The following is a 72,089-nucleotide window of genomic DNA, read 5'->3' on the forward strand; positions in this document are numbered from 1 at the left end:
TATTTATTTGTTTATTCATATGTTTTGTCATTTAGACGTCTTTTATGTCTCAGACAGGTATATAATAAATAATTAATTAATACAGCAAGGCGGTTTGCGGAAGTGCGGATACGTATATATCTGACATATGCCTGTACAGGTCTATGCACGTTGCAGCTCTCATGCTTCTAACGTCTAGAATGCTTCCTTGGCAGCTACACCCCGGCAGTGTAAGGGTTACATGTGGGTGGGTTTGTGCAGACTGCTGCTCCCCGCCCTCTCTAGGAAGTGGTGCACAACATGTCGCCGTGCAGCAGAGTTGTGTGTTACTTTGTGCTGTTGCTGGGTTCTGTCGTTTTCAGCTCTGCGGATGTGGACCCCGAGTTACGACGCACGAATCCGCATAAGCCAGTCCGGCTCTTCACCGACGAGGACCTGGCAATCTACAATGGGGAACAGGTAACTATCCCGGGTTCTAATGCTCTTGTGCATTGCAGAAATGAATCAATGATCTACTACAAGTTACACATCTAAAAAAAAAAACTAAGTGCGATTCGTCTGCGACTTGCTTTTCCGCTATTTGTTTATGTGCAATTGATGTGATTTAGGATTTGGAACATCCATTAGACTGAGGGTACATGAGGAAAGTGATGTGTGTAATGTGTTGTAGCCGTGCCCTGTAAACTGCAATACCAGACCCAGGACATTGTCCTAGGTGGCGCTGTTCTTGTCTCATTTCCTCCGATCTCTTTCATGAACCAGATGACTTTGGTCCAATTTGATGCAGATATTAGCTGACAATGGCTGGTATTGCTGTAACGGTCCTATGCGGGAAAAATAATTAGTCCCAGCAATGGAGGCAAATGGATCATGTGCTACCATGAAAAATGTGTGATCTCTACAGGAAAGATATAAAAGCATACGGATGGAATAGACATGGAATTGCTGACGGACTGCAAAAAAAACGAAAAGAAAAACGTACTCTAAAGCCCCCCCCCCTCATAGATCCATTAAGATTGTTAATGGTGGATCCCATCAGCGGCTGTGTGTTTTATGCAGATTTTCTGCTTAGTTTCCGTCCAAAAATCCACATGGGTCGCTTGTGAATTTTGTTGCAGATTTGCATTGTAATGCCCCTTGCAGACGAGCGTTTGTCACGATGCGAGACCGCAGCGCAGCTCCTGGCCGGAACTCCTAGCACTTGCCGGGGGACACATATTGATTTATGATGCTATGTAACCCTTACAGTTCTGGAATGTATTAGATGATGCTGACATCACGCTGCCAGTGTTATACGATACATTCCAGAGCTGTAAGGGTTACATAGCATTATAAATCAATATAATGCTGCGCAACCCCGCCAGTGCTGGGAGGTCAGGACGGGAGCTGCGCTGAGGACTCACAGCATGACAAACGCTCGTCTGCAAGGGGCCTAAAGGGAGACATCTGCACAGAAAGTTCACAACACACCTGACATGCTGAGGACTTCAAAGTCCACACCACGGGTCAAAATCTCATGTGCCACTGGTAGAGTATTAACCTGCAGATTTTCCACCAGAAAATGTGCACATAATATGCGCCATCTGCATATACTGTAAGGCCCCTTTCACACGGGCGAGTATTCCGCGCGGATGCGATGCGTGAGTTGAACGCATTGCACCCGCACTGAATACCGACCCATTCATTTCTATGGGGCTGTTCACATGAGCGGTGATTTTCACGCATAACTTGTGCGTTGCGTGAAAATCGCAGCATGCTCTATATTCTGCGTTTTTCACGCAATGCAGGCCCCAAAGAAGTGAATGGGGTTGCGTGAAAATCGCAAGCATCCGCAAGCAAGTGCGGATGCGGTGCGATTTTCACGCACGGTTGCTAGGAGACGATCGGGATGGAGACCCGATCATTATTATTTTCCCTTATAACATGGTTATAAGGGAAAATAATAGCATTCTGAATACAGAATGCATAGTAAAATAGCGCTGGAGGGGTTAATTTTTTTTTAAACTCACCTTAATCCACTTGCTCGCGTTGCCGGCATCTCGTCTCCTCCTTTGCTGAACAGGACCTGTGGTGAGCATTCATTCCAGGACCAGTGGTGACGTCACTCCGGTCATCACATGATCCATCACATGATCTTTTACCATGGTGATGGATCATGTGATGACCGGAGTGACGTCACCACAGGTCCTGGAATGTCATGCCCCACTCTGACGATGTGCGGAGGTCAGCCAGGATTGCAGCACGAGTCTAGTATTTGTTTTGATGCTGTGCTGGATCCACATCGCATCAGGTGCACTGGGTGGAGTCATTAGTTTAAATGGTCTGGGAAGTTTGGAAGGAAGGTTGGCTGTTTGTTCCTGCTCTCAGCAGATAAGTGTCTTTTCTTGTTTGGTTGTTTATGTCATCTTACCCATCCAGGTTCTGTGCGAGCAGGCTGCTCCTTTCTCCCCACTTCACCATCTCAGGGAGTTCAGGGTTCTGTTAGTATAGGCTGGTGGACACAGCAAATCTACCATCAAGGTTTGTCTGTGGGCTGAGCATTGCAGGGAAAGAGGTCAGGGATAAATTAGGAGGTGACCCTTCCCCTGTCTCTCGTCCAGAGCCTGGTTGGTGTGTTATCTGTTTAACTGTGCACGTCCGCCGTGACATTGTAATCCGCCATACTGTGACCGCCATTTCTCAGTGTTTATGTGATGGCGTCAATTGATGCACTGGTTGACCGCATGCAGGGTTTATCCCTAGAGGTTGCGGATCTACGTAGTACGGTCACACAGTGTCAGAGGGTGTTGGCTTCAGGTACAGGTCAAATTGTTGGGGAGCCTAAAGTCGCTCTTCCGGAGAAATTTGCCGGGGGTACTGATGATTTTTTCCGTTTCAAGGAATCATGTAAGTTGTACTTTCGATTGTGCCCATTTTCATCAGGTAATGAGGATCAGAGGGTGGGTATCGTCATGTCTTTGCTGAAAGGGGACGCGCAATCCTGGGCTTTTTCCCTGCCGCCCAGTTCTCTGGCTCTCCAGTCGGTGGAGGAATTTTTTAAAGCCCTGGGATTGATTTACGATGACCCAGATTGAGTTTCGATGGCAGAGTCAAAATTACGTAACTTACTACAGGGTAAACATACTGCTGAGGTTTACTGCACAGAGTTTAGGAGGTGGGCTACTGAGTCGGGGTGGAACGACCCCGCGTTACGTAGCCAGTTTTGTCAGGGGTTATCTGAAAGGTTGAAGGATGCTCTGGCTTTTCATGAATACCCAGATACTTTGGAAAATGCAATGTCTTTGGCGATACGTTTGGATAGACGTATCAGAGAGAGGTGTATGGGTCCCTCTGTGCAGGGGATTCCTCCCGCGTGTGGTTTTGTTCCACCAGCTGCCCAGGGAGATATTGCTTGTTATTCTGGAGTAGGAGAGGAACCCATGCAGTTAGGTCAGATATCTTTCCATTCGGATAGTAGAGACTTTCGTAAAGCGCACAATTTATGTTTCTTTTGTGGAAAGAGGGGTCATTTTGTTTTTTCTTGTCCGTATGTTGAATCACAGGGGGAAGAGATAAAGAAAAAAGAAAAAGAAAAATAAAACTCCCTCACACTTGGTAGTATGAATGGTGTGGTAGAGCAGACTGGTATGCAAGTTCCCTGCAGTTCCCGTTTTCTCCTTTCAGCTATGGTGGCGCTAGAGTCTCGAAATGTGTTTGTTGATGTTTTTCTTGATTGTGGTGCTGGGGTAAATTTAATTGACTTTCTGTTTCTTGAGGGTTTGGGACTAAGTATTTGCACGTTAGAGAACGAGATTTGTGTTTTTGCCATTGATTCTTCCCCTCTTTCTCAAGGGAGCCTTACTCACGTTGTTCATGATATTCATTTAAGGGTGGGTGATTCACATGCTGAGATTATTTCCTGTTTCGTCATGAAGGATTTGCCAGCTCCAATAGTTTTGGGGTTGCCATGGTTGTCTAAACATAACCCAATTATAGACTGGCAGGCGAGACAAATCATTGGTTGGAGCAAGTTTTGTTCGGATAATTGTCTTGTCACATCTATTTCTGAAGTGTCCGTTACGGCCTTGCCTCAGTATCTCTCGGACGTGTTTGCGGAGGGTGGGGCTCAGGAATTGCCCCCTCATCGTGACTATGATTGTCCTGTGAATCTCATGCCGGGGGCTAAGTTGCCCAAGTCTCGGCTCTACAACCTCTCTCAACCCGAGAGAGAGGTCATGCGAAAGTATGTTGCCGAGAGTTTGGCAAAGGGTCATATTAGACCATCTAAGTCTCCAGTGTCTGTAGGTTTGTTCTTCGTGAAGAAGAAAGATGGATCACTGAGACCGTGTTTGGATTTCCGAGAGCTGAATCGTATTACAGTCCGGGATCCATATCCCCTGCCTTTGATCTCTGATCTTTTTGATCAGATTGTTGGAGCCAAGGTGTTCTCCAAGTTGGATTGGAGAGGAGCATACAATCTGATCAGGATCAAGGAGGGGGATGAGTGGAAAACGGCCTTCAATACGCACGAGGGTCATTTTGAGAACCTGGTAATGCCTTTTGGGTTGACGAATGCGCCAGCGGTATTTCAGCGATTCGTCAATGATATTTTTCATCATTTGGTGGGGAGGTTCGTAGTAGTCTACCTTGATGACATTTTAATTTATTCTCCTGATCTGAAGACCCATCAGGATCATGTGAGACAGGTTTTGACGATCCTGCGGGAGAACAAGTTATACGCCAAATTGGAGAAATGTTTGTTTGCGGTGCAAGAGCTTCCATTTTTGGGATACACGCTTTCTGATTCTGGTTTTCGTATGGACCCCGAAAAGGTCCGGGCGGTTCTGGAGTGGGACCGACCGGAGAATCAGAAAGCTTTGATGCGATTTTTGGGGTTTACGAATTATTCCACGTTAGTCAAACCTCTTACTGATATGACCAAGAAGGGCGCTGATGTCTCTGTCTGGTCGGATGAGGCATTGCAGGCCTTTTCGGCTATTAAGGAGCGTTTTGCGTCTGCTCCCATTCTGGTGCAGCCGGATGTATCTCAGCCATTCGTGGTCGAGGTTGATGCATCAGAGGTGGGGGTTGGGGCGGTGCTTTCGCAGGGTCCTTCTCCTGCCAAGTGGGTCCCGTGTGCCTTCTTCTCCAGGAAGCTCTCGGTCGCCGAGAGGAATTATGATGTTGGAGATAGGGAGTTGTTGGCGATCAAGTTGGCCTTTGAAGAATGGCGTCACTGGTTAGAGGGGGCTTCTCACCCCGTTACTGTGTATACAGACCATAAGAATTTGGCTTACCTGCAATCTGCCAAGCGTCTGAACCCTGACAGGCCAGATGGTCATTGTTTTTTACCAGGTTCAATTTCGTGGTTACCTTTCGCCCAGGGGTCAAGAACGTCAAGGCAGATACCTTGTCTCGCAGCTTCCCTGGGGGAGGTGATTCAGAAGATCCAGCGCCGATTTTGGCGGATGGAGTGGTGGTCTCCGCTCTGTACTCTGAATTGGAGATGGAGGTGTTGGGAGCTCAGGAGGGGGCTCCTGGTTCGTGTCCCCCAGGGAGGTTGTTTGTTCCTGAGGGCCTACGATACAAGGTGTTCAAGGAACATCACGATACTGTTCTCGCTGGACATCCTGGTGGTAAGTCCACCTGTGATCTGGTGTCCCGGAGGTTCTGGTGGCCAGGTTTGCGTAAGAGTATTGAGAATTACGTGGCAGCTTGTGAAACCTGCGCTCGTTCTAAGGTTGCTCATACTCGACCGCCTGGTTCACTTCTTCCATTGTCTATTCCATCTCGTCCTTGGACACATTTGTCCATGGACTTTATTACGGACCTACCGAGTTCCTCCGGTAGTCGATCGTTTCAGTAAAATGGCTCACTTTATACCACTAACAAGTCTGCCTAACGCTAAGACTCTTGCGCAGATTTTTGTGGATAATATTGTTAAATTGCACGGTATTCCTTCGGATATTGTCTCTGATAGGGGCACGCAGTTTGTCTCCAGGTTTTGGAGGGCGTTCTGCTCTCGACTTGGCATTCAACTTTCTTTCTCGTCGGCTTTTCATCCACAGTCTAATGGTCAGACGGAGCGTACCAATCAAAACCTGGAGACCTACTTGAGGTGCTTTGTGGCTGAGAATCAGGAGGACTGGTCCTCATTCTTGCCCTTAGCAAAATTTGCATTGAATAACTGTAGGCAGGAGTCCACGGGTAAGTCGCCATTTTTTGGCGCATACGGTTTCCATCCTCAGTTTGGTACCTTTTCTGGGTCTGGTTCCTCCGGGATGCCAGAGGAGGAGAGATTCTCTTCTGCCTTATCCTCTATCTGGCGGGGGATTCAAGGGAATTTGGAGAGGATGGGTGAGAGGTATAAACGAATGGCTGACAGGAGACGTGTGACTGGTCCGGACCTGTGTGTGGGTGATTTGGTGTGGTTGTCCACTAGGAATATCAAGTTGAGAATGCCATCTTGGAAACTGGGTCCAAGATTTGTTGGTCCATATAAGATTTCTGCTGTGATCAATCTTGTGGCATTTCGACTTGATCTGCCGCAGACTTGGAGGATCCACGATGTCTTCCACAAGTCTTTACAAAAAAAATATGTTAAACCGGTGGTACCATCGCCATTGCCTCCTCCTCCTGTTCTGGTCGAGGGAAACTTGGAGTTCGAGATCTCCAGGATTCTCGACTCGAGAGTTCTGCGGGGTTCCCTCCAGTACCTGGTTCACTGGAGGGGATACGGTCCTGAGGAGAGGATGTGGGTTCCGGCGTCAGATGTCAACGCCAGCCGTCTGGTGAGGGCCTTTCATAGGTCCCATCCGGATAAGGTTGGTCCAGGGTGTCCGGAGGTCACCCGTAGAAGGGGGGGTACTGTCATGCCCCACTCTGACGATGTGCGGAGGTCAGCCAGGATTGCAGCACGAGTCTAGTATTTGTTTTGATGCTGTGCTGGATCCGCCTCGCATCAGGTGTACTGGGTGGAGTCATTAGTTTAAATGGTCTCCAGCTAAAGTGCTCTGAGCGGATTATACTGTTCATTAGTGTCTGGGAAGTTTGGAAGGAAGGTTGGCTGTTTGTTCCTGCTCTCAGCAGATAAGTGTCTTTTCTTGTTTGGTTGTTTATGTCATCTTACCAATCCAGGTTCTGTGCGAGCAGGCTGCTCCTTTCTCCCCACTTTACCATCTCAGGGAGTTCAGGGTTCTGTTAGTATAGGCTGGTGGACACAGCAAATCTACCATCAAGGTTTGTCTGTGGGCTGAGCATTGCAGGGAAAGAGGTCAGGGATAAATTAGGAGGTGACCCTTCCCCTGTCTCTCGTCCAGAGCCTGGTTGGCGTGTTATCTGTTTAACTGTGCACGTCCGCCGTGACATGGAATGAATGCTCACCACAGGTCCTGTTCAGCAAAGAAGGAGACAGACGAGATGCCGGGCAGCGCCAGCAAGTGGATTAAGGTGAGTTAAATTATTTTTTTTATTTTTTTTAACCCCTCCAGCGCTATTTTACTATGCAGTCTGTATTCAGAATGCTATTATTTTCCCTTATAACCATGTTATAAGGGAAAATAATACAATCAACAGAACACCAATCCCAAGCCCGAACTTCTGTGAAGAAGTTCGGGTACCAAACATGCACGCTTTTTCTTCCGCGAGTGCAAAACGCATTGCAATGTTTTGCACTCGCGCGGAAAAATCGAAGGTGTTCCCGCAACGCACCCGCACCTTTTCCCGCAACGCCCGTCTGAAAGAGGCCTTAGGGGTGGATTTTTACATGGACAAAAACCGCAGTACGGTACCAGCAAATCTTATGCAGACTTTGCTTTTTTTCTTCTGTGCGGATTTTAAAACGCAGCTAAAACCAAGCTGAAAATCCACATAAACTGCACTGTTAGGGTTCATGTGGGGGATGTGCCGCCCGTTCCTTGCATTGGGGACCTCATATTGCGGTCGCCAATCCACGGGCACCGTCCGTGTGACTGGCAGAGACAGGTGCAGACCCATTCAACCTAAATGGGTCCATGATCCTTCTGCACCGCAAAAAAATAGAACGGAGGCATGGACAGAAATGCCCTGGAAGCGCTCCGTAGTGCTTCCTTGGCCTTCCGCTCGGTGCCTCCGCACCATATCTTCTGGATTGCGGACCCATTCAAGTGAATGGATCCACATCCGTGATACGGTGCGCACGCGGCCTGTGTCCGTTTATTGAAGACCCGCAATACGGGCCTGTCGGCCGTGTGCATGAGCCGATATGTGCATGTACCATGAGCGTACAGCCACACTCAGGTAAAAGGTGCAGATTTTTGTGATTAATTCATTGCAGATTTTGCCCTCTCCATTGCAAATCAGCATCAGAAATCCTCAACTGACATGCTGGAGATGTACATTCTGTATGTGCACCGCCTGTCAATTTATGTGGGGATTCTGTTGTGGAAGTTTTCCGCAGCCTGTATCTTACACACTTTGCTGCTACTGTATTCACTGCAGGTTTCAGCATGCTAATTCCACTGCGGAAAACCAGCAGCTTATACGCCATGTGTGCCCATACCCATACCTGTCTATTTCTCGAATGATCGGAGGGAAATAAGCCCTTTTCAACCTCCCAAGAGAAATGGAGCCCCCATGTACCTTGATACTTGGCGATAAGGAGTGATGGGTGTCAACCAAAAGATGATTTGGCCAAGTTAATTTCTATAGGTCCCATTATTGTCCTCGCCCTGTCTGCACCCATGGCCATAATGTAATCTTGCCGATCTCTCATTTAAATATACAGTACAGACCAAAAGTTTGGACACACCTTCTCATTCAAAGAGTTTTCTTTATTTTCATGACTATGAAGGCATCAAAACTATGAATTAACACATGTGGAATTATATACATAACAAACAAGTGTGAAACAACTGAAAATATGTCATATTCTAGGTTCTTCAAAGTAGCCACCTTTTGCTTTGATTACTGCTTTGCACACTCTTGGCATTCTCTTGATGAGCTTCAAGAGGTAGTCCCCTAAAATGGTCTTCCAACAGTCTTGAAGGAGTTCCCAGAGATGCTTAGCACTTGTTGGCCCTTTTGCCTTCACTCTGCGGTCCAGCTCACCCCAAACCATCTCGATTGGGGTCAGGTCCGGTGACTGTGGAGGCCAGGTCATCTGGCGCAGCACCCCATCACTCTCCTTCATGGTCAAATAGCCCTTACTTTGACAGTTTTCCCAATTTTTCGGCTGACTGACTGACCTTCATTTCTCAAAGTAATGATGGCCACACGTTTTTCTTTACTTAGCTGCTTTTTTCTTGCCATAATACAAATTCTAACAGTCTATTCAGTAGGACTATCAGCTGTGTATCCACCTGACTTCTCCTCAACGCAACTGATGATCCCAACTCCATTTATAAGGCAAGAAATCCCACTTATTAAACCTGACAGGGCACACCTGTGAAGTGAAAACCATTTCAGGGGACTACCTCTTGAAGCTCATCAAGAGAATGCCAAGAGTGTGCAAAGCAGTAATCAAAGCAAAAGGTGGCTACTTTGAAGAACCTAGAATATGACATATTTTCAGTTGTTTGTTATGTATATAATTCCACATGTGTTAATTCATAGTTTTGATGCCTTCATAGTCATGAAAATAAAGAAAACTCTTTAAATGAGAAGGTGTGTCCAAACTTTTGGTCTGTACTGTATGTACAGACATCTGGACGTAGAGCGCAGATGGAAGGAAGTTTATTTGTAGACTGTAACCATGGAGGAGACACAGAACATTAGGAATTTTTTTTTTATTAAGAGACTGTTTGCAAAGGTAATACATTGGAGCAGCAGAGAAAAGACTGGGGGTCATTTACTTAGTTTCCCCTTTGCAATGCCATAGGAGTCGGCTAATTTATGACTAGACGTGCACCTTGTCATGAATTAGGTGCACCTCCAGCAGTGCTTTTGCCAGGCATAAACACTACTCCAGTAGTTTTTTGCCAACCCTTAGGGCTGTTTCACACGAGCGAGTGCATTGCGGGAATCACGCTCCGTGTGTGAGTGTGAGCCTCCGCTCTGGACTTGCAGGAGCGCACGGCATTATCATGATTTATAATGCTATGTGTCTCTGCATGGCTTTTTTTCCACAGAATCATAGTGACATAAAGCTTCAATAGATAACAGGTCGGCACTACCTTTTTGAAGTTGCGGTGCACGTGTCAATGAATTGGCGTCCGATGAAACAATGTAGCAAAAAGACCGGCACTTTGCAGAATTTCAATCAGGAATTCGGTTTATTGGTCACATATTATTTCATTCATAGTGACGCGTTTCAGCACCAGTGTGCTTTCTTCAGACTATGTACAAACATCTCATAGGCAAATGAAATACAGAGGAACTGACGTCATCAGCAAGACTCCTCCCCCTCATTGGCGATAATGGCCGTATAATGAGAAGTATATAGTAGGATGTTATCCAATTCATTTGGTAATCAATTCCGCTAGGAAAAAAAGGAAAGTACATTTATAAAACTATAAACAGGCAGGATACATCAGTGGAAGCCAGACACATTGTATTCACGATTGAGGCCCCTGGGTTTGTAAACGATGGATCCAGTAGGCCTCTCTCTTTAGTAACAATTTATTTCTGTCACCTCCTCGACGGGGTAACGAAACACCCTCAATAATCTGATACCGTAGTTGTGCAATATTATCCTTTTTTTCGTGAAAATGAAGTTGTATTGGAAGCAATAAATGACCTTTTCTGATAGTAGATTTGTGCTTACTCAGTCTGTCCTTCATTCTCATGGAGGTTTCCCCCACATATAATAATCCACATGGACACTTAAGAATGTAAATCACAAATCTACTATCACATGTGAATGTGCCCCTTATCGAAAGCCTTTCACCTGAATGTGGATGAGAAAAACATGGGCCCTTAATGACACAGTGGAGACAGGGAAACGTGCCTTGTCTAGGGGAAGACCAGGTACTTTGTCCTTTTTCTATTCTATTACTTCCCACATCCGCCCGAACTATTTTATCTCTGATATTATCGGCACGTTTGTAACACATCATAGGCGGTCTCTGAAACTCACCTATCTGTGGGTAGGATTTAGATAAAATGTGCCAATGTTGAGTAACAATAGTCCTCAGGCGTTGGGTCCATGGGTGGTATTTCACCACTAAAGGGGTCCTGGTCTCCTTTTTATCTTTAGCCACCTGTGTAATATCAACCTTATCCCGCTGTGCCTTCAATAACTCCAGGGGGTAGCCTCTCTGTCTAAACTTATGAGTCAGGTCATCTAATCTTTTTTGACACGTGTCTGTGTTACTAACAATACGTTTCACTCTTTGATATTGAGAATAGGGAATAGATAGTTTGATAGATGCTGGATGACTACTAGAGAAGGCCAGCAAACTATTTCTGCCCGTGTTCTTAGTGAATAAATCTGTCTGTACCTTACCATCCTTCCCCTTCATCACCCAAGTGTCTAGAAATGACATCCTGTCCATATCTTGGTGTACTGTAAGTTTCAGCTCCTCCCAGATGGAATTTAAATACATGATAAATTCCGTGAGGGATCGAACGTCGCCTCGCCATACGCAAAAAAATACCATCGATAAAACGATGCCAAAATATACAATGTTGCTGATACAATAAGTTAGACAAACTGCCTCTCAAAATACGCCATATACGTATTTGCGTATGGCGGTGCGACGTTTGATCCCATCACGGTCCCACGGGACTGCTGATAAAAGGAGTCTTGAAACAAAAAATTATTTTGCTCAAGTACTATTCTCAAAAGTTTCAGGAAAAATTCTCTTTCTTTTTCTTTATATGTGCTTGTGTCCAAGAGACCAGCGACTGCTCTAATCCCCTTCTCGTGTATAATTGACGTATAAAGACTGCACACGTCAAGAGTGACAAGTATGCAGCCGTCATCCACCTGAAGTGAGCCGATTTCTGACAGAAAATGGCCGGTGTCACGTATATATGATGGTGCATGTTGAGTTAAAGGTGTTAGTACCTTCTCAAGGAGGATAGCAGGAGACGAGAGAATGGAGTTTGTGGACACCACAATGGGGCGACCAGGAGGATTAGTGAGTGACTTATGCACTTTCGGCAAAGTATAGAACACGGAGTAATCGGATGTTGATTAATGAGAAAGTCACCCAACTTGGCGTCCACAACTCCAATCTCTTTAGCTTCATCGACCACCTTCTGTAGGATCTCTTTGATGCAATAAACTGGGTCATTTTGTAATATTTGGTAGGTGCTTCTGTCCTGTAATTGTTGCAGGATTTCAGTGACATAATATTCTTTATCTAAAATAACAATAGCCCCCCCCCTTATCAGCGGGTTTAAATATTAGAGATTTTTCATCTAACAAGTGATCAAGGGCATGCTTCTCTTCCACAGGTAAATTGAGTTGTATATGAAACTTTCCTTGTTTACATTGTTGCAACAATGTGTCCACATCTCGCTTTACTAAATTAACAAAAGTCTCAATCGGATGATGTGTTTTTGGTGGTGTATAGTCGCTCCTCATTTTCAGATTAAACAGTTTTACAGTCAACGCGCTGGTCAGGGAGGAATCATCCACCTGATCCACATTCAACTGAGAGACCCCTTCATTGCTACCATTGCTCTCAGGCGTAGATTACGGAAAAAGCGATGTAAGTCAGTGTCCAAGGTGAACGTATCAAAGCTACCGGTCGGGCTAAAGGACAAGCCTTTTTTCAATAAGTTCATCTGGGCAGGACTGAGGCTCTTAGATGACAAATTTAATACTAAGGCTACTTTCACACTAGCGTTGTTTTAATCCGGCATTCAATTCCGACACCTGAACTGCCCGCCGGATCCGGAAAAACGTGTGAAAACGGATTACATTTGAATGCATTGGAAAAAACGGATCCGCCATTTATGGACTTTAACTTTTTTTTCGCATTTTTCGGGTTTAACATGCAAAAGCCGGATCCGGTTTGACTGAACACACGGCGCCAGATCCGGCGTTAATGCAAGTCAGGGGGAAAAAGACCAGATCCGGCGTTCAGTCAAAGTGTTCAGGATTTTTGGCCGGAGGTAAAAATACAGCATGCTACGTTTTTCTGAAAAGCCTGATCAGTCAAAAAGACTGAACTGAAGACATCCTGATGCATCCTGAACGGATCGCTCTCCATTCAGAATGCATTAGGATAAAACTGATCAGTTCTTTTCCAGATTTGAGCCCCTAGGACGGAACTCAGCGCCGGAAAAGAAAAACGCTAGTGTGAAAGTACCCTAAGTTTTGTGCCGTACCTGTGACCGCGTTTTTCTCGCCGATGATGGCGGCCGGCTCGCCTGGTGTTGGTCTTCTTGTACGGCATTTGTCTAAAAAAGGCCCCCGTGATCCATTTGAGGCCTCGCTGCCAGAGCCGGATGATATTGAACCGGTTTGGCGGTATCTTGGACGCAACGTAAGGATCGCAGTACCGAAAGCGTCCTGCCATCTGTAGACCCGATGTGATGTATAATCCTCTGTGTCCCTGAGGTATTTGGATCTTTTGGTTTGCTCGATTTTGCTTCTTAATTCGGTACATTGTTTCTCCAGGTTTTCCTGGAGGGACGTATATTCTTCAGATTTCAAACTGTCCCTCAGTTGCTCTCAATATTAGCGTTACACTCATTAATTGAAATGGATAGATGTTCGAGTGTAAGTACTATAAGGTCCGATGAACACTTATTGAGAATGTTCGCAAAGCGAGTGCAGTAATCCACTTTGTCGCAAAAGAAAGTTGGTCCTAAATTGAGCCGCAATACTTCCGGTACAGCGATCACTACGTCACGTCCAAGATACCGCCAAACCGGTTCAATATCATCTGGCTCTGGCAGCGAGGCCTCAAATGGATCACGGGGGCCTTTTTTAGGCAAATGCCGTACAAGAAGACCAACACCAGGCGAGCCGGCCGCCATCATCGGCGAGGCAGATGCTTCGAGGAAAACGCGGTCACAGGTATTGAGACTTTTGTTAATTTAGTAAAGCGAGATGTGGACACATTGTTGCAACAATGTAAACAAGGAAAGTTTCATATACAACACAATTTACCTGTGGAAGGGAAGCATGCCCTTGATCACTTGTTAGAGGAAAAATCTCTAATATTTAAACCCGCTGATAGGGGGGGGGGGGGGGGGGGCTATTGTTATTTTAGATAAAGAATATTATGTCACTGAAATCCTGCAACAATTACAGGACAGTAGCACCTACCAAATATTACAAAATGACCCAGTTTATCACATCAAAGAGATCCTACAGAAGGTGGTCGATGAAGCTAAAGAGAGTGGAGTTGTGGACGCCAAGTTGGGTGACTTTCTCATTAATCAACATCCGATTACTCCGTGTTCTATACTTTGCCGAAAGTGCATAAGTCACTCACTAATCCTCCTGGTCGCCCCATTGTGGTGTCCACAAACTCCATTCTCTCGTCTCCTGCTATCCTCCTTGAGAAGGTACTAACACCTTTAACTCAACATGCACCATCATATATACGTGACACCGGCCATTCTGTCAGAAATCGGCTCACTTCAGGTGGATGACGGCTGCATACTTGTCACTCTTGACGTGTGCAGTCTTTATACGTCAATTATACACGAGAAGGGGATTAGAGCAGTCGCTGGTCTCTTAGACACAAGCACATATAAAGAAAAAGAAAGAGAATTTTTCCTGAAACTTTTGAGAATAGTACTTGAGCAAAAAAAAATTTTGTTTCAAGACTCCTTTTATCAGCAGTCCCGTGGGACCGCGATGGGATCGAACGTCGCACCGCCATACGCAAATACATATATGGCGTATTTTGAGAGCCAGTTCGTCTATTCTAACTTATTGTATCAGCAACATTGTATATTTTGGCATCGTTTTATCGATGGTATTTTTTGCGTATGGCGAGGCGACGTTCGATCCCTCACAGAATTTATCATGTATTTAAATTCCATCTGGGAGGAGCTGAAACTTACAGTACACCAAGATATGGACAGGATGTCATTTCTAGACACTTGGGTGATGAAGGGGAAGGATGGTAAGGTACAGACAGATTTATTCACTAAGAACACGGACAGAAATAGTTTGCTGGCCTTCTCTAGTAGTCATCCAGCATCTATCAAACAATCTATTCCCTATTCTCAATATCAAAGAGTGAAACGTATTGTTAGTAACACAGACACGTGTCAAAAAAGATTAGATGACCTGACTCATAAGTTTAGACAGAGAGGCTACCCCCTGGAGTTATTGAAGGCACAGCGGGATAAGGTTGATATTACACAGGTGGCTAAAGATAAAAAGGAGACCAGGACCCCTTTAGTGGTGAAATACCACCCATGGTCCCAACGCCTGAGGACTATTGTTACTCAACATTGGCACATTTTATCTAAATCCTACCCACAGATAGGTGAGTTTCAGAGACCGCCTATGATGTGTTACAAACGTGCCGATAATATCAGAGATAAAATAGTTCGGGCGGATGTGGGAAGTAATAGAATAGAAAAAGGACAAAGTACCTGGTCTTCCCCTAGACAAGGCACGTTTCCCTGTCTCCACTGTGTCATTAAGGGCCCATGTTTTTCTCATCCACATTCAGGTGAAAAGATTTCGATAAGGGGCACATTCACATGTGATAGTAGATTTGTGATTTACATTCTTAAGTGTCCATGTGGATTATTATATGTGGGGGAAACCTCCATGAGAATGAAGGACAGACTGAGTAAGCACAAATCTACTATCAGAAAAGGTCATTTATTGCTTCCAATACAACTTCATTTTCACGAAAAAAAGCATAATATCGCACAACTACGGTATCAGATTATTGAGGGTGTTTCGTTACCCCGTCGAGGAGGTGACAGAAATAAATTGTTACTAAAGAGAGAGGCCTACTGGATCCATCGTAAATACAATGTGTCTGGCTTCCTTTGATGTATCCTGCCTGTTTATAGTTTTATAAATGTACTTTCCTTTTTTTCCTAGCGGAATTGATTACCAAATGAATTGGATAACATCCTACTATATACTTGTCATTATACGGCCATTATCGCCAATGAGGGGGAGGAGTCTTGCTGATGACGTCAGTTCCTCTGTATTTCATTTGCCTATGAGATGTTTGTACATAGTCTGAAGAAAGCACACTGGTGCTGAAACGCGTCACTATGAATGAAATAATATGTGACCAATAAACCGAATTCCTGATTGAAATTCTGCCAAGTGCCGGTCTTTTTGCTACATAGTGACATAAAGCTGTCAGTAGGATTCTGTAGAAATAAGGTCAAGCAGAGGCACATAGCATTATAAATCATGATAATGCCGTGCGCTCCTGCAAGTCCAGAGCGGAGGATCACACTCACACACAGAGCGTGATTCCCGCAATGGACTCGCTCGTGTGAAACAGCCCTTACACCTTTTGTAGGTGTAAATGTTAAAATAATATAACAAAAACAAAGACAGGTGCACTCTGCGGTCTTACTAACCCTCGTACTGGTGAAAAATTTAGCCAACATATCCTACTGTGGAGGACATGTCTGAGCCCGAGCACTGCGCCAAGGTTTTTTTAGCGGGACCTAACGCTAAACCTACCTGGGCTGTATGGGCAATACCAGGAGCCAGTGGGCGAATTGCATGAGCGTAAGGTCCGACTCAAAGCAATCTCCCAGTAACCTCCAGCATGCAGCCATGCTTACAATGGGAGGAGGCAGAGAGCTCTGAGCCCCACCCAAGACTGGCTGATATAGATCTGCCGCCCCCCCCCCCCGGTATAGATGCACCACTGCATATGGGGTTGAGCACTTCCTGCTTTTCATTACCAGGCCAATCTGTAGTTTGTATATTGAATTTTTTGGAGGTGTAGAAACTCCTAGTCTGAACGAGCCTTTATTTCCATCCACAGGCAGCATTCTGGTGCACATGTGAGGCCCGGGCTATATCAGCCACTCTTGGGTGGGGCTCAGAGGTCTCTCCCTTTTCCCATTGTATGCATGGTCACATGCTGGAGGTTACTGGGAGATTGCTATGAGTCGGACCTTGCGCTCCTGTAATTCGCCCACTGGCCCCTGGTATTGCCCATACGGCCCAGGTAGGTTTAGCGTTAGGTTCCCGAGCTACTTGAGAAACCTTGGCGCGGTGCTCGTGCTCAGACATGTCCTCCAAGCAGGATATGTTGGCTAATCTCTAAATTTTAAACCAGTACGAGGGTTAGTAAGACCGCAGAGTGCACCTGTCTTTGTTTTTGTTATATTATTTTTACTGTTTATCACATCCACACATTTGCTATTCTGTGTAGGATGTCCATTGTGGCACTTGTGGTTCGCTGCAGGCATCCTCCATTGTATGCATTTTTGCTGGGGATTGCCATTAGCAGCGGAGCACAAGTGCAGGATCTGCCCCCCGGTATAGATGCGCCAATGCATATGGGGTTGAGCACTTCCTGCTTTTTAATACCACGCCAATCTGTAGTTTGTATAGGTGTAAATGTTAATACATTTGCTAGGGCCGATGTTCCAGCCCCTGACACTCCTAAATGTCAACCACAGCATAAAAACGCCTGTGCGACAAAATATTTTTGCACTGACAAAAAAAAGTCACAAATTGCCAAAAACCAGTGTAATATCGTTAGTAAATGACCCCCATTGTTGTAAACGTGGCCTTCCTTTTATGTCTATAAATTGCACCACCTCCCTTGATCCACCCTAGGTGGCCGTCTTGGACGGGCATGGTGGTAAAACCTGAAATGCGGCATATAACGTCATTACAAATGGTGACAAAAGATTTCCTGACGGTAAAGAAAAGTAACCTCTTCCTGACATCTGACACCAAACCATTCTCCTCTGTATTGGTTGTCACATTTTTGCAGCAAATGACGCCAGTTGCTACTTGTTCAGACTGCAGAATAAAATGAGAATCGGAGCCTGGAAGACCCCCAGACTTCTGCCATAGGGAGAAATAACTGGAGATAAGTGGCTCCAGAGGCTTCTGGCAAACCCTAGTCTTCCCCCGCTCTATTAAAATGACATGTACGATCAAGTGAAGGTAGTAAAGGTTGACCAAAATAATATCCATGGATAGCAACATATTGCCAGCCATTTTAAGGGGTTGTCTGGGTTCGGAGCTGCGCCCAGACATATCCCCATATTCACCCAGGAAGCTCCGCTGATATGATGCTCTCCTTTGCCCTGCACTCAATAGCACAGGGCAAAGGCATTTTCTGGAGATCCGGTGTCGTACCGGGCTCTCCATGGGGAAAGCTAGGCTTAGGCTTCCGCCTAGCAGTGAGCCCAGTGACGGCACTGGCACTAATGGGCGGGCTTTAGCTCTGCCCTAGCCCTTAAAACCCCTTTTAGGCCTCTTTCACACTTGCGTTGTTGGGATCCGGCGTGCACTTCCGTTGCCGGAGGTGCCTGCCGGATCCGTAACAACGCAAGTGTACTGAAAGCATTTGAAGACGGAGCCGTCTTCCAAATGCTTTCAGTGTTACTATGGCACCCAGGACGCTATTAAAGTCCTGGTTGCCATAGTAGGAGCGGGGAGCGGGGGAGCGGTATACTTACAGTCCGTGCGGCTCCCCGGGCGCTCCAGAATGACGTCAGAGCGCCCCATGCGCATGGATGACGTGATCCATGTGATCACGTGATCCATGCACTTGGGGCGCCCTGACGTCACTCTGGAGCGCCCGGGGAGCCGCACGGAAGGTAAGTACACTGCTCCCTCGCTCCCCGCTACACTTACCATGGCTGTCAGGACTTTAGCGTCCCGGCAGCCATGGTAACCACTCTGAAAAAGCTAAATGTCGGCTCCAGCAATGCGCCGAAACGACGTTTAGCTTAACCACCTCCGGACCGCCTAACGCAGGATCGCGTTCCGGAGGTGGCAGCCCTGCGCAGAGTCACGCATATATGCGTCATCTCGCGATGGCCGAGATTTCCTGTGAACGTGCGCACACAGGCGCGCGCGCTCACAGGAACGGAAGGTAAGAGAGTTGATCTCCAGCCTGCCAGCGGCGATCGTTCGCTGGCAGGCTGGAGATGTGTTTTTTTTTAACCCCTAACAGGTATATTAGACGCTGTTTTGATAACAGCGTCTAATATACCTGCTACCTGGTCCTCTGGTGGTCCCCTTTGTTTGGATCGACCACCAGAGGACACAGGTAGCTCAGCAAAGTCCCACCAAGCACCACTACACTACACCTCCCCTGTCACTTATTAACCCCTTATTAGCCCCTGATCACCCCTGATCACCCCATATAGACTCCCTGATCACCCCCCTGTCATTGATCACCCCCCTGTCATTGATTACCCCCCTGTAAAGCTCCATTCAGATGTCCGCATGATTTTTACGGATCCACTGATAGATGGATCGGATCCGCAAAACGCATCCGGACGTCTGAATGAAGCCTTACAGGGGCGTGATCAATGACTGTGGTGATCACCCCATATAGACTCCCTGATCACCCCCCCTGTCATTGATTACACCCCTGTCATTGATCAACCCCCTGTAAAGCTCCATTCAGACGTCCGCATGATTTTTACGGATGCACTGATAGATGGATCCGATCCGCAAAACGCATCCGGACGTCTGAATGAAGCCTTACAGGGGCATGATCAATGACTGTGGTGATCACCCCATATAGACTCCCTGATCACCCCCCTGTAAAGCTCCATTCAGATGTCCGCATGATTTTTACGGATGCACTGATAGATGGATCCGATCCGCAAAACGCATCCGGACGTCTGAATGAAGCCTTACAGGGGCATGATCAATGACTGTGGTGATCACCCCATATAGACTCCCTGATCACCCCCCTGTAAAGCTCCATTCAGATGTCCGCATGATTTTTACGGATGCACTGATAGATGGATCCGATCCGCAAAACGCATCCGGACGTCTGAATGAAGCCTTACAGGGGCATGATCAATGACTGTGGTGATCACCCCATATAGACTCCCTGATCACCCCCCTGTAAAGCTCCATTCAGATGTCCGCATGATTTTTACGGATGCACTGATAGATGGATCCGATCCGCAAAACGCATCCGGACGTCTGAATGAAGCCTTACAGGGGCATGATCAATGACTGTGGTGATCACCCCATATAGACTCCCTGATCACCCCCCTGTAAAGCTCCATTCAGATGTCCGCATGATTTTTACGGATGCACTGATAGATGGATCCGATCCGCAAAACGCATCCGGACGTCTGAATGAAGCCTTACAGGGGCGTGATCAATGACTGTGGTTATCACCCCATATAGACTCCCTGATCACCCCCCCTGTCATTGATTACACCCCTGTCATTGATCAACCCCCTGTAAAGCTCCATTCAGACGTCCGCATGATTTTTACGGATGCACTGATAGATGGATCCGATCCGCAAAACGCATCCGGACGTCTGAATGAAGCCTTACAGGGGCATGATCAATGACTGTGGTGATCACCCCATATAGACTCCCTGATCACCCCCCTGTAAAGCTCCATTCAGATGTCCGCATGATTTTTACGGATGCACTGATAGATGGATCCGATCCGCAAAACGCATCCGGACGTCTGAATGAAGCCTTACAGGGGCATGATCAATGACTGTGGTGATCACCCCATATAGACTCCCTGATCACCCCCCTGTAAAGCTCCATTCAGATGTCCGCATGATTTTTACGGATGCACTGATAGATGGATCCGATCCGCAAAACGCATCCGGACGTCTGAATGAAGCCTTACAGGGGCATGATCAATGACTGTGGTGATCACCCCATATAGACTCCCTGATCACCCCCCTGTAAAGCTCCATTCAGATGTCCGCATGATTTTTACGGATGCACTGATAGATGGATCCGATCCGCAAAACGCATCCGGACGTCTGAATGAAGCCTTACAGGGGCGTGATCAATGACTGTGGTGATCACCCCATATAGACTCCCTGATCACCCCCCTGTCATTGATCACCCCCCTGTCATTGATCACCCCCCTGTAAAGCTCCATTCAGATGTCCGCATGATTTTTACGGATGCACTGATAGATGGATCGGATCCGCAAAACGCATCCGGACGTCTGAATGAAGCCTTACAGGGGCATGATCAATGATTGTGGTGATCACCCCATATAGACTCCCTGATCACCCCCCTGTAAAGCTCCATTCAGATGTCCGCATGATTTTTACGGATGCACTGATAGATGGATCCGATCCGCAAAACGCATCCGGACGTCTGAATGAAGCCTTACAGGGGCGTGATCAATGACTGTGGTGATCACCCCATATAGACTCCCTGATCACCCCCCTGTCATTGATCACCCCCCTGTCATTGATCACCCCCCTGTAAAGCTCCATTCAGATGTCCGCATGATTTTTACGGATGCACTGATAGATGGATCGGATCCGCAAAACACATCCGGACGTCTGAATGAAGCCTTACAGGGGCATGATCAATGATTGTGGTGATCACCCCATATAGACTCCCTGATCACCCCCCTGTCATTGATCAACCCCCCTGTCATTGATCAACCCCCCTGTCATTGATCACCCCCCTGTCATTGATCACCCCTCTGTAAGGCTCCATTCAGATATTTTTTTGGCCCAAGTTAGCAGAATTTTTTTTTTTTTTTCTTACAAAGTCTCATATTCCACTAACTTGTGTCAAAAAATAAAATCTCACATGAACTCCCCATACCCCTCACGGAATCCAAATGCGTAAAATTTTTTAGACATTTATATTCCAGACTTCTTCTCACGCTTCAGGGCCCCTAGAATGCCAGGGCAGTATAAATACCCCACATGTGACCCCATTTCGGAAAGAAGACACCCCCAGGTATTCCGTGAGGGGCATATTGAGTCCATGAAAGATTGAAATTTTTGTCCCAAGTTAGCGGAACGGGAGACTTTGTGAGAAAAAAATTAAAAATATCAATTTCCGCTAACTTGTGCCAAAAAAAAAAAATTTCTATGAACTCGCCATGCCCCTCATTGAATACCTTGGGGTGTCTTCTTTCCAAAATGGGGTCACATGTGGGGTATTTATACTGCCCTGGCATTCTAGGGGCCCCAAAGCGTGAGAAGAAGTCTGGTATCCAAATGTCTAAAAATGCCCTCCTAAAAGGAATTTGGGCACCTTTGCGCATCTAGGCTGCAAAAAAGTGTCACACATCTGGTATCGCCGTACTCAGGAGAAGTTGGGGAATGTGTTTTGGGGTGTCATTTTACATATACCCATGCTGGGTGAGAGAAATATCTTGGTCAAATGCCAACTTTGTATAAAGAAAATGGGAAAAGTTGTCTTTTGCCAAGATATTTCTCTCACCCAGCATGGGTATATGTAAAATGACACCCCAAAACACATTCCCCAACTTCTCCTGAATACGGCGATACCACATGTGTGACACTTTTTTGCAGCCTAGGTGGGCAAAGGGGCCCATATTCCAAAGAGCACCTTTAGGATTTCACAGGTCATTTACCTACTTACCACACATTAGGGCCCCTGGAAAATGCCAGGGCAGTATAACTACCCCACAAGTGACCCCATTTTGGAAAGAAGACACCCCAAGGTATTCCGTGAGGGGCATGGCGAGTTCCTAGAATTTTTTATTTTTTGTCACAAGTTAGTGGAAAATGCTTATTTTTTTTTTTATTTTTTTTTTCATACAAAGTCTCATATTCCACTAACTTGTGACAAAAAATAAAAAGTTCCATGAACTCACTATGCCCATCAGCGAATACCTTGGGGTCTCTTCTTTCCAAAATGGGGTCACTTGTGGGGTAGTTATACTGCCCTGGCATTCTAGGGGCCCAAATGTGTGGTAAGGAGTTTGAAATCAAATTCTGTAAAAAATGACCTGTGAAATCCGAAAGGTGCTCTTTTAAATATGGGCCCCTTTGCCCACCTAGGCTGCAAAAAAGTGTCACACATCTGGTATCTCCGTAATCGGGAGAAGTTGGGGAATGTGTTTTGGGGTGTCATTTTACATATACCCATGCTGGGTGAGAGAAATATCTTGGCAAAAGACAACTTTTCCCATTTTTTTATACAAAGTTGGCATTTGACCAAGATATTTATCTCACCCAGCATGGGTATATGTAAAAAGACACCCCAAAACACATTCCTCAACTTCTCCTGAGTACAGAGATACCAGATGTGTGACACTTTTTTGCAGCCTAGGTGGGCAAAGGGGCCCACATTCCAAAGAGCACCTTTCGGATTTCACAGGTCATTTACCTACTTACCACACATTTGGGCCCCTAGAATGCCAGGGCAGTATAACTACCCCACAAGTGACCCCATTTTGGAAAGAAGAGACCCCAAGGTATTCGCTGATGGGCATAGTGAGTTCATGGAAGTTTTTATTTTTTGTCACAAGTTTGTGGAATATGAGACTTTGTATGAAAAAAAAAAAAAAAAAAAAAATCATCATTTTCCACTAACTTGTGACAAAAAATAAAAAATTCTAGGAACTCGCCATGCCCCTCACGGAATACCTTGGGGTGTCTTCTTTCCAAAATGGGGGTAGTTATACTGCCCTGGTATTCTAGGGGCCCAAATGTGTGGTAAGGAGTTTGAAATCAAATTCAGGAAAAAATGAGGAGTGAAATCCGAAAGGTGCTCTTTGGAATATGGGCCCCTTTGCCCACCTAGGCTGCAAAAAAGTGTCACACATCTGGTATCCCCGTACTCAGGAGAAGTTGAGGAATGTGTTTTGGGGTGTCTTTTTACATATACCCATGCTGGGTGAGATAAATATCTTGGTCAAATGACAACTTTGTATAAAAAAATGGGAAAAGTTGTCTTTTGCCAAGATATTTCTCTCACCCAGCATGGGTATATATAAAATGACACCCCAAAACACATTCCCCACCTTCTCCTGAGTACGGAGATACCAGATGTGTGACACTTTTTTGCAGCCTAGGTGGGCAAAGGGGCCCATATTCCAAAGAGCACCTTTCGGATTTCACAGGTCATTTTTTACAGAATTTGATTTCAAACTCCTTACCACACATTTGGGCCCCTAGAATGCCAGGGCAGTATAACTACCCCACAAGTGACCCCATTTTGGAAAGAAGAGACCCCAAGGTATTCGCTGATGGGCATAGTGAGTTCATGGAAGTTTTTATTTTTTGTCACAAGTTAGTGGAATATGAGACTTTGTAAGAAAAAAAAAAAAAAAAATCATAATTTTCCGCTAACTTGTGACAAAAAATAAAAAGTTCTATGAACTCACTATGCCCATCAGCGAATACCTTAGGGTGTGTACTTTCCGAAATGGGGTCATTTGTGGGGTGTTTGTACTGTCTGGGCATTGTAGAACCTCAGGAAACATGACAGGTGCTCAGAAAGTCAGAGCTGCTTCAAAAAGCGGAAATTCACATTTTTGTACCATAGTTTGTAAACGCTATAACTTTTACCCAAACCATTTTTTTTTTACCCAAACATTTTTTTTTTATCAAAGACATGTAGAACTATAAATTTAGAGCAAAATTTCTATATGGATGTCGTTTTTTTTGCAAAATTTTACAACTGAAAGTGAAAAATGTCATTTTTTTGCAAAAAAATCGTTAAATTTCGATTAATAACAAAAAAAGTAAAAATGTCAGCAGCAATGAAATACCACCAAATGAAAGCTCTATTAGTGAGAAGAAAAGGAGGTAAAATTCATTTGGGTGGTAAGTTGCATGACCGAGCAATAAACGGTGAAAGTAGTGTAGGTCAGAAGTGTAAAAAGTGGCCTGGTCTTTCAGGGTGTTTAAGCACTGGGGGCTGAAGTGGTTAAGGGCGGATCCGGATCAATGCCTTTCAATGGGCATTAATCCCGGATCCGGCCTTGCGGCAAGTCTTCAGGATTTTTGGCCGGAGCAAAAAGCGCAGCATGCTGCGGTATTTTCTCCGGCCAAAAAACGTTCCGTACCGGAACTGAAGACATCCTGATGCATCCTGAACGGATTTCTCTCCATTCAGAATGCATTAGGATAATCCTGATCAGGATTCTTCCGGCATAGAGCCCCGACGACGGAACTCTATGACGGAAGAAAAGAACGCAAGTGTGAAAGAGCCCTTACTCACCAGATCTAAAAAAGATCTCAAAGCCTTGCAGGCCCTTTCATCACCTATTCACATTGACACCACATATAATAGCTGACTATATGTCTCAGAACAATCTCCTTATATTCTAGATATAATACAGTATATAGCATCCGATGCTTGGTGATGTAAGGCTTGCATGCAGCTGTTCGGCCAGTGGAAACCCATGCCATGAGGCTCCCGGCAAAGGAGGTTTGGAGCTCTGCAGTTATGGAGTCTGCAGAGAGTTGGTGACTTTTATACACTATGCGCCTCGGCATTTAGTGACCCCGCTCTGTAACTTTACATTCATTGCTTCATTGATGAGTTGTTGTGGTTCCTTCCACTTTCAATAATACCACTCAGAGGTGACAGTGGGATATCTAGAAGGGAAGACATTTTATGAAGTGACTTGTGGCACTGGTGGAATCCTATTACAGGACCATGCTGCATTTTATATACCTGTGGTAATGGCAGACTGCATGGCTAGGGGCTGGATTTTATATACCCGTGGTAATGGCAGACTGCATGTCTGGGTCTGGATTTTATATACCCGTGGTAATGGCAGACTGCATGGCTGAGGCTGGATTTTATACACCTGTGGTAATGGCAGACTGCATGGCTGAGGCTGGATTTTATACACCTGTGGTAATGGCAGACTGCATGGCTGGGGATAGATTTTATATACCTGTGGTAATGGCAGACTTCATGGCTAGAGCTGAATTTTATATACCTGTGGTAATGGCAGACTGCATGGCTAGAGGCTGGATTTTATATACCTGTGGTAATGGCAGACTGCATGGCTAGAGGCTGGATTTTATATACCTGTGGTAATGGCAGACTACATGTCTGGGACTGGTTTTTATATACCCGTGGTAATGGCAGACTGCATGGCTGAGGCTGGATTTTATACACCTGTGGTAATGGCAGACTGCATGGCTGAGGCTGGATTTTATACACCTGTGGTAATGGCAGACTGTATGTCTGAGGCTGGATTTTATATACCCGTGGTAATGGCAGACTGCATGTCTGGGGCTGGATTTTATATACCCGTGGTAATGGCAGACTGCATGGCTGAGGCTGGATTTGATACACCTGTGGTAATGGCAGACTGCATGTCTGAGGCTGGATTTTATATACCCGTGGTAATAACAGACTGCATGGCTGGGGATGGATTTTATACACCTGTGGTAATGGGACCGAATGAAATGCCTGAATTCAATGATTAAGAGCTGGAGTCCAATACCTTTCTTCATGTAGTGTGTATATTTATTTATTTATGTATATATATAATCGTGTGTATTAACAAACCCACTTTTTCCATCATCTGTCAATGCCTGATATGGAAGTACTATTAAAGCTAACACGCAGATTTATTATGTTCCATAGGCGGATCAGCCCATATACATGGCAGTAAAGGGAGCTGTGTTTGATGTTTCAGCTGGAAAAGGTAATGTTTCTTCTTTAAGAAATCTTTTACGCGTTCCGTACATCCTTTGCTAAAGCTCGAATACGGTTGCGATACCAGACACAGCCCACGGACAGAGGATCTGCAGCGGTTAATGGGGAGAATCTGATTATTTTCCAGAGTTCTATGGAAAGGGAGCTCCATATAATGCACTGGCGGGAAAGGACTCTACACGAGCTGTGGCCAAGATGTCTCTGGAACCAGAAGATCTTATTTCTGACACGGTAAGGTCAGCAGCCACACTACGGCTAGGGCTAATGGCGAAATAACATACAGTCCTGCAATGTCAGCCCATTCCCTACGGAGGCGAATATATACTAGACATGGTCACTTTTTGTGGCTGCTGACTTGTCCCATAGGGGACAATTAAAATAATGACCAATATTTTGATAATTTCCTTGGATCCACCAGAGATGATTCTGAGGTCCACCCTCCACCTGTACAGAACTTGTGTACATCCAATGTTAACGGCACTGTGAACTGTGATCATTGTACACATGATAAGATTTAGTAGATTATTTGTGATCAACCCATAGAATATATACCCTAAGGATAAATGCACACGTTCAGGACAATCCGCACTAAAATCCGCAGGTCTTTGCAGGGAAATCCGTGCGGTCAATCCGCATCAATTGGTGCGGTTTTGCATGCGGATTTGGTGCGGATTTTCTTCTCCCCATTGAAGTGAAAAATACAATAAATTGACATGCTGCAGATTTTCAAATCCACACCATAGGTCAAAATTTCAAATTCTCATAGAATACAAATCGCACGCAAATCGATGCGGAAAATCTGCACGCAATCCTGATCGTGTGCATTTACCCTAAGGCTAAATGCACGCGATCAGGATTGCGTGCGGAAAATCCGCACCGTAGGTCATGTATATTGTATTCTATGAGAATTTGAAATTGTCATGTGCACGATGCAGATTTTTTCTGTGCGGATTTTGACCTACGGTGCAGATTTGAGGCAAATTGACCGCACAGATTTCTCTGCGGATTTCAGTATGGATTGTCCGCACATAAATCCTGGACGTGTGCATTTACCCTAAGTCTTCTCCAAATAGGGTTAACTTCTACTGGACTATTGGCCCCCGTTGTTGTTTCAGGGAATGTGTCCACCCGAAGATCCCCAGGTGATCCTCTCGCCACCATGTAGTACAGGCCTTGGGGTGAATGACGTCAGTCATCTACATTAGGGAACCTGAACAATTATACTACTTATGGCTGTGATCACCCTTCTGGGCATCACAGATGGGCAGCCAGGAGTTATCTCTTTTTAGTTTCCAATGCCATGTGTGGGCTAAGCCTGCTGCTTCCAGCAATCATGTCAAAGCCATGTAATCCTCCATCCAGTCTGGTTACATACCTGGCAAGATCTGTTATGACCTGCACATTATTCTGGTCATTGAAGAGCAATGGAAAACAGCTACCAACGTGTATTGGAGGGTCTTGTACACATAAATAATCTAATCTATGGTCCATCGTGTGTCAGCCTCCTATTTAAACATTGTGTACTCACTATATATTCACGTGCTGCTCCAGTCTGTGTTCTACATGCCCCACATGACCACTGCAGCCAATCATTGGCCTCAACAGTCCTGTGCCGTATACCACACTGGCTTATATGACTATGTTACCGCTGCAGCCAAGTAAGCACTGCAGGTGTTGAACAGAGCATCAGAACATTCCCTTCCCTGAGACACTTTTTTTTTTTACAGCCTTAAAAATTCCTTTAAGGAGGAGTCCCCAAAAATATTGGATGATATGGGAGAGACCTTAAAGGGGTCATCCACCTTTTGGTTTTTTTTGGCGAATGTCCTGTCCTGGGAAGACCTGTAAAGGGAATCCTTCTTACTCACTCCCCGGCCTCTGCTCCCCTATGGTCAATATCTGCTTTGACACCACTGCAGCCAATTACTGACCGCAGCATTGACCTGCTCCCCTCCCGTCATGCTAATTAGTCACGTGACGCAAGAGGGCCAAGTCACCATTGGGGCCAGATGGACCGAAGCAAGGGAGCGAGGCCGCGGAGGAGCGGAGGAGCTGAGACCCAACAGCCGGGAGCAGGTAAGAATGCTTCCCCTTGTGGGTCTATCCAGGAGGAGGTGTGAGGGGTTTGCAAAAAAACAAAGGTGGCCGGCCCCTTTAACTGATCAGGAAGATGAAGGTCCTGTGATTGCATGTTCGGTGTGAATGGTGCTGGATGACTTTATCACCGTCTTTTTTTCCTATTTTCTTCAGACCGGCCTCACCGAGGAACAGCTGAAGTCTCTAGACGACATCTTTGAGAACGTGTATAAGAAAAAATACCCAATTGTTGGCTACACCGCCCAGCGCATCCTGAATGAGGACGGCAGCCCCAACTCCGGCTTTAAACCCGAGGATCAACCGCACTTCAAGATCAAAGATGAATTTTAAAGAACTTGAACACTGATAAAGAAAATATTTGCCTTAAAGGGGTTGTGGTGTGCTAAAAAACGGAGGTGGGGTCTTTTAATGAAACTGCACCGCTCTTGTCCGTGGTATTGCAGCTTAGCCTAATTCACTCAAAAGCTGCAGTAGCAGACACGGCCTGTGGACAAATGTGGCGCTGTTTCTTTTAAAGAAACCACATTTTTTCTTTAAAGTGGTTATTTAAATATTAGATTTTTTTTCCCCTTTCTTTCTTCTATCAGTCTGAGTATTATAACCTAGGAGTAACAAACCATAGCGTTTACAGGGTTTAGACAGTCCATATATACCTGCCTTCTGGTTCGGAGGGAGAAGGCATGTTCAGCTTACATCAGGAAAGGGAACTAGCACAGGCACCCTAAGGGTCATGCACACAAACGTATTTTTTGTCCGTTCCGTTTTGTTTTATTTTTTTGCGGGTCATATGCGGAACCATTCATTTCAGTGGTTCCGCAAAAAAACGGAAATGACTCAGTGTCCGCATGTCCGTTCCGCAAAAATGATAGAACTTGTCCGTTTTGCAGACAAGGGCAGGCATTGTTACAGTGAATCCGCACAAAAAAACTGATGTCACACGGACGTCATCAGTTTTTTTTTGCGGATCTGTGTTTTGCGAACAGCAAAATACATAGGTTCATGTGCATGAGCCCTAAATAATAGTACCTGATCCAATATGGGATGGTGGATGGAAAACATTCAGTCTATGGCCGTACACACATGCTGTAATGGAAAGCCGCGGTTGGTGACGTCTCCTCAAGCACTAAACGTCGATGTAGCCATGCAGGTGTGGATGGAGTACCCTCATCATAGCAGTGTCATTAGAGAATGGGGGGGGGGGCCATAAATGCTAGTTTAGGGAACAGTCCCAATAATACTGCATCCAATTTGGCATTTATAACCTAAATGATGAAGAATGAGCCCCTTTCTGCCGGATACTGCCACAGCCATCTGTGACAGGAGGTCTTGATGCTTACATCCCTTTTCCATGGCGGGAATACATTTCCATCTATGGAGTCCCCCTCTCTGCGCAGCTCCTCGCCACTCATTACAAGGAGAAAGCCGACCAGTAATGGGTCCCCCTTTTTTTTTTTTAGGGCCCATTTGGCAGTGCAAGGGTTACTTTTAAGGTAGATGTCTTTGTCTTATGAAATAAAGATCCTTTGAGTAATTGTACTGCTCCAAGGGTAACGCATGAGTAAGACCATTACAAAAATATGGCGCCTTATGCACCTGCTGCATCATGATTACAAGGTTCTCCTTTACCGCCACTAGAAGAAACTGCGCTGAGTGTATTTCGAGCGTCCTCCGAAGTGTTTTAGTTAGACCTTAGAAACTGCGTGTACCGTACAACAATTCTGATTAATGCCCATGCGTTATGTACATGACGTCCGTGTTGCATCCGTCTGCTTTCCACATCTATATGTCCAATCCGTAAAAAGATAGAACATGTCCTATACTTGGCCGCAAAATGCGGACCACGGACCCGTTGAAGTCGATGGGTCCGCAAAAAATGCAAATGCAAACCGGATGGTATCTGTATTCTGCGGATCCGCAATTTGCAGAGTACATACGGTTGTGTGCATGAGGCCTGACCCTATGGGATTATACGTGTGCTTTCCGCATCCGGATGTCCGTTCTCCAAAAGACAGATCATGTCCTATTCTTGGCCGCAAAATGCGGTCACCCATATTTGGCGGATCCGGCAAAATACATACGGTCGTGCGCATGAGGCCTTGTTTGGAGGTACCATATGCCGGCTTACGGCGCGTCTATGTAATGCAAGGACGCCATGTGCCTTTCTACAGCTTCCATATACCTAGTCCTGTCGTGTGCAGGAAGCATTATTGGGAAAGTAGGCGTGAATTAATTAGTCTGTGTTCACACGATGTGGAGAAAATTTAGTTTTGCACTAATTTACACCAAATCTTGACAAATAAACGCAATTTGATTGTAAATGTACCTTTGATTTGACGTATATGTAGAGGATCCGGGTGGAGTTGTGTCTATCGCTATGATGTCGTGCCCTGAACCATATACCTCATCATGTACAATATCTTCGTATTCTGTTAGAACAATCAGTCCATAAAGATTTTGTACAATGACTTCTTCTCTGGAAACTTTTCATCTATGTTGTCTATTGGTTATTCTTATTTTATTGTAGAGGGTTAATTAACCTTGGGGGTGGGGGCTACATGTATAAATGTACAGACACACATAGCACCATCCCTCAATGGTATCACTATTTTACTCACATTATCTGGAGGACTTTCTCCCCTTTCTGTGGGTGGGCAGCAGCTCATCAGATACCTGTATCTCCCAGGAAATATAACAATTAGCTCTTATTAACCCCTTTCTCCCCTGCAAAGAAATATTCCCTCGCATGTATCCTCGGAGATACAAGCTGTGCAATGCCCCCACATTTCCTTCTCCACGGTCTAGAGAGTTATAGCTGTATTTTCTATGAATTTAGAAGTAGGGATGGGTGTCTGGACTGCTTCACCTGCTTCATTAGGAGATCACTTCGCCGGTACTGAGAGGAGGACGGGAGCAGGGACGCTACTGAGCATGTGCTGGCTCGGCTATTTCCGTTGGCCCCATAGAAATGAATGGGAGCGGTGGCCGCGCATGCGCGGTGCGCTCCTAATTACTTCAATGGGAGAGGCGGGGAGCTGCGCCTGGTGGTGGACGGACCCCGGGAAACCCAGGGTCCTCCAGCCACAACTCTCCCCGGCTCTGTTCTCCTTGTAGGTGCGGGTCCCAGAGGTGGGACCCGCACCTATCAGACAATGGGGGCATATCCTAGCGATATGCCCCCATTGTCTAAGATGGGTCAAACATTGACTTACAGGATAGCTGCCTTACATCTGGGGGATTCAGAGGCAGAGCTTGTTAAGAGCTCATTTCCATCCCTTTCATCCCAGAATTCCAGAGGAGCGTGCATGGCCTATAAGACTCCTCATGCCGACTAAGGCGTCTCTCCCCAAGGAGAGATAGTCCCCCCATATTCACTGTATAAAAATACTGCAAAAAGATAGAACATGTCCTATACTTGAATGCAAACTGTGGACCACAGACCCATTGAAGCCTATGGGTCTGCAAAAAAAAAATGCAGAAGTCACTCAGACACAAATCCGTATTTGGCAGATCTGCAATTTGCGAACCAAAAAAGGATACTGTCGTGTGCATGAGGCCTGGCACGAGTTGTCAAGGTAATCATAGAATTTCAGGAAGGATAACTGAGGAATTGCACAATACAGAGTTCTAAGAGCAGATACTTCAGAAATCTTATTTCATAAAGAGAAACAATTATTTACTAAGACGGACATGTCACTAGTGCAGACAGGTTCTCTTTAAGGCCTCATGCACACGACCGTTGTGTGCATCCGCGGCCGTTGTTGCGTTTTCCGTTTTTTTTCGCGGACCCATTGACTTTCAATGGGTCTGTGGAAAAATCGGAAAATGCACTGTTTTGCAGCCGCATCCGTGATCCGTGTTTCCTGTCCGTCCAAAAAATATGACCTGTCCTATTTTTTTGACGGACAACGGTTCACGGACCCATTCAAGTCAATGGGTCCGTGAAAGAACACGGATGCACACAAGATTGGCATCCGCGTCCGTCATCCTTGTCCGTAGGCTACTTTCATACAGATGGATCCACTGATCCGTCTGCATAAAAGCTTTTTAGATCTGATTTTTCACTTAGAATATACTGTCGGATCTGAGTTTTCACTAACACAGGCGTTCCCATGGTGATGGGGACGCTTCAGGTTAGAATATACTAAAAGAACTGTGTACATGACTGCCCCCTGCTGCCTGCCAAGTGCTGCCAGGCAGCAGGGGGCAGACCCTCCCCCCTCCTGTATTTAACACATTTTGACTGATCAGGCAAAAGATAAAACTGCAGAATGCTACGGTTTTGTCTCCGGCGAAAAAAACTGAAGACTTGCCTGAACGCCGGATCCGGCATTTTTTTCCATAGGAATGTATTAGTGCCGGCATTCAAAATACCGGAATGCAAGATCCGTCCTTCCGCAGACCGAAAAAAAGGTGAAAAAGGTGAAAAAAATAAATGCCGGATAATTACATCGGAAAGACGGATCCGGCATTTCAATGCATTTTTTTGACTGATCAGGCATTTTTAAGTAATTTTTAAGTCTTACAAATGCTATCAGTTGGCATACATTTTGCCGGATCCGGCGACGGAACTGCTTGCCCGGATCACTCTGCCGCAAGTGTGAAAGTAGCCTTAGCTGCAAAATCTTGTGTTGCATTAAACTCAGATGACCACTAGATGGCACTATAAACCTACAATTACATGTATTCACTGCACTTTTTAGTGTAGACCAGGGATCAGCAACCTCTGGCACTCCAGCAGTTCTGAAACTACAACTCCCCGAATCCTCTTTTCACTTTTATGGGAGTTACAAGTACAGCCAAGTAAGTGTGCATGCTGGGAGTTGTAGTTTCACAGCAGCTGGAGTGCCGAAGGTTGCTGATCCCTGGTGTAGACCATCTGGATTTATGTCGGTATCGGAACCCCCTGATTTGTATTATAAATGATGGTGTATTGATTTTGAGATTGTATAAGATGGACATTCCACATACCTTTGCTGGGCGACCTAAACTGCGTACAGAAAGTGAGGGAACGGATTACTGTGGGGAAAGTATTATTTCAGGCGAGAAGATATATCGCAGGGAATTGGGTTGGAGAAACATCTCCTACAGTGGGAAAGTTAACTGTTCAATTTTATGTGAAAGGATGGCACCGGGATCCGAGAAAAAAGTTAAATGTTTTAGATCATTATGGGGTGAGTGGGAGAGAATGAGAGACGGATAAGCGTCGTATGGCGGAGAAGGAGGGTAATATATATTTTTATTTGTCTCTCTCATACCTCATTTTAAAGGAGTATAAATGTGACTGGGGAGCAGGGTCTAAAATTGTTCAATAGAAGTATAATTATGACTACATTTTCTATATATACAATATCTCACAAAAGTCAGTCACCCCTCACATTTATGTAAATATTTTATGGGACAACCCTGAAGATCTGACGCTTTGATACAATGTACAGCAGTCAGTGTACAGCTCGTATAACAGTGTACGTTTGGTGTGCCCTCAAAATAACCCAACACAACGCCATTGATGTCTAAACCGCTGGCGAGACATCATACAGTACAGGACAATCTCTAACAAAGCTAGAACCAGCCCTGTACCTCACATGGATCCAGAGATCTCCCCATTCATTGCTCCAATTGCTCTGCTAGATTTATTTCAAGCTGTCAGCTCAGGGAGCGTGTCCTTTCTCGGGGGGCGTGACCTTTCTGCTGCAGCTGGTGGCAGTTGAACGATGGAACTGAGCCTGTGCTTCTGTCTGGGTGAGCTGGACAAACAATATTGAAAACACCAAACAGCAGGTGGTGCTATACAGATAGATTTAATTGAATAAGGGCTCATGCACGGGCACCGACCGTAGGGCCGCCATATGTGGACGCAGGACCCATTCACTCAAGTGAAGTCAGTAGTGGTCACAGCAGAAGGGCTCATGCACACACCCGTATGTATTTTGCGGTCCGCAAAAAATGGATCTGCAAAAAATACGGATGCATTCCATATTTTGCGGAACGGAACAGCTGGCCCCTAAAAGAATAGTCCTATCCTTGTCCGTAATGCAAACAGTAATAGGACATGTTCTATTTTTTTGCGGGACGAAAAGAAAAACATATGGAAATGAAATGGACACGTAACTAGTTTTTTTTGCGGACCCATTGAAGTAAATGGTTCCGCATACGGTCCGCAAAAAAACCCGGAATGGATACGGAAAGAAAATACATTCGTGTGCATGAGCCCGAAAGCTGTATACCACGCAGCAGGGGTGTTTCTAGGTTAAAACATTCGGGCCCCTGAAATCTTTGTCCCAGGCCCCGAATGTCCTGCCTGCCAGCTAGATACAACAGTATTGCTGTCCTATTAACGGCAATACAATTGAAGCTAATGCACTGGAAGAGCTGAAGGACCTGTGGTGACATCACAGGTCATGTGACCAGCAAAACAGGCAGTGGTTGAGAAGGGCCTGCGATGATGTCACCATCATGTGACCTGTGCAGGAGAGGAGAAGACCTGGGGGAAGAAGCTGTGGTGATGTCTGTACATGAGGAGAGGTAAGTGAAGGGAGAGGCAGAGCAGTGCTGGGAGTTGTGGTTATTTAACTGGGACTGCATGTTAGGGCTGAAGGGAGGGATGATATTTACATGGGACTGTGTGTTGGAGGTGGCTGGGGAAGGGGTGATGTTATTTACATGGGACTGTATATTAAAGGCGGCTGTGGGAGGGAGTGATGTTATTTACATGGGACTGTATGTCGGAGGGGGCTGTGGGAGGGAGTGATGTTATTTGTATGGGACTGTATGTCGGAGGGGGCTGTGGGAGGCAGTGATGTTATTTACATGGGACTCTATGGCGGATGGTGAGAAATAGTGTTATTTACATGGGACTATATATTGGAGGGGCTGAAGGGAGGGGAGTGATGTTATTTACATAGGACTGTATTTTAGATGGGCAGGAGAGATGGTGTGATGGTTATTTACATGGGACTGTATGGTGGAGGGAGGAATATAACTACAGGGGGCACTGCAGGGGGCATTATAAATACTGGGGGCACTTCAGGGTGAGCATTATAACAGTAGGGGGCAGTATAAATACTGGGGGCACTGTAGGGGTATTATAAATCCTGGGGACATTAGGCGTTCTTATTACTACTGGGGGCTCTATAGGAGGGATATATAGATCTGCCTTATTTCTACTAAGAGCACTATGGGGGGCCTTATTACTACTGAGGGGTCTGTAGAGAGCTGTATTACCACTGGGGGAACATAGGAGGGCGACTTAGAGAACTGCGCCATATTCATTAGGGCTTGGGCCCCCGATCTTTTGAGACCCTAGCAACGCCCCGTGCCACGCAGTGTACATTATTTTCAACCCCAGCATCCGGTATACCTGCACAGTGCCGTACAAGACATATTCCCCATAGTTAACAGTCCTATACATTGTGAACATCTATCCATGCTGACACCATGTATTTGTCCTACGTAGCAATGTTACGTGCACTTCTGACATCACAGATGGAAACTTGTGGTCGTGTTTGGCCAGCGTCCACGTATATGACATAGATGACTGTTGCACTGTAATGTGAGTGACTGTTGTGCTGAGCTTGCGGTGCGTTGTGTAAGAGTCAGAAAACCACAAGTTACATCACTCGCGACTCTCTACCCATGGATGCTATATCTATACAGCATACGACCGCTGGGTTTTACACAACCTTCTGATACGCAGACACTTTGAAAGGGCTCTCTGGAATAGTAGATATTTCACATCATGAGCCCCACTGTTAGATACGAAAAAAACTATTGTCCCGTGAAAAATATTCCCCAGTTTTAAAACCAGCACTCGGATCTGAATATTTTTGTAATTAAAAATGTATTATAGCTTCTGAGTTATTCACTGAAATCTGTATAGCGCCACCTGCTGTTTGCTCTTTTTCTAATTTCTCTCTCCTGCTCACTGAGGTGGACGCACATGCTCGGTTCCATCTTTCAGCTACCACCAGCTGCAGCAGAAAGGACATGCCCCCAAGAGAAAGGAGCTGGCAGCTTGATATAAATCTAGCAGAGCAATGAATGGGGGGATCTCTGGATCCATGTGAGGTGCAGGGCTGGTTCTAGTTTTGTTAGAAAGAGCTTTTCATGTACTAGATTATTTCTGATTTTCATTTTTTACGGGGTTTTCTGAGTGTTTTATACCAATGACCTATCCTCAGGATAGGTCATCAATATCTGATTGGTGGGGGTCCGACTATGTTATGGGAAACAGTCAGCATTTGGTTGACATTCACATCTCATCAGCTTAGCGAAACCCCGGTCATGAAGGGGGACAGTAGTTTTTTTTCTGCTGTAAAATTATACTTTCCCTAATGCAAAAGAAGCAGAAAATGTTGAGAAATGTGAACTGATGCTTGCAGAATGGTGAATGCAGCTCTGGGACATAATACAGGCTGTAACTCAGGACTGGTTCAATTTTGTCTGTAAACTGTGGCATTAAAAAGGGGATTCCCTACTAACAATTCTTGTCCCCTATGCGCAGGAGAGAGGATAAGTGTCTGATTGCTGGAAGTCGGACAGCCAGGACCCCCAACGATCACAAAAATGGAGGTCCCGGAATCCCCTATGAGAACGGAGCTGTTGTGCACTGCTACATTGAGCCCTTATCCTACAGATCCTGCATGATTAATATAAAAACCAGACATCATACACTACTTGACAATCTCTTTCTAAAAACCAGCCCTGTACCTCAAATGGATCCAGAGATCTCCCCATGCGTTGCTCTTATTGCTTTGCTACAATGATTTCAATCTGGCAGCTCAGTGGGCGTGTCCTTTCTGCTGCAGAAGATCCGGCTGGTGGTAGTTCGGGAATGGAACTGAGCATGTACGACTACATCAGCGATGTTACGGAGGTGGATGGAGAAATAAGGAAAAGAACAAACAGCAGATGGTGCTATGCAGATTCTACAGATTAGATCAATAGAGCAGAGGCAAAAATACATACTATGGCCATGTGAAACCTTACTAAAGTAAAAAGTGGCCTAAATGAAACCTAAGCCTAAAATTTTTTTTTGCGGAAAATAAACCACAACTTAGGGCTGGTATGGGTATAGAAAGGCTCCTGACATAAGTTATTATTTTACTTATAGCGCTTACATGTGCAGCAGTGCTGTACAGAGGTTGTCATCACTTACCTAGGTTTGCTTGTTCAAACTGAGCATGCTGTTCTGCAGGGTCCCTCTAGATGGCGTGCGTGCGCTATCTGTACCTGCCTGCATTACACTTAGGCCCCCTTCACACGGGCGTCGCGGGTGAGGGCCGGATGCGTTCAGGGTGCATTGCGGGAAACCCGCGCGAGTAGGCACGCAATTGCAGTCAGTTTTGTCTGCGATTGCGTTGCGTTCTTCAGTTTTTTCCCCGCGAGTGCAATGTGTTTTGCATGCGTGGGAGAAAAAACTGAATGTGTTACCCAGACCCGAACCCGGACTTCTTCACTGAAGTTCGGGTTTGGGTTAGGTGTTCTGTAGATTTTATTATTTTCCATTATAACATGGTAATAATAGCATTCTTTAATACAGAATGCTAAGTATAATGTCAATTGAGGGTTAAAAAATAATAAAAACTTAACTCCCCTCATCCACTTGTTCGCGCAGCCGGCATCGTCTTCTTTCTTCTTCTTTCAGGACCTGCACAAGGACCTTTGATGACGTAATCGCGCTCAGCACGTGGTGACGGATCTTCTATCTTCATTCAGAAGGACCTGCGCTGACGTCACCGCGCTCACCACGATTACGTCATCAAAGGTCCTTTTGCAGGTCCTGAAAGAAGAAGAAAGAAGACGATGCCGGCTGCGCGATCAAGTGGATGAGGTGAGTTATTTTTTAATTATTTTTTTAACCCTTAAAGGCACATTATACTTAGCATTTTGTATTAAGAATGTTATTATTTTCCCTTATAACCATGTTATAGTGAATAGACTTTAATGGGGTCCGGGGTTGCTCATCCCTATCGTCTCCTAGCAACCATGCGTGAAAATCGCACCGCATCCGCACTTGCTTGCGGATGTTTGCGATTTTCACCCAGCCCCATTAATTTCTATGGGGCCTGCGTTGCGTGAAAATCGCACAATATAGAACATGCTGCGATTTTCACGCAACGCACAAGTGCTGCGCGAATATCACTGCTCATCTGCACAGCCCCATTGAAGTGAATGGGTCCGGATTCAGTGGGGGTGCAATGCGTTCACCTCATGCATTGCACCCGCGCGGAATTCTCGCCCGTGTGAAATGGGCCTTAGGCTTCTTGCACATGAACGTATTTTCTTTCCATGTCCTTTCTGGGGTTTTTTGGCGGACCATATGCGGATCCATTGACTTCAATGGGTCCGCAAAAAAAACGGAAGTTACTCTGTGTGCATTCCATTTCCGTATGTCCGTATTTCCGTTGTGCAAAAAAATAGAACATGTCCTATTATTGTCCGCATTACGGACAAGGATAGGACTGTTCTATCAGGGGCCAGCTGTTCCGTTCCGCAAAATACAGAATGCACCCGGACGTCATCCGTATTTTTTGCGGATCCGTTTTTTGCATACCGCAAAATACATACAGTCGTGTGCAAGAGGCCTTAGGGACACGTTCAAGGACTCCAGCAACATAAGGACTATCCATGAGCATCAAATGTGATGATTTATCAAAGCTGATGTTTTTCTAGAGGGTTCGCCCTATTTCCCAACAACCTACCGGTATTTAAAATAGGTGCATATTATGCGTAAAACGTACATGATGGCATAGGGCAGATAAATGGCAGGGTCGCCATGCGGTAACAGTGCCAACCATAGTGAAAAAGATATACGGTAGCTGGTGTATCTGTGCACTCCATACCAGCTGGTACTGATACACCGGCAGGCTGACTGCAGCATGATGGCATTATGGATGGTGCTATATGGGGGCTCTGTAGTACTATGGTTGGGGGGGTTTATAGGCCAGCGACTGGCACTGCCATGATGGCGTTGCTACCGGTCCTTGAGAATAGCACTATGTATTATGCCTACTGTGCCTCTTCTCCTATTCAGTGGGGGCCCAATTGGTTGGATCCCCATTTGACCTACTTTGATGACCTGTTTGACTAAAAAAAGTGTTGTCGTCCATAAACTCTCTTAAAGGGATTCTCTTTGAGTACAATATTGATGATTTATGCTCAGGATAGGTCATCAGTATTTGATCGGTGGGGTCTGAATCCTGGTACCCCCGCCAATCAGCTGTTTGGACAAGCGCTGCTGCCTCTGTACCAAGCATAGCGCCGTACACTGTATAGTGGCTGTGCTTGGTATTGCAGCCCAGTCGGCCACTAGTCACTGATCCCTGAACTATCTTTCCATTATGGACCAAATGTTTATGACTTTGTCAGCGTTCACCAGGTGATTGTTTGTTATCTGGTTGTTCGACCATCAGTATTTTCATCCAATGTGTATGGCCTCCTGAAAGGGGTTGTTCAGGATTTTCCTATTGATGGTCCATCCTCAGGATCGGTGGCGGTCTTAGTATCAATGAAATCAAATAAATTGGAGTTAAATCTTGTAAATTGCTGATTAGATGGGTATTCCGGTATTTATAACAAGTTATCCCATATCCTGCTCCATTGATTTCTATGGGAATGCTGGAGATAGCCAAGCCAAGTGTGCTCCCTCAGAAGTGAATGGAATGGCGGCAAGCTTTTCCGACCAGTCGCTCCATCCATTTCAGGAGGGGGGTCCGCAGGGTACGGAGCCCCCGTTCTCATGATAGGTGGTGGTCCCTGTGGTAGGACCCTGACCAATCTGATAGTTATACCCCTTTAACCTTAGGCCTCGGCTGTATAACACAACCGCCACCCGCTTCCCCAGCCCACTCCATACATCTCCATGTGGCGGAGATAGGAAATAATCCTGATACTGCCTGATGCTGTGTAATAGGATAATGATGAAATCAGAATACATTGCAGTACAGAAGTTTTGCAGTGTATTGTGCAGAAATATTAAAATATCAGGTTATTTATCCAGTATGGTAAATGCCATTAAAACAATTGTACAATCTTGGAATTGCATGAATTGGATAACTGATAAAAAAAAAAAAAACATTTAAAGAATGGTCTCATTCACACGGTCAGTTTTTGGTCAGTATCTTTGCATCAGTATTTGTAAGCCAAAATCAGTAGTGGATCCAAAACACAGAAGAGGCACCATTTTTCTGTAGGTTCCACTCCTGGTTTTGGCTTACAAATACTGATGCGAAATACTGACTGCGTCAAAGAGGCCAATCATTGAGTTTTCATTAGGTTTTGATTAGCGGGATCTCAGCACTCAGACCCCCAGTGATCAAACCCTTTGATATGTCTCACTCTCTACGACTTATGAAAACTCAGTGACCCTTTAACACCCTGAAATTTTCAGTTTTTTACTCCCTGCCTTCCCAGGGCCATTACTTTTTTTATTTTTCCATTCACATAGCTGTATGAAGTCTTGTTTTGCGGTACTATGTAGTGGGAAGCTGGAAAAAAAAATGGGATGGAATTTACGCAAGTACGATTACAGCAATGCCAAATTTATATACTTTTTCTTGTGTTTTAAAACTAAAATATTTACAGAGTTATGTGATGGATCATTTTTTGTGGGACAATGTTTTTCTATTTTTTTGGGAGGTGAAGGGACAAAAAAAAAAAACTGTGTTCACTGTATTGGATAAATGTGATTATATTTTTATAGTACGGACATTTTGGAACCCGGCGGTGCTCATAATATTTTTTAATGGTTTTATTATTTTTTTCTTTCATTTGGGGAAAGGGGCAGGTGAATTACATTTTATATACTTTTTAAAAACATTTTTTATTTTTTTTGTTGTAAGGTACTCCTGGGAATGTAGGATTGCCTTGCAATGAATTACCACTGCAGTCTATGGGAGATTCGCCATGTTCCCATGGAGCCCTGCCACGGGCAGGGCTCCATAGGAATGTAGCTGTGACAGGCCTCGGAGCATTCAGAGGGCCCATAGCTGCCACAGCAACTGAATGGTCTGTGCACCTGGGGCCCGAAAGACCTATCAGATGCTGGTGTTGCAATTGACCATGGAATCTGAGGGGTTAAATGTACATGATTGGCATTATTACCGATCACAGACATTGCCTCCTGGTGTCTGCTTTGTAAAACAGCAGAAACCTGGTGGTTATGGTGCCTTCTCAGCTTCTGAGGGGGCATCATGGTTAAAGACCCAACTTCCTCCATGCATATACAGAAGTCCGAAAAGGGATAAAAAGAAAAACAAAAAAGAGAGATAAAATAGTTCTGGTTGTGTGGTTGTCAGAATATGGCTACACAAAAACATATTTTTTTGCAAGAAAAAAAATTAAAACCCAAAGATGTAACAAAATTGTGGGGTTTTTTTTACCCCAGTTCCGTTCCATGGATAATTTTTTTGGTTTTAAAGTTTTGCAGTATATTGTATGGAACATTAAAGGGGATGTCCCATCTCGCCATTTCAAGTAGTGCATGAGAGCCACTGAAAAAGCATAGCACAACAGCCTACGTTGTTTCTGTAACTTGCATAACGTTAGCATATCATGCCATACTAGGCTTTTTGCGTAGCTCCTATGCACTGCTATGGGAGTTATGGAAACAGCACAATGCCACCATGGTGGACACTTAGTCCCATATCTGCCATGGAAATGACGAGATGGGACAACCCCTTTAAATGGTGCCATAAAAAAAAAATACAGCCTGTCCTCATACGGCTATGTCGACAGAAAAATAAAAAAAAGTTACGCCTCTTGGAAGGGTGGGAGGAAAAAAAATAATGTCACCCTCAAAAAAGGGTTGGTCCTCAAGGGGTTAAAATTTTAGTACATTGGTTGAGTTTCATTTACCAGCGCTGGGACTTGTGAAAGGCAGGAATTTTACTGTATGTTTTAGAAAAAGGAAAAGAAATGTGAATAATGATAACAACAAATGATTGTGAAATCTCGGGGCACAGCTGCTTTCTCACAGAACTGGATTCCTCACATGTCCTGAACCCGCTCATTATATGAGACACACACCAGGCCCGTCCCATGGAGGCGGATCACAGCGACCAATCACAGCGCAGCCCGTCCCATGGAGGCGGATCACAGCGACCAGTCACATCGCAGCCCGTCCCATGGAGGCAGGTCACAGCGACCAGTCACATCGCAGCCCGTCCCATGGAGGCGGATCACAGCGACCAATCACAGCGCAGCCCGTCCCATGGAGGCGGATCACAGCGACCAATCACAGCGCAGCCTTTGTGAATAGCCTACTGGCATTTTTGTTAACTAGGGGGCTTTTTTGGGGTCTCTGGCACACAGGCTGAGCTGTAATACCAGACACAACCCATGGACAGGTGTGGGGCTGTTTTTTAAATAAAGCAGCCATGTTTTTCTAATCCTTGAAAACCCCTTTAACCTCTTGATGACATCTGGCGTAAATGTATGGCAGATGCTGTCTCTTTAAAGGTGGCACCAAAGCCGCTGGGTGCCTGCTGTTTCACACCCGGGGCTATTGTCTGCGATTAGAGATAACAACAATCACAGACATTTAATCACTTAGATGCCGTGGTCAAATGTGAGTCCTGGAAACCCGGTAGCGCTGCGCAATAGGGGGAGCCGTAATTTCTCTGTGGCAGGCTTAGTCCCTTTGAAGGATTCGAGGCTGCCACAGCTATGGTTCTATGCAGACCCTGCCTATGGCAGGACTTCATATGAACATAGCGAATCTCTCATAGACTTCAATGCTAATTCATTGCCGTCTATGAGAAAATCGCAATGATTATCTCATGTTCAAATTCCTTAGCAGGTGTTAATGCCTCTCAGGGGTGCACCGAGCCTTTCTGCTGCCTAAAGCGAAAACTAAAACGGAGCCCCCCCATGTCATTCCTAACCTAACCCCTTTGCCACAATAAAAGCGCTCATTGCCCATGGCCCATCCGCTGCCCCCCTCTTGCCCGTACCTGGTGCTGCCTGAGGCGATCACCTTACTTGGCCTCATTGGTGGTTCACCCCTGATGCCTCTTTCCGTTTGTGTGCACCTGTCTGACTAATGTGCTTGTTTCTGTCTGCTGTATTAGTTCCTGAGTTTTGTGTCAGTGTTGGATTTGTCTCGAATGCTATGACCTGCCTAGGTTTTACATTCATGTTATGTCCTGTCAAGTTTTTCTTGTTTGTTGTAACATGTTTTGCCTTGAACTGTTTGAAATCTGCCTGTGTCCTTGTCATAGTAATTTCCCTAGTCTGCATGGAGCTTCAGTCTGTCTGAATGTCCGAGTGCATGTTCTGCCATGTCTTCTGTGTCTGAACAGTGTCCAGTTCCTGAAGTCTGTCTTACCTAGTATGTTTGGCTGAACTACGTTCCTGACGTCCGTCTTGCCAAGTGTGCTATGTCTGTACAGAGTCCTAGTTCCAGTAGTCCGTGTCTTCAAGTGCATGAAATCTATGTGTTTGGGTTCCTGATCTGTTCATCTGCTCCTCCTGCCTTTCTGAGTCCTAGAGTCAGCTGCCAAGTACACTGGGACCATCCCAGGAGGTACTGTAGGTCTGGTCGGTAACCTGCAACAAGGTCCACATCCATGTACAGGGGTTAAAGGGTGAATACCAAGGAGGCGCCAGAATAACGCCTTTAGGGTTTGGCCCAATGTCAAACCAGTTACTTGGCACAGTGGTTCCACAACCATTGTCTGTACGCATGATCCGTAACAATATGCATTGCTGTGTCCCAAAACACCCTACTATTAAAATATCAAAATAGTTAGCCCATATGGCGAACAGCATAACGTAAAAAAAATCTAATGGCCGATTCGCCATTTTATCATCGCTTCACCGCTCCAATTTTTTTTAATAAAAAGTGATTAAGAAGTCATACACATCCAAAATGGTATCAATAAAAAATGCAGATCATCCGGCAAAAAATGAACCCTTAAACAGCTCTGTAGATGTAAAAATAAAAACGTTATGGGGGTTAGAATATGGCGATTAAATTAAATAAAAAAAAAAAGGGGTTGTGTCACAGAGTATATTCTACATTTTTCAAATCTGGATCTGAATATATTTGTAATTGCACGTAATTAAAAATTTTGTATAGCCACAGAATTATTCAATAACATGTATCACTATAGCGCCACCTGCTGTTTGTTCTTTTTCATATATTTGTCCAACTCACTGAGCTGAGATTATATCTTCAACTGTCACCAGCTATATGTTCTGTTAGAAGCTGTAGCAGAAAGGACACGCCCCCTGAGCTGCAGCAGAAAGGACACGCCCCCTGAGCTGCCAGGCTGAAGATAATCTAGCCGAGCAATTTAAGCAGTGAAGGTGGAGATCTCTGGATCCATGTGAGGTACAGGACTGGTTCTAGCTTTGTTAGAAAGGTATTGTCATGTAATATAGGATGTCTGATTTTCATTTTTCACATCCTTCATGGCATATAACCCCTTTATGTTTTAAAACACACGAAAAACTTCACAAATCGCTGTAAACATACTGACCCAGAGAATAAGGCCCCTTTCACACGGGCGAGTATTCCGTGTGGGTGCAATGTGTGAGGTGAACGCATTGCACCTGCACTGAATCCAGACCCATTCATTTCTATGGGGCTGTGCAGATGAGCGGTGATTTTCACACATCACTTGTGCGTTGCGTGAAAATCGCAGCATGTTCTATATTCTGCGTTTTTGACGCAACGCAGGCCCCATAGAAATGAATCGGTCTGGGTAAAAAAAACACAAGCATCCGCAATCAAGTGCGGATGCGGTGCGATTTTCACGCATGGTTGCTAGGAGATGATGTAAGTAAATTGATAAAATTCAATTTACTGTATTATTTTCCCTTATAACATGGTCATAAAGGAAAATAATAGCATTCTTAATACAGAATGCTTACTAAAATGTGGCTTTAGGGGTTAAAAAAAAATAAAAACATAACTCACCTCTTCCACTTGTTCGCGCAGCCGGCATCATCTTCTTTCAGGACCCTTCAAAAGAACCTTTGATGACGTAATCGCGCTCATGACGTGGTGATCGCGATTACATCATCAAAGGTCCTTTGGCAGGTCCTGAAAGAAGAAGAAAGAAGAAGATGCCGGCTGCGCGAACAGGATGAGGTGAGTTAATTTATTTTTATTTTTTAACCCCTAAAGCCACATTTTAGTAAGCATTCAGAATGCTATTATTTTCCCTTATAACCATGTTATAAGGGAAAATAATAAAATCTGCAGAACACCGATCCCAAGCCCGAACTTCAGTGAAGAAGTCCGGTTTCGGGTCTGGGTACCACAGTCAGTTTTTCATCACACTGACTGCAATTCTCGCCCGTGTGAAAGGGGCCTAATTGAAAAAAAGTAATACGGACCTGCAGCTATAATATGCTGAGCTTGCACGCTCGGATATCTTTGGCAGTACAACAGATTTTTAATGGAGTGGCAGCACGCAAGCTTGACCGCCTCTACATTCAAATGGGGGATGGGGGCTCATTATCATTTTGGATCCCAGTGGTCAGACTAGCATCACCTATCTGTGGATAGGTCACAAGGGGTCATTCTGGAAATACCCCCTTTATGAGGTTATGAAAAGTCTGGTTTATGGTACATACGTTCTGTATTCCTTGAAAACCTTTTGGGGTTTTTCCCACTTTCTACCTACTTTGTTCATACAACACTGCACTAAATGCTCTGATTTTCCTTCCCGACTTCCTTGTGTGATGTAATAACACTCTGTTTCTCTGAAAAAAATCTTTATGTAACATGAAATAAAAGGTTAAAATAGCACACGGAAGTCAAAACAAGAAGAAAAAAGATGACAAAGGGTCACAAGTAAACTAATAGGTGAAAAACATTGAATTAAAAAAGTAAAGCGATATCCTGCAGCCGCCTTAAAGGAATTGTTTTTCTTAAAGAGGCTCAGAGTGCTGTAAAAAAACAAGAATTTAAAGGGATATTCTGGTTATTTGGTATCCCCTATCCATAGTTGGTGTAAATAAACAAGCCTCTCTTTAATAAAGCACCATGTTTTATTTTTATTTTAAATATATATTAAAGGGGTTATCCAATGTCTTTAACAGCCCCCCCATGTGCCGGGCCCCTCACAGGTAATATATTTACCCCGCTCCCCGCACCGCCACTGCTGCTTCTCCCTGTACATGGATGAAAACATCCGGTGTCGGGGGGGAGCAGCCAATGGCAGACGGGGATGGGGGGGAGCCTCCCTAGCATCGCAGGTGACACTAGGGAGGCTCGTCCCACCTGCCATTGGCTGTTCCCCCCCGACACCGTGGAGACATTGCATAACCCCTTTAAATAAATGTTTTTAACCCTTATGTAGGATTTATTACGAAAATAATATCTGAGGGGTGAAGGAGTCAAGATGTCTGACAATCCAAAAAAACAGGTATACACAAGAGCCTCTATCTTATTCTTTACTAATGGCCTATACTGAACTATAAAGGCAAATAAAAAAATAGCAGTATATGGACAGTAGCAATGATAGAGGTTATAGTAGTCTGTCCCTCTCTAAAGTCTCTTGACAGAACCATGGGCAGGCAATGTGGCCCTTCCTAGATGCATCTGCCCATGCTGAGATACAGTTGGCGTAACTGTTTCAAAGTGTGGTATGGTGCTTCCTCATTGTTCCCTCTCACAGCAGCAAAGTCTCTTTGCCATTCTTTCCCTCTCATAGCAGCCATAAACATGTACTATACCTTGCAGACTGACTCCAGTGCACGGCCTTGTAGGTTCTAGACCTTCTACAGCCAAAAAGGCAGCTTTACCATCCAAGTGCTCCAGAGAGAATGAAGTCAGAAGTCACAGAGATGAAGGTTCTCTGAACTTGGGTCTAGCTCTGAGGAGCTTGCACACATAGGTTTTCACTGTAGTTCAGCTAGACACATTCTCTGTACTGACTAACTAATCAAGAGGTGGACCCAGGTGTATCACCCTGACAACCTAACATGATGAGCTATAACGTTAACTTCTAATTGTGCATACAGTGCCATTAAGTACACAAACATAACAAATCACAACATTTAACTCAGCAATATAACATTATAGCAATTGACCCTTTGCAGTAACTAATCTATCTATCCATTCAATCTATCTAGTGTATTGACCAGGCAACCCATTTAAAGAACCCTCAAGGACTGGGCCTGGCATAGACCTTGTCTGAATGTTTTGTGATCTTAAAATGGACAATGTCCTATTGTTTTGTGTATGCAACTCCTATGCAGACCTACAGTGGATATAAAAAGTCTACACACCCCTGTTAAAATGTCAGGTTTCTGTGATGTAAAAAAATGAGACAAAGATAAATCATTTCAGAGCTTTTCCCACCTTTAATGTGACCTATAAACTGTACCACTCAAGTGAAAAACAAACTGAAATCTTTTAGGTGGAGGGAAGAAAACAAAAAAAAAAAAAATAATGTGGTTGCATAAGTCTACACACCTTCTTATAACTGGGGATGTAACTGTGTTCAGAATTAAGCAATCACATTCACAATCCTGTTAAATAGGAGTCAGCATACACCGGCCATCATGTAAAGTGCCTCTAAATAACCCCAAATAAAGTTCAGCTGCTCTAGTTGGTCTTTCCTGAAATTTTCTTAGTCGCATCTCACAGCAAAAGCCATGGTCCACAGAGAGCTTCCAAAGCATCAGCGGGATCTCATTGTTAAAAGGTATCAGTCAGGAGAAGGGTACAAAATAATTTCCAAGGCATTAGATATACCATGGAACACAGTGAAGACCGTCATCATCAAGTGGAGAAAATATGGCACAACAGTGACATTACCAAGAACTGGACGTCCCTCCAAAATTGATGAAAAGACGAGAAGAAAACTGGTCTGGGAGGCGACCAAGAGGCCTACAGCAACATTAAAGGAGCTGCAGGAATATCTGGCAAGTACTGGCTATGTGGTACATGTGACAACAATCTCCCGTATTCTTTATATGTCTGGGCTATGGGGTAGAGGGCAAGACAAAAGCCTTTTCTTACGAAGAAAAACATCCAAGCCAGGCTACATTTTGCAAAAACACATCTGAAGTCTCCCAAAAGCATGTGGGAAAAGGTGTTATGGTCTGATGAAACCAAGGTTGAACTTTTTGGCCATAATTCCAAAAGATATGTTTGGCGCAAAAACAACACTGCACATCACCAAAAGAACACCATACCCACAGTGAAGCATGGTGGTGGTGGCAGCATCATGCCAAGGGGCTGTTTTTCTTTAGCTGGAACTGGGGCCTTAGTTAAGCTAGAGGGAATTATCAACAGTTCCAAATACCAGTCAATATTGGCACAAAACCTTCAGGCTTCTGCTAGAAAGCTGAACATGAAGAGGAACTTCATCTTTCAGCATGACAACGACCCAAAGCATACATCCAAATCAACAAAGGAATGGCTTCACCAGAAGAAGATTAACGTTTTGGAATGGCCCATCTAGAGCCCAGACCTGAATCCGATTGAAAATCTGTGGGGTGATCTGAAGAGGGCTGTGCACAGGAGATGCCCTCGCAATCTGACAGATTTGCAGTGTTTTTGCAAAGAAGAGTGGGCACATCTTGCCAAGTACAAATGTGCCATGCTGATAGACTCATACCCAAAAAAACTGAGTGCTGTAATAAAATCAAAAGGTGCTTCAACAAAGTATTAGTTTAAGGGTGTGCACACTTATGCAACCATATTATTTTATTTTTATATTTTTTCTTCCCTCTACCTAAAAGATTTCAGTTTGTTTTTCAATTGAGTGGTACAGTTTATAGGTCACATTAAAGGTGGAAAAAGTTCTGAAATTATTTTTCTTTGTCTCATTTTTTTTACAGCACAGAAACCTGACATTTTAACAGGGGTGTGTAGACTTTTTATATCCACTGTATGTGTCTACATAGTTACTCTTCTTGCTAATATACATAGCGCTGATTTCAGAGCATAGCAAACTACATAATCGTACATGGATCCCTAGGTGTAAACTGAAATGACCCAGTATTATTTAGTGGTGTATAGTAGTATTATTTGGGAACTGAATTGCAGAGTTATATGGCAGTATTTTGAGGGTTTTTTAAGAGATTATTATTGAGATGCTGTATAAAAGTACCATATTTTTTTGCCCTATAAGATGCAGCTGCCCATCAGATGCACCTAGGTTTTAGAGGAGGAAAATAAGAAAAAACTTTTTTTCTTCAGAACTCAGCTCAGAGCCCCAGTCAAACCCCCAATGTTAATCAGACCTCAGATCAGATCCCCAATGTTAATAAGACCGCCAATCAGACCTCAGATCAGATCCCCAATGTTAATAAGACCCCCAATCAGACCTCATATTAGACCCCCAATGTTAATAAGGCCTCTATTCAGACCCCTAATCAAACCTTAGATCAGACCCCCAATTTTTATAAGACCCCCAATCAGACCTCCATGTTAATAAGTCCCACATGAAACGCACCCCTCAGATCAGAGAAAAAAATAAATCAACTTACCTCTCCTACTGCCCCCGCCGCTCCTGAGACCCAGTGCTCTTCCTGGTCTTCCCGCCACGCTGTTCTATGACCTGACACCCTCACAGTGAGCGGCCAAGCAAGACCAGGAAGCGGTGAGTACAGGGCCCACATGGAGAGTGCTGCATTCACGGCTTCCCGATCCTCCTGTACTGCTTATTAGTATTTGCCCTATAAGATGCACTGGAAAAAAGTGCGTCTTATAGGGCGAAAAATACTGTAATTTGTCAAGCAAGGACATAATTTTCTATAAAACTGTCCCTAAATGACAGACGGGGTAAATGTTCCAGTAGAATTGGGCATTAATTAATGTAATTTGACACAGGAAGGGGGGGGGGGGGATATATCAAAATTTGTGCAAAGCAAAAGTGGCATAGTTGTCCATAAGAATCGATCAGATTCCTGCTCCCAGAAAGAATTCATCCAGCAGCTTTGGCCATCAGTATATACGTATGTTTTACACGAGAAGTGATTAGGGGTGATATTGAGATGACCCAGGTTTGGCTTTTGCACCAGCTGAGCCGGATTCAAACGCCATAATCTGTGATATGCTGATCACTATGGATGACATTTGACCAGCTTCCTCCTCCTGATGATGTAAGCAGCATTTGCTTTGCTTGCATTTCTCGCTGAACGAGCTGTGTTTGCATGCATACATCCCCATGGTAACCGCTATCAGAGCAGAATAATTCTAGTTATGTCTATGCGGTCAGCCCAGTGCATGGGAATGCCAGGCTGGCGTCGGTTTCGTCATACTTTCCCCTGTTGTTCCAAATGTTGGTAAAATGAGTAAACATTGTATCCAAACAGGTAAGAGCTGCAAGAAAACATAGGGATTGTCCTGAAGTTGCAATTAACAGGTTTATTTTTTATGGACATGAATCTATCAATACATTAAAGGGGTCCTCTCGCTTCAGCAAATGGCATTTATCATGTAGAGAAAGTTAATACAAGGCACTTACTAATGTATTGTGATTCTCCATATTTCTTCCTTTGCTGGCTGGATTCATTTTTCCATTACATTAGACACTGTTCGTTTCCATGGTTACGACCACCCAGCAATCCATCAGCGGGGGCCATGTTTGCACACCATAGAAAAGAAATTGCTGGACTATGCACACTCCTGTGGACCCAGCTACCAGAGAGGCTGGCACTTTTTCCTATAGTGTGCATGCGCGACCACCGCTGCTGGATTGCAGGGTGGTCGTAACCATGGAAACGAACAGTGTATAATTTGAGGGAGAAATGAATCTATCCAGCAAAGGAAGCAATATGGACAATCACAATATATTAGTAAATGCCTTGTATTAACTTTCTCTACATTATAAATGCCATTTGCGGAAGTGAGAGGACCCCTTTAAAGAGTTTCTCTGAGAGTACAATATTGATGGTCTAGCCTCAGGATATGTCATCAATATCAAATCTGTGGGGGTCTGACTCCTGACACCCCCTCCAATCAGCTGTTTGAAGAGGCTGCGGCACTCGGGTGAGTGCCGCAGCCTCCTCCTGGGCCAGTGACGTCATGTTCATTTATCACATGGCTTAGGAGCAGCTCAGGCCCATTCAAGTGAATGGCCATGGGCTGCAGTACCAAGCACCGCCACTATACAATGTACGGTGCTGTGGTAGGTATGCTGTGATGAGGCCGCGGCGCTCACTCAGGGCTCCTGTTGCACATGCAATAGCCCAGATAGGGTATTTGCAAATAGTTTGGTTTATAATGTTATGAAAATGTTTTACTTATATCATACACTGTTACACCAGCAGAAGGCATATGAGTGGCACTAGGAATGGAGCTAACCACTCAATCCTGCCCTTGATAGGAGTGGGCTGTTCCGATTTCCTATCAGGAGAGAGAGCTAGCTAGTAAGGAGACAGGGAGCATGTTCCATCAGCTCCTGCTCCGTAGGGCGTTAGGACCAGAAGCTTCTACTGTGTGGAACACTGCTCCAGAGGGACAAGAAGGTCCAAGGGCTGCAGAATCCATCAAAGCTACAACATTTCAGACAGAGGAGTGCCCAGCTACAATCAGCTTTACAGACACTGCTGCAAGGTGGGAGATAACGAATTAAGACACCCGTCTCCATAACCCAAGTCTATGCGAAGTGGGGGAGAACAAGTTAAGACGCCCATCATCCCAGGGCAGGATAGGCAAATCTGCATTATGTATTGGACACCTACAGTCTCAGGTGCCAGCTTAATGGCTGTATTTAAGAAGGATCAGGAGAGAGAGAGTCTTTGTCATCTAGAATGTTTCTGAGTATCATCTAACCAGCCACCATACCTCATCATCTGGTGACAGAGACTTGACTGCACCTTGTATTCATTATTGCTGGATGTACTGTAACTCATCCTTTGCACTCAGTAAAGAAAGCTGTTTGTTGTTCTCTTACTTCTGCCTAATACATGCCTTCAATTCACATATCCACCGCAAGAACCCGAAGGAGCCAAGACGGCCTGAAGGAGTACACCGTGACAGAGCCACTACCACTTCCGTCCTCTGCTCCAGCTCCTCAGGGGCTAGCTGCGCACATATGGTATGTTCACCGCTGACACAATGCAGGCTATTTACAACCTCTTCCAGTCCATATGCCAGTATAAAACATCTTGCAACCCCTGGCTTTGTTGGAAGGAGTCATCATCACAATGCTGATCTGTACCTTCTTTCCATTGTCAATGCTGTTGTGTTACTGTGTCTGTTATTACAACATCCTACAGAAGATGAGACCACTTAATCCAAAATCAAGGCTTGAATCAGGGTGCCTGAACCCCTTTCTGCCCCTTCCTGAATCTGCAGGTTGTGTAGCATCACATATCCCTTGGCTTGGGTTGGGTGTCATATAATCAAGGACAAGCACAGGGAAGAAGGGGTTGAGGGTGTAAGGGTTTAGCTGGGGTAGATTGTGGTGAGCGGTGCTTTTAGACAATTCTGCATGTGGTTGGTGGTGATCATCTCCAACTTACAATTCCTCCATGATTTTTGGAGGCCTACGATCTCGCACATTGAGATGACTTTTGGATTTTGTGATCCGGCTCCAGATCCTATAGGGTGCGAGCAGCATTAGTAATGTTCGGAATAGATGTACTACACAAGGGCTTAGTTCTGTCATTAGATGAAGCTCCATACAAATAGAAAGATGTTACTTCTCCTTCATATACCCACATTCATTTTATGCCAACCTTACCCAGAAGCTCTTTTCCTTGTGCCAAGGGCCTCGCTGTGTGGGGGTATGTTTATTTTACTCGTCATGTGTAATCCATATGTGTCTATTGTGAAAATATTACTAGATGATACATAAATGAGGTCATAGAATTGCAAAAGTATTACCTTAATATATTTAAAGGGGTTGTCCGAGATATGAAAAAAAATATATAGCACTGTAAATCTGATGAGCAGTAATATATAACTAAGCTAAACAAGTTTTAGGCAAAAAAAAATCTATTTCCTCATTTCCCTGGTTCTCTTCTGGCCCTTTGTTTACCTGCAATAACAATCATTTCTGCCCCTCCCCCTGCTCTGCGAAGGGACTGTATAAGTCTGCCCTGAGTGACATGTCTGCCTGCTGGGATACCCAGCAGCTTGTTGTATGTGTAGGACTATAAGTCCCAGCTGTACAATGGCACTGCTGATACACACAGGATCTTCCCCCTACCTGTTCTTGTGCAATGCTCTGCAGAACTCTAGTTTTTCAGCTCCTGTGCCTAGCATTTGTCTCCTCACTGCCTGCAGCTACTCAGTAAAGCCTTCAGCCCTGAGTCTGTGCTGCTGAAGGGGTTAAAGTTTTTCATGAAGAATCCAGGGAGAGAGCAGACAGCAGTGCAGGGGGCGTGGCCAGCACAGTGACCTCTCCTGTACAGACACATCTCTGCTCTCTCAGGCTTGTGCACAAAACATCATCAGAGCAGGGAGAGAGGCTGACATCACAGGTCATGTGACCCTCAGTGAAATCTGAGAAAGCAGCAACTGTAGATGCAGTAAGTGCATGGTAAAGCCTTTACATTTGATTAGCTAGAAACATACAAATAACAAAAAAAATAACTCGGACAACCCTTTGAATGGCTATGTACATCTTCAGTGGCAATATTTATTTTATGATTGCATTTTACTCATTTTGGGCTAAAAAAAATTTTTTCAATTGGTCTTTTTTAAACATATTGAGCTGTTCTGTCACAAAGGGTTAACTGTTCGACAGAACAGAGTGAAAATTCAGATCCTGCTAATAGAGAATCTCAAGGCTACACAGAGACAGGGGTTCAACATTTTTTAATAAAGACCAATTGAAAAATGATTTTTAGCTCAAAATAAGTACAATGCAATTATAAAAGAAAATTGCCCCTAAAGGTGCACATAGCCTTTAAAATTATAGATGGCTTTATCAAGATATAGATGTAAATTTTCACCCAATTCTGTCATGAGACATTTGTTATGTGATATATCCTGTCCTAGCATACATGTAATGTAACTCCACTTCCATAACTTATATTATACAGATTTCCACCCTGGTAAATGACTGCATAATTACAAACATGGATAAAGTATTATCATTTTAAAAAGATGAATCTACAGAACATTAAAGGGGTTTCCAAGACACATAGAGTTCTGCAAAGACATATAGAGTCCACCTTAATTACACATAACACCCCATTTAGAAGAAAGTTTGTAATATACTTACTGACGTGTAGATTGGGCTTCCTGTGAAATGGGTCAGGTGATGCTCGTCTTCAAAAAATCTAGCTTCCACCAACGTCATGTGCAGTGTGCCGGCGGCCCACTGTGTGATAAATACTGTGTGCTGGATGGGAGTGGTAGTGGCTCTGATGAGATATAGCGTCACGGTGTACTCCCTCAGGCCGTCGCTTCCTGAGGTTCAAACCAGTGGAAGAGTAGTTTAAAGTATCAAGCCAGAAGTAAAAGTATACCAGTCTCTCTTTACATAGTGCAAAATATAACTCGTAGCACATCCAGCAGCAGTAAATACAAAGTGCAGTTTCTCTGGCACCAGATGAGGAGATATGGACAGTGCCAGAACAATTTATTTTCCAGGGCGTATGCACAGAGTTTGCACATGCACAGGGGAGAGGAATAATTCTGGCCCCATCCACAGAATGTGACATCCCATTTATAGCCTAGGCCGGAAACCTAGTGAAGGATGTGACGTCTGCAAAAGCTGGATTGTCAGAAGAGGAGTGTCATGTGACCAGGTTTAAAGGAAGCAGATCCATGAAATTTTGGAATGGTGAGTATATTACGGTCACGGACGGGGGTAGGGAAGCGTGCACCCCCTGACTGCCACCCACGCCTCTGCCCCTACCTACTTGCACGATCTGTCCTAAGTAACGGGGCGCAACTGGACGGCAGTCCCTAACTTAAGTAAGTGCAGGGGAAAACAAAAGACAGGACAAACAGAACACAAAGCAAATCAAACTAGCCAAAGTCAAATACCAGGAAGTCAAATCGGTACAAGGGAGCAACAAGAGCGAGTCCAAACACAAGCCGGAAGTCAGTACCAGGAGATCACGACAAGCAACAGGGGATGAGCAGAAGCGAGGTCAAACGAGCAGAGCCGAGGTCAGGATTCAGGAACACAATGCCAGGAATACAGGAGCGTATAAAGACCTTAATCACAGGCAACCTGTGGCCAGCGGGCGGCCTGTTTAAATAGGCCTGGCTGGTGAGTCACATGAAGTGGCCAGCGTCACGTGACTCACAGCAGCCCAACTCAGCCAAGCACCGATCATCATTATCGGCGCTCGGCTCCCCTGCTGCTCACCTGCTGCCATGGACGCAGGCTACTTCCTTGCCCCTCTCCTTGCGCAGGTTGCCAGCGGTGCTGCGAAGGAAGCATGCGCCGCCTGCCCCTCGTTACAGTACCCCCCCTTCTACGAGGGGCCATCGGACCCAAAGTCATAGGATTGGGTTTCACCAGTCTGGCAGCATGTAACTTACTCATCGGCACCCAAGACCTCTTTTCTTTCCCGAAACCCTTCCAATGCACCAGATACTGCAAAGAATTCCGGACCTTTCTAATATCAATAATCCTTAAGACCTCAAATTCCATTTGTCCCGCAACCTCTACTGGAGGCGGAGGTTCCTCTGAAGGAACGACAGGTGACACATACTTCTTTAGTAAAGATTTGTGAAACACATTGTGAATGCAAAAGGAATCAGGTAGTTTTAGTTTAAATGATACAGGGTTAATAACCTTAATAATCTCATAAGGACCAATAAATCATGGAACAAACTTATTAGATGGTACTTTAAGAGACATATTTTTGGTAGATAGCCATACCTTCTCACCCACCACAAAATCCACCCCATGAGAGCGTATATTATCAGCATTGATTTTCTGAACCTCCTGGGCTTTCTTCAGGTTCGACTGAACCTGGGCCCAGACTGTGCACAGTTCTCTAACCAATTTATCTGCTTCCGGAACTTGTGAAGAAGACGGCGACAAAGAATTAAATCGTGGATGGAACCGAAGATTACAGAAGAATGGCGACACTCCTGTGGATGAGTTCACCAAGTTATTGATAGCAAACTCAGCCAAGGGTAGATTATCAGAAACATAACATCTCAAGAACTGTTCCAACGACTGGTTCAACCGTTCAGTTTGACCGTTAGTTTCAGGGTGAAAGGTGGAAAAAAGGACAAAGAAATATCACATTTATGACAGAAGGCTCTCCAGAACCTAGAAACAAATTGAACGCCTCTATCAGAGACAACATTCTCTGGAATCCCATGAAGACGTACCACATGATCCACAGACAGATAAGCCAAAGTTTTAGCATTAGGGAGCTTTGCCAGTGGAACAAAATGCACCATTTTACTAAATCTATCGACCACTACCCAGAACTGTATATACAGTTGCAAGAAAAAGTATGTGAACCCTTTGGAATTATATGGATTTCTGCACAAATTGGTTCATAAAATGTGATCTGATCTTCATCTAAGTCACAACAATAGACAATCACAGTCTGCTTAATCTAATAACACATAAAGAATTAAATGTTACCATGTTTTTATTGAACACACCATGTAAACATTCACAGTGCAGGTGGAAAAAGTATGTGAACCCCTAGACTAATGACATCTCCAAGAGCTGATTAGAGTGAGGTGTCAGCCAACTGGAGTCCAATCAATGAGATGAGATTGGAGGTGTTGGTTACAGCTGCCCTGCGCTATAAAAAACACACCAGTTCTGGGTTTGCTTTTCACAAGAAGCATTGCCTGATGTGAATGATGCCTCGCACAAAAGAGCTCTCAGAAGACCTACGATTAAGAATTGTTGACTTGCATAAAGCTGGAAAGGGTTATAAAAGTATCTCCAAAAGCCTTTCTGTTCATCAGTCCACGGTAAGACAAATTGTCTATAAATGGAGAAAGTTCAACACTGCTGCTATTCTTCCTAGGAGTGGCCTTCCTGTAAAGATGACTGCAAGAGCACAGCGCAGACTGCTCCATGAGGTGAAGAAGAATCCTAGAGTGTCAGCTAAAGACTTACAAAAGTCTCTGGCATATGCTAACATCCCTGTTAGCGAATCTACGATACGTAAAACACTAAACAAGAATGGATTTCATGGGAGGATACCACAGAGGAAGCCACTGCTGTCCAAAAAAAAACCATTGCTGCACGTTTACAGTTTGCACAAGAGAACCTGGATGTTCCACAGCAGTACTGGCAAAATATTCTGTGGACAGATGAAACCAAAGTTGAGTTGTTTGGAAGAAACGCACAACACTATGTGTGGAGAAAAAGAGGCATAGCACACCAACAACATCAAAACCTCATCCCAACTGTGAAGTATGGTGGTGGGGGCATCATGGTTTGGGGCTGCTTTGCTGCGTCAGGGCCTGGACGGATTGCTATCATCAAAGGAAAAATGAATTCCCAAGTTTATCAAGACATTTTGCAGGAGAACTTAAGGCCATCTGTCCACCAGCTGAAGCTCAACAGAAGATGGGTGTTGCAACAGGACAGCGACCCAAAGCATAGAAGTAAATCAACAACAGAATGGCTTAAACAGAAGAAAATACGCCTTCTGGAGTGGCCCAGTCAGAGTCCTGACCTCAACCTTATTGAGATGCTGTGGCATGACATCAAGAAAGCGATTCACACCAGACATCCCAAGAATATTGCTGAACTGACACAGTTCTGTAAAGAGGAATGGTCAAGAATTACTCCTGACCGTTGTGCACGTCTGATCTGCAACTACAGGAAACGTTTGGTTGAAGTTATTGCTGCCAAAGGAGGTTCAACCAGTTATTAAATCCAAGGGTTCACATACTTTTTCCACCTGCACTGTGAATGTTTACATGGTGTGTTCAATAATAACATGGTAACATTTAATTCTTTGTGTGTTATTAGTTTAAGCAGACTGTGATTGTCTATTGTTGTGACTTAGATGAAGATCAGACCACATTTTATGACCAATTTGTGCAGAAATCCATATCATTCCAAAGGGTTCACATACTTTTTCTTGCAACTGTATAAGTTAATTTTTAGCTAGTGTTCTTTTTTTGTATCTGCAGTAAATTTTTATACTGCAGTGTCTGCACGAACGCACCAAACGTCCGCTTGCGTGCGTTCTGCAGCCCTGAGCACCAATAAGTACCATTTTTTTTTACTGGTCACTTTTGTGCTCAGGTTTTTTTTTTTTTTTGTAAAAAGTACTTTTAATGTTAGATAGAAATCAATTTTAGTTAGGTAGTGTTAGTGTAGATTTTTGCACACACATAATATCTGTGTGCGTGCGTGCGTCCTGCACCTGCTGAGCGCTGATCAGAAACATCCATTATTCTGACCGGTCTGCACAGTTTACTGTGCACATTTTTATTTTTTCGTGTAGTTAGTTTTATCTATAAAAATGGAAAATGAAGACGCAGCACACTTTCTCTGTTGGGTGCAAAACCAGCACCACGGTCCCATTCAATAAGACGGAAGAAGCCAGCAGCACACCATTAAGATAAAAAAAACACGTGCGGTTTATTCACCCAGTGTCATGTAGCAGTGACGTTTCAACCGCTTGTTGCGGTCTTTCTCAAGCTATGTGCACATGTGTTACAACCACAATATACACTCACCTAAAGAATTATTAGGAACACCATACTAATACGGTGTTGGACCCCCTTTTGCCTTCAGAACTGCCTTAATTCTACGTGGCATTGATTCAACAAGGTGCTGATAGCATTCTTTAGAAATGTTGGCCCATATTGATAGGATAGCATCTTGCAGTTGATGGAGATTTGAGGGATGCACATCCAGGGCATGAAGCTCCCATTCCACCACATCCCAAAGATGCTCTATTGGGTTGAGATCTGGTGACTGTGGGGGCCATTTTAGTACAGTGAACTCATTGTCATGTTCAAGAAACCAATTTGAAATGATTCGAGCTTTGTGACATGGTGCATTATCCTGCTGGAAGTAGCCATCAGAGGATGGATTCATGTTCTCATTCTGTTTACGCCAAATTCGGACTCTACCATTTGAATGTCTCAACAGAAATCGAGACTCATCAGACCAGGCAACATTTTTCCAGTCTTCAACAGTCCAATTTTGGTGAGCTCGCGCAAATTGTAGCCTCTTTTTCCTATTTGTAGTGGAGATGAGTGGTACCCGGTGGGGTCTTCTGCTGTTGTAGCCCATCCGCCTCAAGGTTGTGCGTGTTGTGGCTTCACAAATGCTTTGCTGCATACCTCGGTTGTAACGAGTGGTTATTTCAGTCAACGTTGCTCTTCTATCAGCTTGAATCAGTCGGCCCATTTTCCTCTGACCTCTAGCATCCACAAGGCATTTTTGCCCACAGGACTGCCGCATACTGGATGTTTTTCCCTTTTCACACCATTCTTTTTAAACCCTAGAAATGGTTGTGCGTGAAAATCCCAGTAACTGAGCAGATTGTGAAATACTCAGACCGGCCCGTCTGGCACCAACAACCATGCCACGCTCAAAATTGCTTAAATCACCTTTCTTTCCCATTCTGACATTCAGTTTGGAGTTCAGGAGATTGTCTTGTCCAGGACCACAGCCCTAAATGTATTGAAGCAACTGCCATGTGATTGGTTGACTAGATAATTGCATTAATGAGAAATAGAACAGGTGTTCCTAATAATTCTTTAGGTGAGTGTATATAGGAGTATCAATTCATAGTACAAAAGAATCAATTAACAATGAAAGTGAACAAAATTTATAATAAATCACATTTAAAACCTATAAAAATTCATCCATATCAATGTGAAAAAATACATGATTGAAATAAAGTGACAGTGCCGTATGAATAATACATGATATACAGTGACATTGCATAATAAGGTATAATTGATGATTAAAAAATACAGGTGTGCCCATTACATAATGTGTATTAGAAAACTCACACAATCAGCTGATAGACTGTGCACGCCGAGCATAGCGGTCTTGGTGGCGTCCACATTCGGTTACTGCGCATGAGCGAGAGCAATAAGCAATAAGACCACATCAAAGATGGCCTAATCCGGCAGTGCTCACATGTGCGCATGCCTACGCAATAGAGGCCACCCACTCTAGAATCATGTGATCATTGTCACATGATCCAAATAGAACCAGGTAAACACAACCATAGGTATGTAAAGGATCTGAGCGGCAGACTGCGGGTCAAGATCGCACAAGCAGCCCATGGTTCCCCAATGATCAGCGGCTAAACCGCTGCCATGGAAACCCAAGGTCAGGCGTCCTACCAACCTTTCTGCCGCTATACAGACCCATTCATGAAATGCACAATGCGGGAAAAGAAAGTGTCTCACAGTCAGGACCAACTGGATCAGCAGTAAAGTCACCACTGCGACAGGGCAACAGCGGCGTCGACACGGGTAGTTTTATCTATATTTATAAATCTACATCTAATATATAAAGCTGAGTGTATGTGTGTGTGTATATCCGCTAAAGGAATTCGCACCGTCGCATTTAGAATCACGAAATTTGGCACACAGGTACATTAGGTGTCCGGGAAGGTTTTATAACAGGTCTCAGCTCTCTAGGATCTACCGTTTCTGAGATATTCCCAAAAAATGCATTAGCCAATAGAAGCTTGGTCACATGACCCTTATCAGCCAATAGAAGCTCTCAGGTCCTCCAGCCTCCACATACAGTTTTACTCCAGGTTTCCATAACAACCCAGCCATTTTGTTTTCACTGCTGTAGGTCAGCTTTAAAGGAAATCTGTCACCAAGATAATCGCTGTTGAAGTTAAGCCATGGCCTAATAGCACTTAGTACCTTATTTCTCAAGATGTGCCTTTGTTCCAGCAATAGATGTTTTTATCCTCTGAAAATCCAGTTTATTTGGTATGCAAATGAGCCGGTAAGGTGCCCAGAGGGGCGTCACTCTTGCAGGAAGGAGCCCAGACATGCCCCCTGCCAAAATGTGTCCACCCTCAAAAGACGAACTTAAAACCCCGCCCCTAGGTCCCGCTAAGCCACGCCCTGATCCGGTTGGGCCATGCCCCCTCCCACTCCTTAGCCTACAGGGATTGAGAAAATGAGGTTAAAAATCAACTTCTGTCAGCTGCAGGGGTGGGAGGGATGGTGACTTTCTTCCTGCAGCTCACACTCAGACAGTACAGTGCTGCTGTCTGAGAGTGAGCTATTCAAAAGGACATCCTTGTGTCCGTCCAGGCCCTACCCCAGATGGAGGACAGGGAGTCTGAAAGTCGGACTGTCCGGCCTAAAACTGGACCTCTGGCCACCCTAGGGGCAGGCTGCTGTGGATGTCACAGTTAGGCTGCATTCATACATCAGTGGTGTGTTGCGGACCCGCAAATTGCGGGTCAGCAACACACCAGCCGGCACCAGCCCGGCACCCTCATAGAAATGCCTATAGGACATGCTCTATCTTTTTGCGGAGCTGCGGACCCAAAATCGGGGCCGCGCTCCACAATTGCGGCTGCAGACAGCACACTGTGTGCTGTCCGATTCCATTCCGTCCCCATAGAGAATGAATGGGTCCGCACGCTTTCCGCAAAATTGCGGAAAGGATGCGGACCCATTTTGCGGACGTGTGAATGGAGCCTTAAGGGGATGGTCCGCTATGGAGGTCAGTGTTAAGGGGCAGATTGCTGTAAAGGCCACTGTTAAGGGGGCGGGCCCCTGTGGAGGTCACTGTCAAGGGGGTGGTGTGCTGTGAAAGTTACTGTTAAAGGGGAATGCTGCTGTAAAGGTCAAAGTTAAGGGGGTGGGCTGCTGTGGAGGTCCAATTTTAAGGGACAGGGACCTCTGGGGGGGAGACAGAGTTAAGGGGTGGGGGGCTGTGGAGGTCAGTGTTAAGGGGTGGGGGGCTGTGGAGGTCAGTGTTAAGGGGTGGGGGCTGTGGAGGTCAGTGTTAAGGGGTGGGGTGCTGTAGATGTCACTTTTATAATGGATAGTGTTGATATCTTTTAACGACACACACAAACATTAAATGAACTAGATTAAATATACTCAAGCGAAGCCGGGTCCTTCAGCTAGTATACATATATATATAAATCAATTTTAGTTAGGTAGTGTTAGTGTAGGTTTGTGCGTGCATCCAGCAATTGAAAATTTTTTTTTCTACTCTTTTCTCTTTATTTAAAATTTATAACAAGCCCCGTCACGTGTGAACACACTACATACACACCCCATACTAAATAAAGTTTTACACATTTCACACAAAACACCCCAATAAAATAAAAATGGCCCGTCCGTCCCAACGAGTTTACTCAGCTGAAGAGGCATACGCCTATCTTGCCTCTGATACTGAGTCGGCCAGTGAGGGAGAAGAGGATGCCACTTTCCTCTACTCCTCTACCCCCTCATCATCATCACCCGCTGATGAGGGACCCTGTAGAAAGCGCCCCAGGGTAGCAGCAGAGGCAGCCCCACAGAGTGACCCCATATGGACACCACCCCCTGACGATTATCAGCCCCAAATTCTGGATTTTGTGGGCAACTCCGGAATACAGATAGACAGTGTGGGCTTCACAGAACTAGATTTTTTCAAAATCTTCTTCTCTGAAGATCTAGTAAATTTAATGGTGGCCCAATCCAATTTGTACACCCAACAATTTATAGCTCAGAACCCTACCTCACCATACGTAGACTTCTAGGTTGGACCCCAGTAAGTGCAGCAGAGATGATGAAGTTTTGGGGACTTGTGCTGCATATGGGCGTAGTAAAGAAGCCAAATGTCAGACAATATTGGAGTTCGGACATTTTCTACCAGACTCCAATTTACAGTCAGACCATGACCGGAAGCTTTTTGAGTCAATTTGGAAATTCCTACACTACAACAACAATACACAGTGCCCACCCCAAAATGACCGACATTTGACCGTCTGTTTAAGGTTAGGCCTGTCCTTGACCACTTTTACACCAAGTTTGCTGAGGTGTACATCCCTGATAAAAATGTATGTGTAGATGAGTCCCTGTTACTTTTCAAAGAGAGGGTTAGATTCCGCCAGTACCTGCCTAGCAAACGGGCAAGGTCTGGCATAAAAAGTTACAAAGTAGCTCCGGGCAGGGCCGGCGCCACCAGTAAGGCGACTTAGGCAGTCGCCTAGGGCGCCAAGCAGCAGGGGGCGCCCGGCGCCCGTTGCGGAAAAAAAAAAAAAAAATTGCTTATATAAGTTGGGGGCGGCCGGCGGCGCCCCTCATGCGGCGCCGCCTGAGCGGCTGAGGCTGAGCGCTTGCCGCTCTAAAGAATCCTGCTCTGTCTGTGCTGTTAATGTAGCGTGGCCGAGCTCTGTTCGATCCGCGGTACAGGAGCTTTTGTTTCCTGTACCCGGCCGGACTGACAGGAAGTGCTCACTTAGTGTGCACTTCCTGTCAGTCCGGTCGGGTACAGGAAACAAATGCTCCTGTACCGCGGATCGAACAGAGCTCGGCCACGCTACACTAGAGGGGGGGGGGGGGGGAATAATGAGTGACAAGGGGGGGGGGAATAATGAGTGACAAGGGGGGGGGAGAATAATGAGTGACAAGGGGGGGGGAGAATAATGAGTGACAAGGGGGGGGGGACAATAATGAGTGACAAGGGGGGGGAGAATAATGAGTGACAAGGGGGGGAGAATAATGAGTGACAAGGGGGGGGGGAGAATAATGAGTGACAAGGGGGGGGAGAATAATGAGTGACAAGGGGGGGGAGAATAATGAGTGACAAGGGGGGGGGAGAATAATGAGTGACAAGGGGGGGAATAATGAGTGACAAGGGGGGGGAGAATAATGAGTGACAAGGGGGGGGGGATAATGAGTGACAAGGGGGGGGAGAATAATGAGTGACAAGGGGGGGGGAATATGAGTGACAAGGGGGGGGGAATAATGAGTGACAAGGGGGGGGAATAATGAGTGACAAGGGGGGGAATAATGAGTGACAAGGGGGGGAATAATGAGTGACAAGGGGGGGGAGAGAATATGAGTGACAAGGGGGGGGAGAATATGAGTGACAAGGGGGGGGGGGAATAATGAGTGACAAGGTGGGGGAATAATGAGTGACAAGGGGGGGGGAATAATGAGTGACAAGGGGGGGGAATAATGAGTGACAAGGGGGGGGGGGGAATAATGAGTGACAAGGGGGGGAATAATGAGTGACAAGGGGGGGGAGAGAATATGAGTGACAAGGGGGGGGGAGTAAATGAGAGTGACAAGGGAGTCCCCAGAGCCAGACCAAGAGCCAAACTGCAGCCAGAGTCCAGATCATCTTACTGTCCTGGTGGTAAGTAGACAATGCAATATGTTTGTTATGTAATTGTTTAGTTATTAATACTACATTGGAAACTAATTTACCTCACATTTAGGGTCCATTCACACATCCGTGTGTGTTTTGCGGATCCACAAAACACGGACAGCGGCAATGTGCGTTCCGCACTTTGCGGACCGCACATTGCCGGCACTATTGCGGACAAGAATAGGACATGTTCTATTTTTTTCAGGATCGGAATTGCGGATCCGGGTCCGCAGTTCCGGATCGGGGCCGCACGTTGTATGGGCCCGCAATTCCGTTCCGCAAAAAGAGACAGCTACAAGAAGCTGGATTAACCCTAAGGGAAACATAGCAGTTCTTTTAATTTAAAAACTGAGAAAGGGGTGGAACATGATATGGGCAGATCATCTGATAAGGGGGGGGGGGGGGGGGGGGCGTCAATTTTTATCTTGCCTAGGGCGGCAAAAATCCTTGCACCGGCCCTGGCTCCGGGTACACCCACAAGTTCCGCGTTTATGAAGGGAAAGATTCCCGCATAAAACCCACAGAATGCCCCCCCCATCCTAGGAGTTAGTGGAAAGATTGTGTGGGATTTTCTGCACCCACTGCTGGATAAGGGTTACCACCTCTATGTGGATAACTATTATACCAGCATACCCCTATTCAGGTCCCTAACTGCCAGAGGTACTGTGGCTTGCGGCAGAGTACGCAAAAATGAGAGAGGCCTCCCTAGATCCCTGTTAGGGCAACCACTGAGAATGGGTGAAAGCAGGGCTCTCTTCCATGAGAACATGCTGGCGATTAAGTACAAGGACAAAAGGGATGTATTTTTACTGACCACCGTTCACACAAATACCAGCTCCCCTGCTCATGTGAGAGGTACCACTACCACTGTCCCCAAACCAGTTTGCATCCTGGATTACAATAAGAACATGGGAGGGGTTGATCTTTCAGATCAAGTTCTGAAGCCCTACAGTGCCACACGAAAAACAAAAGTATGGTACAAAAAGCTGGCCGTACACATTGTACAGACGGCAATGTACAATGCGTACGTGCTATTTCAATCTACAGGCCACACATGAACTTTCCTCCAGTTCCAAGAGGTGGTTATCAAGGCCCTAATTTTTCAAAGCCAGGCCGGGGAGGGTCCCAGTACTTCAGGAAGTCATGGTGCCCGTGTTGTACCAGTGCAACATTTTCCAGGTCAAGTCCCCCAAACAGCAAGGAAGGGAAGGACCCAAAAAAGATACAGGGTGTGTTCCAAAAGGGGGATAAGGAAAGACACCATTTACCACTGCGAAACCTGCCCTGAAAAACCTGGCCTGTGCATGCAGGAGTGTTTTAGAATCTACTACACATCCATGGAGTATTAATTTCATCCTTGATGTACCCTGTAATTTTACCACCTTATACCTCTGATTTAGTCCGCATAGCTTACATATCCACTTTTTTACCAACCACTACATATTTCTATGAAACACCTGTTAGGTCAAAAGTGCCCTTTACACCCCTTAAAATGTTTGTACGGGGGTCCACTTTCCAAAATGGGGTCACTTCTTGGGGGTTTTAATTTCTGGGGACCTCAGGAAATTTTTTTAATGCGACATGGCAGCTAAAATCCATGTCTGTTTATTCAGGCCTGCAAAAAACATATTTTGCACCTTGCCTCTAGAGCCCTGCTGAGCACATATGTGGTGTTCGCAAAATGGGGAGAAAATGGGGAACATATACTAGGGTGCATTTTCTCCTTTAACCCCTTGTGAAAGTGAAAAATTGGGGTCTGCTAGTAAATTTTCATTTTTACAAATGTGTGCTTTGAAATGCTTCTCTCAAGTAATTCTGCCTTCTGTGAGACACCTGTTTGCTAAAAAGTACCCTTTCCACCATGGGGGTGCTCTTTCCGAAATGGGGTCACTTCTTGGGGTTTTTACTTTCTGGGGACCTCAGGAATTTATTTAATGTGACATGGCACCTAAAATCCATGTCTGCCAATTCAAGTCAGCAAAATCCATATTTACCTGTTTGTATCTAGTGCCCTGCCATGCGCCCATACATTATTTTTTGAGCACATATGGGGTGTTGGTGTATTCGGGGGGAAATGGGGAACAAAATGTGGGTTGCATTTTGTCCTGTTACCCCTTTTGAAAGAGAAAAATGTGGGTATAAAGCAACTTTTTCTGGAAAAAACTGTCATTTTTTATTTTCACAGCCAAGCGTTTCCTAATTCTGTGAAACGCCTGATGGGTCAAAGTGCTCACTACACACCTTGAAATATTCCTTGAGGGGTGTATTTTTCGGAATGGGGTCACTTTGGGGGTTTCCACTCTAGGTCCACCTCAGGGTCTCTTCATATGCGACATAGCTCCCAAAAGCCAATCCTGCAAAATCTGTCCTCCAAAAGCCCTATGGCGCTACTTCCCTTTTGAACCCTTCCATGCATCCATACATCATTTTTTGAGCACATATGGGGTGTTGGGTATTCGGGGGGAAATGGGGAACAAAATGTGGGGTGCATTTTGTCCTGTTTTCCCTTGTGAAAGTGTAAAATGTGGGTGTAAAGCAACGTTTTCTGCCAAAAAAAAAATATTTTTTATTTTCACAGGCAAGCGTTTCCTAATTCTGTTAAACGCCTGAAGGGTCAAAGTGCTCACTACACACCTTGAAATATTCCTTGAGGGGTGTAGTTTCCGGAATGGGGTCACTTTTTGGGGGTTTTCACTCTAGGAGCACCTCAGGGTGTGTTAAATTGCAAGATGGTGCCTGTCAATTATTCCGGAGAAATCTGCCTTCCAGAAGCCATTTGGTGCTCCTTTCCTTCTGACTCCTGTGGTACGCCTATATAGCAGTATACAAGCTCATATGGGGTATTGATGTAATCAGGAGAAAATGGGCAATATATTAGGGGGTGCATTTTCTCCAGTTCCCCCTTGTGAAAGTGAAACATTTGGGCCTAAATTGTAATTTTCCATTTTTACAGGCAATTCCATGAATCACCTTTGAGGACAAATTTCTCACTACACATCTTGAAATGTTCCTTGAGGGGTTTAGTTTCCAGAATGGGGTCACTTTTGGGGGGTTTCCTTTCTAGGGGTACTTCAGGGTGTCTTCATATGCGACATAGCTCCCAAAAGACAATCCTGCAAAATCTGTCCTCCAAAAGCCCTATGGCGCTACTTCCCTTTTGAACCCTGACATGCATCCATACATCATTTTTAGAGCACATATGTTGGCGTATTCGGGGGAAATGGGGAACAAAATGTGGGGTGCATTTTGTCCTGTTTTCCCTTGTGAAAGTGTAAAATGTGGGTGTAAAGCAACTTTTTCTGCGAAAAATTTAAATTTTTCATTTTCACAGCCAAGCGTTTCCTAATTCTGTGAAACGCCTGATGGGTCAAAGTCCTCACTACACACCTTGAAATATTCCTTGAGGGGTGTAGTTTCTGGAATGGGGTCACTTTTTGGAGGTTTCCACTCTAGGGCCACCTCAGGGTGTCTTCATATGCGACATAGCTCCCAATTACCATTCCAGCTAAGTTCGCTCTCCAAAAGCCATATGGTGCTCCTTCCACTCTGAAGCCTGCTGTGCGGCCATACATCAGTTTTTGAGCACACATGGGGTGTTTCTGTAAACTCCAGATTCAGGGTAATAGATTTTGAGCTTAATTTGGCTGTTAACCCTTGATGTGTTGCAGAAAAGATAGATAAAAATTAAAAATATGCTAAAAAAAAAGTGAAATTTTGAAATTTCATTCCCATTTTCATTTAATTCTCGTGGGGCACCTAAAGGGTTAACAAAGTTTGTAAAATCAGTTTTGAATAGCTTGAGGGGTGTAGTTTCTAAAATGGGGTGATTTATGGGTGGTTTCTAATATGTAAGCTCCAGAAAGTTACTTCATAACTGAACTGGTCCCGAAAAAATTGGGGTTTGGAAATGTTCTTAACATTTTTTAGATTGGCTTTTAAACTTCTAAGCCTTCTAACGTCCCCAAAAAATAAAATTTCATTTTCAAAATGATACAAACATGAAGTAGACATATGGGGAATGTAAAGTAATAACTATTTTTGGAGGTATTACTATCTATTATAAAAGTAGAGAAATTGAAATTTGGAAATTTGCTAATTTTTCATTTTTTGGGGTAAATTTGGTCTTTTTTTTATAAATAGTAACAGTCTCATAATGGCCTGGATATGTAAAAGCGTTTTAAAGTTATTACCACATAAAATGACACATGTCAGATTTGCTAAAAATGGCCTGGTCCTTAAGGTGAAAAATGGCACGGTCCTGAAGGGGTTAAATGCCCATTTAATAGCGAGCAGTTCTCGCTTCCCAATGTTGTAATTTCTCTCGGCAGGGGAGAACTTCCGGGAGAAAAACGCACATGGCCTTAAAGAGGACCTTTCACTGATTCTTACCCTATGAACTAACTATACAGATATGTAGAGCGGCGCCCGGGGATCTCACTGCACTTACTATTATCCCCGGGCGCCGCTCCGTTCTCCTGCTATGCCCTCCGGTATCTCCGCTCACTAAGTTATAGTAGGCGGAGATACCAGTCACTAAGTTATGGTAGGCGGAGTCTGCTCTTGTTCTGCTCTAGCGCTGGCCAATCGCAGCGCAGAGCTCACAGCCTGGGAGGTTATTTTCTCCCAGGCTGTGAGCTCTGCAATGCGATTGGCCAGCGCTAGAGCAGAACAAGAGCAGACTCCGCCTACCATAACTTAGGGAACTGAGATACCGGAGGGCATAGCGGGAGAACGGAGCGGCGCCCGGGGATAATAGTAAGTGCAGTGAGATCCCCGGGCGCCGCTCCACATGTATGTATACTTAGTTCATAGGGTAAGAATCGGTGAAAGGTCCTCTTTAAATTAGTAAGATTAGATGATCCCTGAGAGAGAGAACTGCTCCTACTCCGTCCTCAGATGCATCGACCTCGACAATAAACGGCTTTTCTTGATCCGGCTGAATCAGGACCGGGGCATTACCGAAACACCTCTTGAGGGTTTTGAAGGCTTCTATGGCCTCAGATGACCAATTAACAAGATCCGCCCCCTTCCTGGTTAGGTCGGTCAGAGGTTTAGCGATTACCGAAAAGTTTTTAATAAATTTTCGATAATAATTAGAAAATGTCATTAACTAAATTTTGAAATACCGCCGGCGCATTACAGAGACCAAACGTCATGACCAAATATTCGAAGTGACCCTCAGGAGTGTTAAAAGCTGTCTTCCACTTGTCCCCCTCCCTAATACAAATCAAATTGTAGGCTCCTTTTAAATCAAGCTTAGAGAACCAACAGGCCCCAAGTACCTGATTGAACAGGTCTGGAATCAATGGTAGGGAATACTGATTTTTAATAGTGATTTTGCTTAATTCCCTATAATCGATACAGGGTCTCAAACCTCCATCCTTTTTCTCCACAAAAAAGAACCCTGCCCCCATAGTTGAAACAGAGGGTCTGATATGACCTTTTAATAAACTTTCTTTGAGATACTCCTTCATAGAGATTCGCTCAGGACCGGATACATTATAAATATGGCCCTTTAGAAACTTAGATCCTTCAACGAGATTAATGGCACAATCATATAGTCTGTGGGGTGGCAGCTTCTCAACATCAGATGAGGAAAAAACATAAATTAAGTCACTAATGTGCGGAGGGAGGTTTTTAGATTCAATCGTGATTCCAGCCTGGACAACCAGTAAATAATAGGAAAAACATTTAGGACCCCACTTCTCAACTTCGCCAGTAGCCCAAGTAATGACAGGGTTACGAAGTTGAAGCCATGGCATGCCCAAAAACCACTTCTACAGGTAAGTTCTCTAATACGAGAAAAGAACAAATTTCGGTGTGACAAACCCCCACAGTCATAGTAACCTCAGGAGTACAAAATGTGACTGTCCCACCCACCAAAGGAGTAGAGTCAATGGCAACTATGTGGATGGGGTTAGTCAGAGCCAACATGGGTATTCCCATAGAGAGAATAAATTTATAATCAACAAAACTAGAGGCGGAACCCGAGTCAATAAAGGCCTCCCCAGTACTCTTACTGGAACCAAAAGAAATCATCACTGGTACTAATAGTTTTTTCTTTACCACCTCTGGAAGTACCTTATCCTTGGAAATATCCGGTTTGGGTGACCTTCCGGAAGGAGGGACCTTGGGGCAATGTCGTACCCAATGGCCGAAGTCGCCACAATAGAGACATGTACCGCGCTGGCGACGCTGGTCTCTGGCAACATTGGTCTCTCCTCGTCATGCCAAGTTGCAGGGCTCATCCAAAAGAGTTTCCTCCTTGACCCCCACAGGAAAGGAGTCAGGTTTGGTTGTAGCCTGTGGAAAGAACAGATGCTCCCGCTGACGTTCCCTAATGAGTCTGTCCAGTCTCACAGCAAGAGTCATAATTTGTTCTAAAGTGTCAGGACAGGGGTAGCTAACTAGCATGTCTTAAGTCTTAAGACTTTCGGAGAGTCCTGCCCTGAACTGACATTTCAGAGCGGACTCATTACAGCCCGAGGGAACACACCACTTCCGAAATTGAGTGCAATATTCCTCTACTGGTCGGTTTCCCTGGGTGAGGGATTTCAACTGGGACTCAGCCACGGTCGCCCTATCCGGTTCATCATATAGGATACCCGGAGCCTGAAAAAATGCTTCAACAGACATAAGACACGGGGAGTCAGTGGGCATTCGCATCGGGTCCATAATGTAGGTGGGCCTGTGATTCTGTCACGGACGGGCGTAGGGAAGCATGCACCCCCTGACCCACCCACGCCTTTGCCCCTACCTACTTGCACGATCCGTCCTAGGTAACGGGGCACAACTGGACGGCAGTCCCTAACTTAAGTAAGTGCTGGGGAAAACAAAAGACAGGACAAACAGAACACAAAGCAAGTCAAACAAGCCGAAGTCAAATACCAGGAAGTCAAATCAGTACAAGGGAGCAACAAGAGCGAGTCCAAACACAAGCCGGAAGTCAGTACTAGGAGATCACGACAAGCAACAGGGGATGAGCAGAAGCGAGGTCAAACGAGCAGATCCGAGGTCAGAATTCAGGAACACAATGCCAGGAATGCAGGAGCGTATAAAGACCTTAATCACAGGCAACCTGTAGCCAGCAGGCTAGGCCTGGCTGGTGAGTCACATGACGTGGCCAGCGTCACGTGACTCACAGCAGCCCAACTCAGCCGAGCACCGATCATCATTATCAGCACTCAGCTCCCCTGCTGCTCACCTGCTGCTCGCCTGCTGCCATGGAGACGAGGACGCAGGCTACGGCCTTGCCCCTCTCCTTGCGCAGGTTGCCGGCAGTGCTGCGAAGGAACCACGTGCCGCCTGCCCCTCGTTACAATTACAAACTCTCTCCTACAGGGGTGTTATGTGTTATTAAGGTGGCTTTGTGGGACCCAAAAGCA

At 45.0% G+C, this 72,089-nt stretch overlaps 1 protein-coding gene across 1 annotated transcript; it reads left to right on the forward strand.

Moving 5' to 3' along the window:
• The first annotated feature begins 249 nt into the window (after nt 1-249).
• Nucleotides 250-30,470, forward strand: NENF (neudesin neurotrophic factor). Its single transcript, XM_040430400.1, has 4 exons — nt 250-438; nt 26,354-26,414; nt 26,553-26,656; nt 28,676-30,470. Exons 1-4 carry the CDS (start codon nt 280-282, stop codon nt 28,850-28,852), a joined length of 501 nt encoding a protein of 166 aa, XP_040286334.1. The 5' UTR covers nt 250-279; the 3' UTR covers nt 28,853-30,470.
• Nucleotides 30,471-72,089: the final 41,619 nt, after the last annotated feature.

The sequence above is a fragment of the Bufo bufo genome, chromosome 4, assembly GCF_905171765.1.
Source record: "Bufo bufo chromosome 4, aBufBuf1.1, whole genome shotgun sequence".
NCBI lineage: Eukaryota > Metazoa > Chordata > Amphibia > Anura > Bufonidae > Bufo > Bufo bufo.

Bases quoted from the DNA above. Each gene is read 5' to 3' on its own strand.
- NENF (XM_040430400.1), top strand. From the start codon at position 280: ATGTCGCCGTGCAGCAGAGTTGTGTGTTACTTTGTGCTGTTGCTGGGT. The intron at 439-26,353 runs GTAACTATCCCG...TATGTTCCATAG, and splicing joins CAATCTACAATGGGGAACAG to GCGGATCAGCCCATATACAT. The intron at 26,415-26,552 runs GTAATGTTTCTT...ATTATTTTCCAG, and splicing joins TGATGTTTCAGCTGGAAAAG to AGTTCTATGGAAAGGGAGCT.